General features: G+C 29.6%; 1 protein-coding gene across 1 annotated transcript; it reads right to left on the bottom strand.

The window, feature by feature from the left end:
- Positions 1–11,306: 11,306 nt before the first annotated feature.
- On the bottom strand, positions 11,307–53,507 carry LOC107454750 (uncharacterized). The gene is made up of 7 exons (XM_016072030.4): positions 53,183–53,507; positions 46,318–46,482; positions 43,495–43,651; positions 36,090–36,395; positions 34,669–34,858; positions 13,955–14,061; positions 11,307–11,639 (listed from the first exon to the last, which is right to left on the bottom strand). The coding sequence occupies exons 1-7, from the start codon at positions 53,263–53,265 to the stop codon at positions 11,442–11,444; spliced, it is 1,206 nt and encodes a 401-aa protein (XP_015927516.3). The 5' UTR covers positions 53,266–53,507; the 3' UTR covers positions 11,307–11,441.
- Positions 53,508–57,289: the final 3,782 nt, after the last annotated feature.

Raw genomic sequence — 57,289 nt, 5'->3', positions numbered from 1 at the left:
AACCGGGAAAAAATTCTAAGATACATTTTTAAACGATAAGTTTGCTTTTTTTCATCCAATATACTTGTTTTATGCAAGAAAAAATGTCTCTCATTAACAGCTTTTAATAGCAAAAGATATTTTGAACCTGTTACAGCAATATCCATGAAATTTATTTTGTAAATAACTTCCAAGGGTAAAAAATAATTTTTAACGATAAAACTTTTTAAAATCGGATAGTTAAAAATATATTCAACCAATTTTATAAAAATTTTGAATTTTTCATTTAAAATAACGTATTTTAAAATGATGTGAAGTTTGTATACCTTACAACTCCAAATTATTTCGACTATTTTAAAATAAAATACTGAGAAATAATAAATTACTATAAATATTTAATTTTCAAAATGAAGAATAAAACAAAGAAAAATTATAGACATATGAAAAAAAGGGGGGTGGGAAATAATACTTATTGGTTTTTCTTAACTTTCTTAGTGTTTTCTTGTATTTATTTATTTATATATATATATATATATATATATATATATATATATATATATATATATATATATATATATATATATATATATATATATATATATATATATATATATATATATATATATATATATATATATATATATATATATATATATATATATATATATATATATATAACATTTTTAGCCTATTTTTCACCGAAATGTACAAGTTTAAAAACGTTATATGTACCAAAGAGTCGCGTGAATATTTCGATAATTTTCTAGGTGAGTTAAGGACAAATAATAAAATTGCACAGGAGCCCATTCCCGGAAATGTCGTCGTACGCCAATAGTGACTCTTTCTTATTATGAACTGATTCTTACCGTGCCTTTGAACAGGTCATTATAGAGAAGCAATTCCTTGTATTAGTTCCAATGCAATTTTAATTCTGATGATGTGCCCTACCTCTTATCGCAGCACTTGCGTGACTGCTTGATACATAAACCGTATTTAAACATGCACATTTCTACAAAAAGTAAAATAAGAGTGTAATTTCGAAAAAAATCTGTAGCTAAGGGAGACAAGCTAATTTTAGTATGAATGCAACAAACAACTTTTCCCGACAATTTTTCAAGCAGAAGATAGACGCGTAAATTTAACGTATTTTAGTTTTGAAACTTCCATAACAAGTTTAAAACATTTCTCCCTCGATATTTTTTTATGTATAATTCTTTGATTTAATAAATGATATTGGACCAATAATCAAAACGGCGAATAAATACAATGATCTTGAATATTAATATCCTTCATATATGATTCTAGTAGTATTGGGAAGGGATGCAACAGAAAAATTCCCCTGGAAAATCATTTCAGCTTAATCGTAACATTAAAATTCATTTTTGGTGTCATTAAATATCATATAAATTTTCCCTCGGAATATTTTACGTTTAAAATTCTTGTGCACCACAATACTCAATCATAACTAAACAGTTTTCCGAGAGAGAGAGAGAGATCGGGTTATAAGCTTTAGCGTTCGCCATTCTATCGCATGATAAGGGACATTCCTTTTATTCCTTTTTCTCTTATTGTAAGGGCATGTATTTCTATAAATTTAAACTTATACTTTCGGGTGAATCTTTTTGAATAGACATACTTTACATATTGTAAACAATAAAGGAAAATGACAAAATCAATTGCATGAAAAAATGATTATTGCTCAACAAGGATACTCATTACCTTTTTTTTATTGCTTTTCTTTTTTAATGTCTCTTTAACAAAAGATGAATTAATTAAAATACTTTTTTTGAAAGACTCAATGAAAAGAAGATTGAACTCGATAAAAATAATTAAAATGTTAACTTTTTTCAATAAAAGAACATATATTTTAGCTATAAAATATTTGCGTTTTCAGTTAATATTTTCTGCCATTTTTATTTTATTTATTTATTTGCCTTATTTTATGATATTTATTCATTAGCTTTAATTTATTTTATTTATTAATTTGCCTTTTTTATTTATCTATTTATATATTTATTTTGCAAATAATTTAGTTATTTGAAAAAATATGATCATCAAGCATAATTAAAAGCTATATTAAACCCTGTTCAGAAAGAAGTTCTTTCAAACACTTTAGGAACTGAAAAACGTATGGAATTTCTCTAACTAACCTAACATTAGACGTCCCTACAATTAATTGCTTTCTTTTTCAGAAATTGATTTTGATCAATGTTTTATATTTCTTCTAATTTTTTTCCTTTTCATTCCTTAAATATATATCCATGAAAGTTATCAATTTTAAAAAGAAATCTTTGTGCTCACGTACATTTATTTTTCTTTCCAGAATCATGAAACTTACAAATTTGACAGAAGAGTTCCAGAATTGTTCCTCCGATTGCATTAATTCAACCTCGGACGACCTCAGTCATCATGGACTTATATTCAGAATTTCAGCTTGTGCAGTGATTATATTGATAGCTTTGGCAGCGTTTTTTGGTAATCTTGCTGTTATAATCATTTCATACAGGGAGGAAAAACTGCGTCATCAGACTGGTAATTTCCTTATTGTCGTCCTATCAAGCATTGACGTCCTGACTTCAATATTTGTTATATTTCCTTCTGCCGTCGCTATGGCTGCGGATTTCTGGCCTTTCGGCATAATTAATTGCCGACTAAGTGCTTTGTTCAATTATTTGTGTGCCTGTTCATCATCACATACTGCTTCAATGATAAGTTTTGACAGAGCAATAGCCGTTTTCTATCCTCTGAAGTACCAATCGATCGTGACCACGAAATTTATGATAGGCATCGTTACCTGGATATTAAGTAATGGTGCATTTTTATTGCTGCTTACTGTGTGGGCTTTGTTATATACAATCTCGTATAATTACAATGAGGCTGTGTGTGCTGCTGAATTTTTAAATTACAGAAATCGGTACACCATGCTCATTGGAACCATTTCTTTCTTCATTGTACCAGCTATTATAGTTATTATTTCCAATGTAATCATCGTGAAACAAATTAGAAACTCCTCTAAGGTGAGACCACGGCAAATGATATCTCTTGAATCTTCGGAATTTAATCAAACTATTAAAAGAAGAAAAGACATGGAAATGCGCAAATCAGTATATAGTATGATGACTGTAGTTGCAGTTTACTTTATATGCTTCACTCCATACTCTTTAACCAAGCAGGGAAAGGCCATCACTGATATAGATGCACCAGCCTGGTTAAAATTCGTAGCTACAATAACGATGTTTATTTCCTCGGCCACAAATCCATTTATTTACGGAATTTTACGTAAAGATTATCGAGATGGTTTTAAAAAATTTGCCCGATTATTAAGGGAAAAATTCTATTAATATTTCAATTGAAAATAAGTAAATCATATTGCGACGCAAACTTTTCAGATTATAAATAGGGGTAAAGCCTCTTGTTCACTGGCTCTCCCCAACCCCTGTAATTTGTGTTTACCATTTTGTGTTAGTAATTTTGAACTCAAGCCAGGAGACTAGAGACCTGGATCAAGCATTTCGTAAAATTTGCCCTCAAGAAAGACTTTTTGATGAAACAAACCCATATTTGTGTTTCATAGAGAGGAAAATCACGAAAAAAAAACCATGAGAAGCCGAATGGCAAGGGGATACTAACCCATGATCCATCTACCACAGAGGAAATTTTATGTAATCACAGTAGTCGGTCTAATCTCCGATCGAAAGTTTAGGAAAAAATTTCAGGTACTGATGTTCCACTCAGAAACTTCCGATATTTACATGTTTCCTAATGTGAGATGAATATTGCTATGCCACAAAAAATATGGAAAGAGTTTCCTCTCGAATATAAAGGCATAAAATGGCAAACATTCAATTGTTAAAGCAAACATTGGTGAGGCTCTTGTTTTCAAAGAATAACGAACTTGCAACACTTTTTGTCTGAATCTGTGGTGTTGCCCGCTGCAGTAATAGACTTAATTAATCGTCAACGATTTGTTTAGGCTACAGATGAAGAAATCGCAGAATTATTATATGTATTCATATTATAGATCTATCGTAATGTAAAGTTGCGAAATTGACATTTGATTTAGCACTTTTTTATGGAAATGAAGTAAAAAACACTCTCAACTTTAGAACTATAAATATGGTTGTAATCTTAACTGAAAGTAAACAAGAATATGACAGAGTTATTAACGTATAATTGCAACATTTCTGCTTGTTAAATTTTCAACTTAAGCCGATTCCTTCAAGTAAGAATGGCTAGATGGTCCTACTGCAAGTAGAGCAAAAACAAATTCTAAAAAAAGCTTTGTGATGACATTATAATGGATTGCCTATAACTATTCGTTCGTGATAAATATTTAAATCCATGTAGAAGTACGTAAAATGTTTTCACCTTAATTCTAAGTATGTGAAGTGTGTGATGTAGTCACGCATTACTTTCCCAAACTTGGAAAAAGGAAAACACTTTCCGACCAAATGTGTGCAGCTCCCCGCTGTGGTAAAAGATTTAACTACTAATTGAAAGAAGTTTATAATTTCTTTTTATTATTTTTAACAGAATTTATGAAATTTATTATGTACTTATTTGTTTCGTTTTAACTCCATAAACTGTGGGAGATTTTTTTTGTCAAATTTTCTGAATAAAACGATTGGTTAAAACATAATCTCTTTTTTTATAGTTTGATATTATGAAACATGCCTGTTTAAAAATTCTTGTTGTTTTATCTAAGTTAAAATGCATTAAAAATATCTGGCATTCAACGAGTGATCGCAAATGAAACCAAAAGTAAAATACATTCAAAAATAAAATTTTGTGTTTTATTAACTAATCAACTGAAATTGCAGCATGCAAAATGGTTAAAAAATTTAGTAATTTAATCATGAAAATTTTAGAAAATTTAAAATTTTTGAAAATTTTTCTTTAACTAAAAACACCCGACTATTATAAAATTGATTTCCTGGTCAATTAGAATAAATTCAACCTAAAAATGTAGTACTTAACTAAACAAAATTTCGAAGTTTGTTTTTAAATGATCTAGATCCTTACAGCTGCGTTCGAAACAACTCCATTACCTTAATAATATATCTTCAATCATTTGTTTCTAACGAAAAACAGGCTAGAAAAACCCCATGTTTAAAAAATGTATTGTCCCAAAAATAAAAATAATAGTTTTATGATCTTATAAAACACATCTTAGCTAGCATTTTTCTTTGACACAGTACACTTGAGAAAAGAAAGAAAGAAATTAAAAATATTTTTTTATCTATACAGGAAATATATCTCTTAATAAAACTTTTGCTCAAATAAACCACACCAGATTAAAACATTCAATTCTATTCATTTCCTTACAAAACTGCTTTTTTGCCGAGTTCATTTGAAACACACCATAATTCCACGATAAAAATGAGAACTGTTGAAACTTTTTAACATATTTTTTTTCTTTTACTCAAACCGATACAATTAGCATGAATTCGTAGCACCGCTAAATGCTAATACTCGTGTATCGCTATTATCAATGACTAAACAATGAAAGAGAAAGAAAAGATGAAAACGAAGGAAGAAAAGCGAAAAAATAAGAAATCTAAATGTATCGGTGATGGGTCTGTCAATCATTAAAGAGCACTCAGTGTCTGCATCAAGTGCAGTCAGGATAAAAACTCAAGTGCTTTTACTATTCGGCACTTAGAAAAGCAGTTTTGTTTGAGAAGGGACCATCTACAAAGTGTTAAGAAAGTGATTTCGATACTTTTATGCAAATGTGAAGAAAAAAAAACTTTTTCTGAGCAAAGGATAAATATGTATTCATGAAATCAAGTAATCTGAATATGATAATACATCGAAACTAAGAACTGTGAGGTAATATTCCTCCGAATTTGGCCTTGAATAACTCTAAATATTTTGAGAACGACTAATTAATATGATAGTTAGTGAAGTTGATACAGTCACGAAGCGATTTAACCCTATTATCATACTTCAGAAACTGGATTACCAGAAATTTTTCATTGGGCTTAATTTAACAGAAACGCACTTAACACAAAAACAGGCTTCAATTAAATACCTAAATTAACGTTGCAGCAAGTTTGAATCCATGTTGAAGTTTACTGATAATATGGTTTAACGTTGAATTGAATCTTCTGAAATTACAGACTGCACAGACTTTTTTTCAAGTATTAAGAACCACTGAGAACGTAAAAAATTTCCTCTCAAAACATCTATTTTTTTTTCATTCGTTTCATAAATAAAAACTAGGCTGTTGTTTAATTTCCTCATTCAAATCAGACACTTTGTGATTGCAAATACAATTGCACTTCTCGAATAAAAACTTTTATTTACAATAATCTACAGAGTAAAATATTGAATTTGAGTATTATAAATTTGTTTAAATTTTTCGAAGTGATTTTATCTTTAATCGTTTTAATAGCTTCATAAAAATTAATTGTGAAATATATATCTTTGCACTCATAGAGTTTATATTCCTTTAACTAATATTCCAATTATACTACAACGATCAATAAATTCAGAAATTATTTTTAAATGCAATAACTTGAGTTATTGAAATAAATGTAATTGATATGAAGAAAGAAATAACACTATTTTTGTAACAATGAAAGAAAAAAAAAATTTCGTAGAAAAAAAATATTTAATATTTTTTATTTCATATATTAACGTCAGATAAAATTTCATGTCTTTTTTTGCCAGGGAAGCTTCTTAGTAAACAATTAAAAATATAAAAATTAGTTGCTTAGTTTCTCAGCTGAAGAATTAAACTACGGCTCTCAAAACAAAACTCTTAGATATCAGAAAACATTTTTATTATTTTAAAAAATGAAATTTTATCTTTTAAACGGTGAAAAATAGTTTTATCTGAATTAGAATTATGCTTTTATCTGAGCGCAAGACTAAAAAAAAAAGTCATAATTTCGTTTCATTATAACCATTTTTCCATTCTTTTTTATTATTATTTTTACCTTATTCTATCTTAAAACATGTTTAAGTAAACTGCATAGTTGGAATATACATAAAAAAATTTTATTATTAGCCTATCATGTTTAGTGCGTAAGCTTTTTGGGCGAAATTTGTGATAATATTTTAGATTTTGTTCAATAGTTTGAAAATAATTAAATAATGAAAAGGTAAACTCGAAAGAACATTGAAATTTTTAAATTCTGAATAAATATTAAAGTGTAGACATTTTTTATTCAAATTTAAGTTCAATTTTAAAAAATTTTAATTAGGGGGAAAAAGATTTTTGGTTTCATTCGAGGAATGAAATATTACTTTTATAAAAAATATATTTATTTCTTTGTTGAAAACCTTTCATATAGAACTTGTAAAAAAATTTTAATTTTGAAACATTGTAAGAAACTCTGAGCAAGGAAAACTACAAACAATGCCATTGTTTTGAAAAAAACTCAAAAATGGGAATGTAGCAAAACACATGAGCAACATGTAATTTTCAAATAAATTTAATAAAAGTGTAATTTTTAGAAGCAATTAATTTGCGTTAAATTTGTTATTGAAAATCACACATGCGAATTGAAAATAAAAGTCACTTGGATGAAAATAAAAATAAAAAATTTTAGAAACCTTAGGGAATAAAAGAATAATTTGAAATTCTGAGTGCAAACATAAACTACATAATGGCTGTCAACTTTTCAAATGGCATAAAAATGCAAATATAGTTTGATGTGAGGAAATGTATCTTGACTCACTCTAAAAATGAGCATTTAAATAATGTAGTTAAATGTCTGCATTTAAACACTTTTGGGGGTTAGGAATGTCTAAGAAGTTGGTGATAGGTGTGAATGGTTCTTTTCCGTAATTTAACTGACATTTAATTTTTTTTTTTTTGGTGGTGACGAATCCTAAGGAACAGGTGATGGGGTTGCTTTTCGATAATTTAACACCAGAAGTTGGGGTTATTTTGATCATTTTCTGCCATTTCTTACTAGTGTATCTTACGTAACGCCACGCACGATACACGTGAGCTTCAAAGCAAATAGTTTAATATTTTCATAAATTTTTTCTAAGCGTACTGCATCAAAATTCCATGCTTTTATGTTGATTATTCGGTTCATGTCGGTGTTTGACTTCAAACCTTGTGACGCTGATTAGTAGAACAGGAATCGGGGTTAAATAAAATGTCACGCAATAGTTTCCGTTAAACTATATGGTATCTTGGAATCGATATTCGAAGTAGCTTAGTTAAACTCTTATTGAATTAGAAATTCGCTATTGACTCTGAAATAAATCATGTAAATCCTTACTATAAACAGTTGCTTTTTTTATGATATGGAACAAGAACTATCGGTAAATAGTTATTGCTAATAAATCAAAATACAAATTTATCACATGACGAACAAGCCACATATCTTTAAGTTCAAGTGTTTATTTTCAACTGACATAAAAGTTTTACGAAAATCCCTTTAAATGGTTTTCTTTATTTTTGCTTGTTGAAAAACGGCCACATCTGAATAAAAACTCAGGGAAAGTATTGTGTTTCACACCTAAACTCCGAGTGCAAAAGGACCTACTGGTAATTGTTTTTTCTCGGTAAAACTCGCAGAGGAAATTTTTCTCCGTTATAAGAAATGTCGCATTATTAGGAGTGTAAGTCAGCACAAAAAATAATTTCCTTTTTTGAGTGACACTTCGTCGTCGTGAAATTCATATTTTGTATTTCAAATAGAAACAAAACATTCATTATTTCCCATGCAAAATTTTTGAAAAAAAAAGGAAAGCCATAATTCTTATTCATGTAAATATGTTTGCAGTTGGCAGCATAGAGTGGATGCCAAGTACTGTCATTTACTACAATCGAGCAAAGTGACAAACAACATGCTAAGGAATTATTCTACACTATGTGAAACTTGAAAATGCCTTGCACGTATTTTACAATTTATGATATTGCTACCTACGCTTGGATAATTTTCGAGAAATCTATCACCACCCTAATTATGCATTACGAGTTCATTCTTATGCTTGTTGAAAAGCTAAGAATTTAGCCTTTTGCTCATCAGATAGACTCCAATTCATAAATTTCAGTCTATAAAATAAATTAAACACGCCTTTTAGCATCGCAAAAGACAGAATAAAACTTCTGATAACTACGCAAGATGCTAGAAATCAATTTGTCGATGTTTTGCTGTCACTTTCAAGTCACTCGGATATACTATAGTACGATAGTGCTCATTTCGAACTAATGGCTGAACTTTCACTATTTAAAACCTGTTGTGAACTAAAATATATTGTTTATATTTGTACCTTTGTTTATTTTTATATGATTTATGCTCCTGTGAAAGAATAATATGTAATACAATACTACACTATGTAATTATATTGTCCTTAAGTTAATAAAAGTAGATCAAAAATGTATGTATTTTGTTTTTATCAATATTCATCAATTCAAAATTCATTAACTTTGGAATGACGTCAATTTCCTATGAGTGTCAAATTGACCCCAAACCCTTGCAAAAATTAAAAGTGCTTTTGAAGTTAAAAGGAGGTTATTCTCAGGTGTTAAGTTTCATTTGAGGTTTATTTGTAGTTGACGTCAAAGCAACCTCAAAAACTCAACCTCCCTAGAATTACCAAGAAGTACGAAGTTGTTCTATTCACACTTGAGGTTATTTTAAGGTTGATAGAAATCTTCTTTAGAGCAACCAGCTTAGAGAGGGTTGTTTTTGATGTGCACATGTTATTGTTTTGTCTTCGGCAGAAGCTTTATCCTTTACTTGTCCGAAATAAATATTCAGCGTTCAGCAGTATCGGCTAAATACCAAATGTTTGTATGTTGCATCTCTAATTTAGCAGCAGCAATTGCTGTTTATTTTTGAAAACTTCATTTTTTTTTATTATAATTTTACAGTGCTGACCATAATTTTGTATCTATTTACAATTTAAAAACTCCTTGAAAAAGGTTTTTGCAATGACGGGACCTTTCACAAAATGTATTGGACAGACCCCTGCATCTAACAAGATCGGAAAACGTAAGTTCGTATCAAGAACTATAATGAACTGAAATAAATATTGGAAATTTATTTTTATAAGTAATAAATTATAAACAACAAACATGAATTAAAAGCGACTGTTGATGAAAATCGAATCAGCGTTTCGAATTTCAATCCGGAAATTACTTTATAAATGATATTACCTCAAATCGAATTCTTTGCTTCGATTGATCAAAAACTAGAATACCATTACTCAATCAGAGATTTATTTATAAAACTGTCACGGAGTGTTTGTAGCACATGATAGAGTTTCTATCTACCAATCCTCTTGATTTCTCTGCACCATTCTGTCCGCCACGGGGAATGACTTAAAACTGAGTTTTTCGAATAATAAAAAACCACTACAGAAATATTAGGAAATGAATAATAGGATTCTTTTACACGCAGTAAAAACTTCAAGTTACTGTTGTAATCAATCCGAGAGACACCCTATTATACAGCCTAACCAAACGTTAAAGTGAGTGAAACGATCATAAATGAAGCGAATAAGTTCTTTAGAGTCTTATATACACAGAAACAGCGAAATTATCGACACTTTGAATGGGAGACAGTTTTACCAAAGGATATTGCTTAAGAAACTAAATCACTATATTTTAATAACTAGTGGTTGGTTGGTTCTAATGCCACTTGCAACACGGGCAAGCCTGCTTGGTGAAACCGAACAAATTTGAGGCTGAGTGTGTGATTCTTGTTTTTCAGTGGCGCCATCTATGGTCAAAAATTCGACTTCTGCCACATCATACGTCACACCTATTTATAAGGCGGACCCATTCATACTTCCATTCATTTATCCACAGATAGTAATTTTGACCTGAATCAGAGAACGATCGATCTCCAATCCAGTACCCCCAGAGGTTTTGATTTGTTATGGGAGCATGGAGGACTTTGCGACTCGACAGAATTTTAACGTGCATCAGTCACCAACTACAAGGGGAGTCTTCGGTCGCCGGAGTTCGAACCCATGAACTCTCGGACATGGGCCCAGCGCCCTACCGACCAGGCTATCCCGGCCCTTAATAACTAGTGAGTTAATGAAACGAATACAGTCAAGTAGCCATTGAACTATTAAAGCAGCTCGAAAGTTGGCAAGAGATAATAAACAGGGGGCAGTAGACCCCTAATACAATAAATATAAAATATTTTGAATTGTAAATAAACAATAAAACTAAAATATGTATATTTTTATATTAAATTTTAAAAAAAAATTCCACTCCTCCAACTTAAGAGGGAAGATTTTAATCAGAGACTACTTCTTGTTTTGGGCTTTCTGAACATATGCGGACTTTGAGCTGGTCACGCCGATTGGATAAGCCAGTTTGGATAAACATCAACAACAACAAATGAATTCTCATTAAACTGTTTACTATTTAAACATTTTTACATATATTATTGGGTTCTATTTCAGATTTCGCGTTGTTTCAATTAATGCAAAATATCTAATTATAAATATTGTTGCGTTCCTTTTGTCATTCGTCTTTATTCTCCAATAATGGCATTCAATTCCCTAGAGTAGGAGAGAGGTGCTTTATTCTGCCCATAAAGATCTCGAAGGTTTTGTCTTTCATTTGGCGACAAAGAGTGATACTTTTCTAAGCCTGCAGTAAGTTTCTGAGTCTTTTCAGTGAGTGTTCCGTTTAGTTTATTCATTAGGTTACGCTGGTCTTCACTCCAATACTGAAAAGAAATAATAATGAAGTTAGGAAATTACAGAACACCGTTTTTAAAGTCAATACTGCTAAAGGAATTATATAAATAAATAGCGCAATTGAATATTAGGCTTCAAATAAACTACTATTGTCTATTCGATTAAAAGTTGCAACTTGTTAAATAAATTCAAGTTATTAAATTAAATCAACGAAATAGCGATTATAATAGTATTTTCCAAATTTTTCAGCTATAATTTATTTCACTATTAGACTTTAAAGAGCATGCTAAACTAACACAAAAAATTTGATTGAGAAGCAATTATTAATATGGTAATAAATTGAACTATATTATCGTACTTCGGGAACTTGTCTACCCGAAAATTAGGTTGGGGTTAATTAAACCGAACCAGACTTCACTTTGAAACGGAAGCATCCAGTTTAAAACGGAAACAGTTAAACAGTTTCAGTTAAAACATTTCAGTTTAAAGCGGAAAGTTTAAACGGAAACATCCATTTAATACCTAAATTAATGTTGCAGTAAATTTGAAACGAAATTACAGTTTAAGGTACAACCGAAATTGTAGTTTAATATATTTCAACGTTGAAAAGAATTTTCTGAAAGTGCAGACTACACGCACTCAGCTTCTTAACTGCAGAATTAAACTGTGCTTCCCAAAACAAAAATATTTGAAATCAGGAGGTTTTTTATCACATTAAAAAAATAAGGCAATTTTATCTATTAAATGGTGAAAAATTGCTTTATTTGAATTACAAAACAAAAAAAGATACTTGTTTTAGTTTTTTTCTCAATATTGAATTTCAAATTATGCCAAATTTTAGGAGGCTTTTATCCCCATAATCATTTTTCCATGTTTTTTTTTTCTTATTATTATTATTTTCCAATTTAACACAATGTATTTCGAAACCTGGTAAAAATAACTGCATAAAATTTGAAATATACATACATACATACTCTTTGGTAATTTTAGTTTAGCATATTCGCAAGCATTTTTTGGGAAATTCGTAAAAATATTTTAGATATTATTTAGTAATTTTAAAAGTAAATAATAGAGAGATAAATTGTAAAAATAAAACATTTAAAGTTATTCTGAATATTCGGAAAAAACAATAAATTTTTGATTTTTTTTTTAATCAATACTCCGGGTGGTAATTTTCCTCTTAGTAAATTTAATAAAAGAGTAATTTTTAGAAGCAAATAATTTGGGTCAAATTGATCATTGAAAATGACACATGTAACTGAAAATAAGAATAACTCGAATATTAATAATAAAAAAAATTAGAAACCATAAAGAAGGAAAAATAAATTAAAATTCTGAATGCAAGCTAACCCTATTAAGTATTTGTCAATGTTAATTTTTTCTAATGACATCGAAATATTGATAACATGTAAGGAAATGGATCGTGACTCTTATACTATGAATGAAAGAAGTTTCAAATTCTTTTTTCAATTCGAATAGAAGTATAATGAGAAATAAAATTTATTTTGACATAAATTTTACTTCATCTGAGATGTTGAAACAACTGAAATATGCCTGAAAAACGCTTATCTTAACAAAAATTTTAAAAAAAACATCCAAATGAAAATTAATAAGTTTTATTAAGTGTCTTTCCTAAAAAAAAATATAGCTAAATGTCTGTTAAATTATCGTAAAGAATCATTCCTCATCATAATTAATTTTTTAGGCATTCTCAACACCAGAAAATAATTAAATGCTTGATAAAATTATCAAAAAGAACCATTCAAACCCATCACCTCTTCTTTAAGCATTGTCGACATAGAAATAAATAGTTCAATATTCGTTAAATTATCGGAAAAAAAAAACATTCAACCGCCAACTCTTTCAGTTTCAGTTCATTGAATGCTGGAAAGATTTCAATATATACTTTATTTGCTTAGCCGAAAGAATTCGAAAATTTATTTTGTTGATTGCATGTCAATGTACATTATAGTATTCAATTAAAACCAAGAGAAAGCGATTTAAGTCATGATTTAAAATTTTCACTTATTTTAATTACGATAATTAAAACTATCACTGTTAAAACTATCACTGAAGTTATAGTCGTGGCAGAGATTTTTGTAATTTTCTTTATTTTTTTCACTGAATATGCTTAATTGAGAAACGAATATTACTAGATTGATACTTCACATCGGAATGAAGGTCTAAAAGTGAAAATAAATCCTCAAAATTATTTTATTGATTTGAAATCTAACTTTCTTAACACTAAAGCACATTGAGTAAAAATGTTCTCTGAATAAATTTTATATTAATTACATTCAGTTGAAAATAAAAAAATTTGATATACTCAAATGAGGCAACTTACAGATCTTTTCAGACTATCAATTCTATGGAGGACGGACATCATTTCTGTGTTTTGATCTGTCAGAAATTCTAAATCATGATTTATAAGTGCATGGTTGTATTTTTTTCCTGAAAAAAAAAATGCATGTGTTTACAATTTTATCTTGATCAACTTAAAATAACTAAATGACTGCAGTGGTGAAGAAATTTTTTTTTTTCGCTTTCTGTTGCATGACACTTTTGAATGGACTTTTTATATTTTCGCGTTTCTATTTAAAAATATATATTCCTAACCAGAATTTTTTTTTAATTCACTTCAGCGTCCCCGTTTCTTTACGGTGTAAAGACTGGTAGGAAGAAGAATAATTCAGTTTATGATGAAATGCATTAATGTCATATGTTTTTCCTCTTAAGTGATATTTTAAGAGAAGACAAGTGTAAATGTATTTAGATAAATTTATACGTTCTTCATAAGACTTTTACTTTGGACAAAAATTAAACTAAACTAAGAATATCATTTTGGGAAAAAAAATAGTGCGTGGAGTCCCTCCGCGCGGAAGAAGTTAAACTTTGTAACCTGCGACGTTAATTGTAGAAGAATCAGCAGTCGTAGAGGGATCACTAGTTCTATTCAACGAGTCTTTTTTCTGCTCCGCTCGCTTCCGTGCTCTGTAATAACGGTAATATTGTGCATTTTTTACTCGTGGACCTCTTGAACCAGTGGAAGTGCTCGAGGTTGCCTCATCGTCTCGCCATGGAAAATGTATTTGTATTAATAATGTATGTGAATGCGTCATAATGTAATTTCAAAAGAGAAAACCTAACAACCAATTGATATTCACAAGAGACGTACCTTGACATAACCTTAAATCCGTCGCATTGTCCGTGGGATTGTTTTCACTCATTTTTTACAATTGTTATCCACTAAATTTGAAAATAAAAAATACTATCCTAGTAAATTATATGTGTATCAAAACAAACTAAAAAAATATTTATAGAAAAACAATACTTTTATTATTTTTATGCTAGTGAGAACCAAAACAATATGGAAATGAATGAGGGAAAACTGGATCCTACCACGTGAATTCCCGGCCAATAAAAATGCAGCGTTAAACGTTTAACGCAACCTTGTTGGAAGTCGCATAAGAAGTATAACTTCAATAAATTCGTTTGACTACGATGGGTAAGAATAAAATTTCCTTTATTTTATTTATATAAACGTTTTATTTCTTAAGGGTTAGACAGTCGGAGTTTGACCTTGAATCTTTTAGCTCCAAGGTTTAATATCAATTGTACTCACCATTACATGCTTCCAAAATCGGCAAGAGCCCCAACCCCCTGATCGCTGCTGCTACCAGACCCAGGAACTACTTTCACTGCTCATGGATTGCATCGCAAGTTGAGCTTGGTTCGTTATCTCATTAAATACTAATATATTTTTGTATAGATTTGTGTGTATGCTGTTGCTTAAAATCCAGTTAAAAATATGCAACATGTACATCCTGGACAACCTGTGAACATGTACACAGGTTGACCAGCTATTCATTCAAATAATATATCAAGTAATATTCAGTATTACTACTATAACTCAGTATTCATTCAACTAATGTACATTACGATTTAATTTACATACATTTAAATGGTACTTGGAAATTACATTTGGAACAAATAACTCAAACGATTTAAGCTCAATTAAAAATTTTGGAGTCCGGATACAACTTAGTTTTAAATCTTCATTTTGATATTAACACGTGAAAGGTATAAGAACCAAAGGAAATTCCCTTTTTCCAAGTAGAATTTATACACTATTATAAAGTTCGGAGTCCGGATACACCAAAGTTTTAAATCTTTATCAAAGTTTTAAATCTTAATCATAAACTCATGAAGTGTATAAGGATCAAAGAAGCATTTTTTTAAAAAAAGCATTTTTCCTAGCAGGTGAAAATGGAGTTGATATATTTTAGATTTAAAAATAATTAAAATTGAATCAATAACCAATAACGTATATTTGGTCGATCTTAGCTGATAAAATGTATCTTTCCTGCGTAAATTATTAAATATCATTAAAACTAAAGCTCTAAATTAATATATTACCATCTTAAACTATTAAGCAGAGTTATAGCAAAATATAGAACATTTTACTTTTGTGTACAATTCACTTTTTACTTTTTATTTATGCCCAACTCACAACTAAGTATATTTCAAATTTTTGTTGCCTACACTGAAAACGAAATTACATTGGTTTTGTGACAATATGCATGTCAGTTGTTTTATTTAATGTAAATTTACACTGAAGATATTTATGAATTCGCAAGTATTATACGTGAAAAATATTTATTCGACAGAATATGGTCATGACAATATACAGATGTTTTTTTTTTTACGACTACCTTAAATACATATTTTTTATATATGTTTTAACATATATTTTAAATATATATTTTAAATAAATACTTTTAATATCCAAGTCAAAAACGTGAAAAAGAAGTATCAGATTCGGGGTCACAAATTAGTACTTAATCCAGGAAAGGACAAAAACGTACACTGAGAAAAATTAAATGTCAAAAATACCAGAATATGGTAAAATTTACTTTGTTTCTGGCTGCAGAGGAACACAAAAATTCTAAGTAATTTTTACCGAACCGCTTTCGTGATAATTTTGATAAACTTAACAATAAAATATGGTGTTATAATAAAAGAAAATTTTTGCTTAATGTTTAATTTCATAAGGATACCTTTGAACATGGCATAAAAATTAATTATTCGGTTAAATTAACTTTTCGATTTTGTATTTTTTACTATATGAGTGGTAATAAGAACTATAATCTTGAAGACTGGGATTTAAGAAAAACCGTTGCCATATGAACGAACAAAATCACCAAATGAATGGTTTAAATATCGTATATTTTGGTTTCTTTGACCAGAATTATGTTGCTGTTGCTGTTTTTTTTGCCAGAATTTACTACAATCTTTTTCTCCGTGTTTGGAAATCTAATGAACCTTTACTAAAAAATGCTTGGTAGAAAACATCAGAACCTATTGAATCACTGGAGAAAACAAAAAGGAGATGAAAGACGATAATTAGAAACAAACCCAAATGCCCCTCCAGCAAACTGGCATCGTCGTTTACCATCCCTCCTTAACTACCGATTCAAATGTTTCTAGTAGCATTAATGCTTTTTCCGCAGATAAATATTAATTTTAGTCACTGTTTTATATCTTGTTCTTAAGTTTAAACTAGTTAATAAACATTTTATGTAAAGATGTATAAAAAAAATAATATGATATTATCTCAATTAATTTTTATAAGAAATTAAACCTTAAAGATTAAAATATAATATTTTAACACAAAATTGCCAAGCTCAATTTTATGTAACCATTTCGAACATAAAATCACGTTGAACATTCTTTTCTATAATGTAAAAAAAGTATTTTTATTTGGTGATAATGACGTGGCGATAATCTTGGCACTTAACAATATTTGGCTACCAGTGTGGCGTCAAAATGGTGGTTTTGGAAAATTCGAGTCTTAAAGCGGTAGGACTAATATTCACTGAGTAATACGAGAATTGCCTAAGATCAGGTCGAAAGTTCCAGGGTTAAGGCCTACAGTATGCGATTTTGGATGAATAAACACGATGTAAATTGACGACATTATAACATTTAATATCTATAGCTATTTACAAGTAAATAGATAGTTGTGAATATATAGTTATGAATAAATAGATTATTAATGAGGGAAAATATTTACATCCATTATTACTTTTTTTTATAGAAAGTCAGGATTGTAATTATAGTTGCGTTTCTTAGCAAACGTGCTGCTTACATTTATATGAAACGAAATTTTGATGCGTGTTGTTTTACTGACCTTGCGCACCACAATTGCAAAAGTGTTTGGATTTGAGAGTCACTTGTAAGACCGTCTGAGGTTGGAAAATCTCTGTACTCTGCTATTTCAGTTGTAATTCAGTGCTATAAGTAGGCTGTATTGTCTGAAAGATTCTGATAATAAATGTTTGGAGTCTTAAGGGCTTTTTTCATTCATCGCCAATCGGAACGGACTCAAGCGCTGGGTGCAATAGGTATGGGCTCTATCACCCCCAGTGGGCAGTGAAGACTTATAGGGAGCATGGAAAAGATTATGTGTGTAAAGGATTTTTGGAGCATCGTAAACAAACAGTAGATGAAATTAGTTTTGAATGCGCATTAAAATTTTTTGTTTTGATTTGGTTTGGTACAGAAGAATAATGTGCATATCTAACTCAACTCAATACTAACTTAGCACATAGAACGAAGTCATAACCCTCGCGTAAATTTGAAAATTTACTGCCCTTGCAGTTTTTCAAAATTTTGCCAAAAAGACTGACCTATTCTTAAACTGAAATAACAAATATGTTTTTTAAAGTCAGAAAACTTTAAAGTATATAAATTTTTGTTTACTTTTTCTCTTACTTTTAACTTATTATTTTTTATAGTTTTGAATACATTAAAGTTAATTGTAAAATTTATGTTATTCCCATTTTTAATAGTATCTACAAATAGAAAATTCATAATATAGTTAACTTCGGGCTTTTTTTAAAAAAGGAATTTAGAGATTAGGAGAAATCTCATCTTATATACAGCTAATATCACGCTGATAAAAGCCACATACAACTGACTTGTCATCAGAAAATAAATTTTATGACAATATATTAATCGAATTCCATTAAAATCGCGTTGAAAAATGAATAAAATGTATCAATTTGTGGCTGAGGGCTGGCTTTTACTACTTCTGCTCATACGCTTTTTATTATTTGTAAACGTTGCACATTGAATCTTTTCAAACTGCATTTTGCAAATGATAAGAAATGTTAAACGTCTCATTTTTTTCTTTCTTTTATTATACTGCGGACACTTTTAATAATCCGTACTTTTATTAAGTAGGGTTAAAATGAAATAGAAGGATTACAATACTAAACTCGCAGTTATGTATAGAAAAAGGTGAAAGACAATTTAAATTACAATAACGAAAAAATCTCGAAAAAAGTGTGTTCGCAAATAACACGTTTCAATACTTTGACTTTCAAATACAAAAATTGCTGAACTGATGCAAAACAGTCCGCGTGCTGTTTTTTACTAAATGTCAAACAGAGTTATTGATTCTCGAACTAACAATAGAACATTATTTTTTAATTCTATTGTACTACATGAACATCTTCACATCTTCGTAATTTCTAGCTTTTAGTTCTTATACTTTTTTCACAGCGAAACGAAACGTAACATGGTTGGTTGGTTGGTTCTAATGCCACTTGCCACACGGGCAAGCCTGCTTGGTAAAGCCGAGCAAATTTAAGGCAGAGTGTGCGATTCTTGTGTTTCAGTGGCGCCATCTATGGCCAAGAATTCGACTTCTGTCACACCTGTTTATAAGGCGGACCCATTCATACATCCATTCATTCATTCACAGATCGCAATTTTGACCTGAATCAGAGAACGATCGATCTCCAATCCAGTACCCCCAGAGGTATAGATTTGTTATGGGAACATGGAGGATTTTGCGAGTCGACAGAATTTTAACGTGCATCAGTCAACCACAGGGAGTCTTCGGCCGGCGGGGTTCAAACCCACGAACTCTCGGGCGTGGGCCCACCGCCCTACAGACCAGGCTATCCCGGCCTAAAATGTAACATAAACATCCAAAAGAGTCACAGCGGGATTTACGATTCTTTAATGATGAGAAAAATATAAATCCGCAATAAGCAGTTTAAAAAAAATATAGTTTTTTGAACACTGCATTATCTTTAGTGATACGCTTGCAATTACATAAAATGAAAATTAAACAAATGTAATCTTTGACATTTCAAGTAATTTAATACGTCACATTTTAGCGTGGTCTGCAATTATTAATTTTGAATTGACTAAAACGTTTCTTTCTCTGCTGAAAACACATCTTCTTTTTAATTTTATTTGTATTTTTAACCTTGGATCAGAACATCTGCTCATAAACAAGAAGCAGATGTTTGAGTGTTCTAATGAAGCATTAATATTAAATGAAATATTATAAGAATGATTTCTAACATCTAAAAACGAAATATCCTTATTACATTAAGTCTTTATTTGATAAGTGGTACAATTCTACTTTCTACTTTAGCGATTGAGTCTTAAAGTTAAATAAGTGTAATTCTTTTCCTACACTGCAAAAAATTTGATCTAAAGTAGTTGCAACCATTTTCGGTGTTGATATAAGCTAATTTTTTTTTTTACTTTTCATTAGCTTTTTAACTGTATAATTTTTGTTATTTATTTATTTTGTTTTTTATTTACAACACGTATTTTTATGCTCGTTGGAATCAATTTAATAGCTTCGTTACAAAAATAGTTAGTTTAAAAAAAGGCACATTTTTAGTAATCTATTCACGTTAATGTTTCAAACAATAGTTATTTTGTCAATTTTTTAAAGCTTTTGCCCGATAACTACAGTTTGGTACTTTAAAATGCATTTGCGCTAGTACCGAGCTATAGTTATCATGCAAAAATTATCTGAATCAACATTGTTTAAATATATTAGCAAGAATATATTACTAAAAATGTGCTTGTTTTATTAAAAGGAGTGTTTTTTACTGATGTTATTAAACTGATTCGGGTGTTAAACAGGATTGTATACTTTCTCCAATAGTCTTTTTAATTGTTATTGACTAGATTATGAAAAGTGTATCAGAGAATGAAAAGGGTATTAAATGAAACCTTACTGAATATCTTTTCGAACTTGATTTTTCGGACGACTTATGTTTACTGACTACCACCCTTCAAAACATGCAAACAAACAAGCATTTTAGGCGCAAAGGCACAGAAAATGGGATTTCTGTCAACCAAACTTAAAATAAAATATTAAAAATTACTACTAAACATTTTTTTTTGTTTCTAATCGCAGAGGGGATTGACACAGGACAACAACAACGCAACTCAAGAGAACAGGGGTATTAAAATTGAAAACAGTCACTTCCTCGTTTGACACCTTGCTTCCCAGTCAGTATCAGTCAGCAATAGTTGCTCCACGGAGAGCACTAAGAAGGAGAATGTGTAGGCCAGCCATTGCAAATTGATCTCGTCGTATGGAGCAATATGGATAAGTAAGCGGCAAGAAAGTTCTATAAAGAGCCGGAAATGAGCTTCTTAGTTGATTTTGATCTGCCCATCCTGTCATGGAATGCTAGCGGCTTCTCCAAACCAAAAGGGCTTTACTTGGTGCGAACATTAAATTAGTATGATTGATCTTTTTACGATACAAGAGGCAAATCTTTGGAAAGAAACTTTAAGGTCCCTTCCTTTCCTCGGCTATCAACTGCAACTACTACCAAAGTCGAAATAAATTGCTTGTAGAATCCTAGTGGGGGTTAAAATGACCTTTTTTCCCAGTTTAAAATCATTAAACAAATGGATTTCACCAATGACAAATGTGAATCCTAAACAACTAAATGGCATATTTTTATAAAATTACAAACTAGAGAAGGTAAGCAGTTTTACGTATCTTGGAAGTATAATTAGCAACAGAGGAGAAACTGATGAAGATATACTAAATAGATTAAACAAAGACTGAGCAGTTACGCTATTCTCAATAAATTCTAAAAAAAACATTAAAAAAATAACAAATTTAACAAAAATTTGAATTTCGAATGCGAATACTAAATTTGTTCTATTCTATGGATCTGAAACATGACACTGCAATAAAAATAATATGAAAATACTTCAAGTATTTATTAGCAACAAAGAATCTTGCGTATCAAGCGGTTCCATAAAATTTGTAGCGCAGAAATCATTAGAAAAGCAAAAGAGAAACCGATTGAACAGAAAATTAAAATACGTAAATGGAAATGGATTATTCATGCTCTACGTAAACCTGAAAAATAAGGTAAACAAATTTCTGATTGGAACCCTCAGGGCAATAGAAAAAGAGGAAGACCTAAAAAATACTTGGTGCAGGATTCTAAGTGAATTAGAAATAATAGGAAAAACATGCAGAAAGGCATAATATCTGGCCACAAACAGAGTGAGATGGATAGCTATTCATAGAAGCCCTACGTCCGATTTGGGGTGAAAAGGAATATGTATGTATGCATTAAATTGATTCTAATGCGTATGTAAATATGTGTTGCCAATAAGCAAACAGACAAAAAAATGTATAAACAAATAAAAATAAAAACTTCAACAATAAAAAAACTAAATAAAAAATTTGACTACATGCGCTGTAAAAATTTTTAGTTTATGGAAAATGGACCAAAAAGGGGGGCAACTACTTAGCACCAAATTTTTTGCAGCGTATCTTGTCTGATTTTTGGCTCTCTCTATTTGAAATAAGAAATAATCAGGAGGTATACTAGTTATAAGGTAGGATGAAAATTATTCTTATAAACATAGAACAGAGGCAATGTTAATTTTTTAACAAGTGGAGTTGGACCATTATACAAATAAACTTAAAAAATAACTCTAATGCTCCCGTTGACTAATAAACTAAGTTATAAGATTAACCAATAATGGCTCATTAAATAAAGCGGTTATATTGATCCTTCTGCTGGCTATAACGGGTTCTAGTCATGCTTGTTATTGGATTGGACGTCGATCATTGGATAATCAATCTATGAGTTTACATCAGCTGCATATAATGCTTATTCTTTAACCACAAATGCATTCCTTGTAAGGTGACTTCTGAAGAACACGTTTCTTCCATCAAAAATGTATGTAGGGGAGAGTCGGGTAGTCCCGCCCACTTAAGGAGTATTGCTTATATTTCTGCATAATATTGAGTAATGTCAATATTTTTGTATGTTTCTATTGTTTTACCTTCTAATTAAATAATGCAAAAAGAATAAACCAAAAAAAGAATAGTTTAACTTAAAAAAATAGAAATTTTAAAAAACATGTTTTTCAGCTCTTTTCAAAATGTGTCGGGTAGCCCCTCCCAGTTACAAAAATTATGTTTTTTCACTGTTTTTTCTGGTATAAATGAAAGTGACCAATGTATTGAGAATAGATAAACCTCATTCATCATTTTTATCACAAAATTATTTTATTTATTACTTATTTATACACTTTTAGTGAATTCTATCATTTAATAACAATCATTTAATAACAACACTATTTGTTGTTAAAAATGCATATAACATTCAAATTTGAAGCAATAAAATAATAATCTTTGCAACCGTACATTTATCGACGAAATAAAATTGGGCTGTGATACCCGACATTCATGTGAGCGGGGCTACCCGAAATCCAATTTTTTTGTAAATTTGTAACTACTCGAACAATTTTTCGCATATAAACTTCCTTATTCGTGCAAATTAAACTTAAGACTACATACTTTAATGCTGTATGTATAGAAAAAATGATTTTTTTAATATTAAAATAAAGTTTAATCGAAGCATTCAACCAATTTTTCTTAATTTCATGACTACTGTATTCAACATATTTTCAAAACTATTGTTTACCATGTTAACAGCTGCATAAATACTTTAAACTTTGAAAATAATCTTTTTTTAATATAACAATTAATGTCCGATGGCCCATTGATTTGAAGAAATATTCTGTACATATGAAATTGACTGTGGGCGGGGGTACCCGCTGGGCGGCGCTACCCGACTCTCCCCTACCTTTTTTATGCTTACCGAAAACTTCAGGTGTATCTACAAGCAAATATACCGGTTGTGTTTTACGAAAGAGCCATTCCTTCCTATAAACTTACCTCTTTGGCGATCATCATTTGGCATATAATGGGGCGAAAAAGAGTGCCAATCTAGTAGGTAATAAAAGCTAGACTTAGTTGAGAGTATTGTGATTGATCATCCCCATGCCCATGAAAAGGGGGAAGCAGAGACAGTTGAAGTTAAAATAGATGATGTGAGAACTTTGATATTTCTGTCAATTCTTTGGGCCAAACTTAACATTTTGTTCGAATAGGACATCTTGACTATATAAGTTAATCTCTTGACTTCTAAACTAAGTGTGTTATTTTTTATTAAATAAGCTGAAATTTAAATGAAGTATATTTTGTTAGTTGTAATATAAATTGTATACCATTGGTCTTGATTCTTTTTTACTCTGCTAATTTCTGGTTGAGTGATTATTATTAAATCCGAAATTAAGTATATTATCCTTTAGAGATTCTAAGGACACCGTGAATAACAGTAACAATATAAATCATAAATTATTTGATGATTTTTTTTTATAATACGAAGTTTTCGCATGGAATTGAGTAGGATTCTTAAATATGAAGATCTGATTAAACAAGCTTCTATCTTGGTTAAACTATTGATGCTATATTTTTAATATTAAGGTTACCTCCGTATTTTTATAGTGTCAAATTTAAATCTGTCAGCAACGAAAAATAGTTAGGTATGCTTGTTTGCAGAGTTAATGTGTTTGAATTATTGAGTCGAAACTAATTTAATAATTCATCGAAAGCACTAATTAAGTAGAATATTTGAGGTCGACATGACATTTCATGTAGTGAAATGAGACATCAAAACGTACTTTCTCTGAATAAACATACATTTTTTCAACGGATTTCAATTCGTGAGCCTTAAAATATGCGCAATCACGAAAATATGGTGTCAATAGTTTATGCTGGAGAACAGTCAAAATTTTGGATCCCCTTAATGCTTATTTCACATTTTGTGTATTTCGCTTTATCTCAAAAAGACCTAAAAACGGGCAGAAGTATTTCTGCACGCAATTGTAAACAAAGACAATTACATGGAGAAAAAAATTTATAGTACTTTATAATTTTTCATTATTTTATTTTACAATACATAGTCAAAATAATTCTGAATTGTAAGGTATGCAAACTTTACATCATATGCAATTTTAAACGAAAAAATTCAAAATTTGAATGAAATCGGTTGATTAGTTATTGAATAATCCAATTTTAAGTGTCGTATATTTAAAAATTATACTTAATCTTTGAAAATAACATGTTACTTACTAACTGAATTTCATACATGTTACGGTCACAGGTTCAAAATATCTGTTGCTACTTTAAGCAGTCTATGAGAAACATTTGTTATTACATAAAGCAAGTGTACCGGATAAGAAAAAACTTATGATTTAAGAAAGTATATTAGGTTTTTATTAGAGCTGTTAAACGATTTTAAAAAATAAAGTACTGTACTTAATTACAATTTGAAAAAAAAAAAAAGAAATGTACAAAATTTAGAGCTCGTAAATTACTTTGAATTAAAAATTTTGTTTCCATATTAAAGTATATAAGTGGCACCATATGTAAAAAAATATATCTGACTTTATTAAATACTCTAATGCAAATTTATTTGATTTGGTATCCACATTACACAAATTTTAATGAAACGAAAAGAAGAAAAGGTTTTGAAGGAAAAATTTTGAAGAAAGAATAAATAATGAAAACTTTAATCTAAATCCACTTCATTAAATACTGAAATATAAAGTACATCTTGAATACATTAATAGAGCAATAATTCTTTTAATTTTCATTCAATTTATTGAAGAATGAAACAGATTTTAAAAATTTTTTTCTCTGTGCGTAAGAGTTTCTTGATATATTGAGAGAAAAACTCAGTTAAGAAGCCATTGTTTTAACATTTAATAATAATGAGTTAGAAACACATTTTTCTTTTAAAAATTCGATGCAAAAAAAACTACATTTGTTAGATGAATTAACACCATAATTCTAGAAAGTTGTGAATAATCAAATTTTTTTATCAGACCAGAGAACTGTAAAGCGGATGGGTATTGGTTCTGTTAATTTTCAAATCTCATAAAAGTTAACCAAAAAAACTATTAAAAGTGAACCAAAAAAATTAAAACAATTTAAACAGAAAAAGGCAAAAAAAATATTCTGAGAACTGCTTTGACTGAATAAATTATTTTTCTTCTAATTATAATCTTTTTCATTGCTTAAATACATACCTATAAAAATTTTCAATTTAAAAAAGAAATCCTTTTGCTAATCTACATTTAATTTTTCTTTCCAGAATCATGAAACTAATAAATTTGACAGAAGAGTTCCAGAATTGTTCCACCGATAACATTAACTCAACATCAGACAACGGCAATAATTATGGACTCACATTCAGAATCTCAGTATGTGCATTGATTATATTGATAGCTTTGGCAGCGTTTTTCGGTAATCTTGCTGTTATAGTCATTTCATACAGGGAAGAAAAACTGCGCCATCAGATTGGTAATTTTCTAATTGTCATCCTATCAAGCATTGACGTTGTGACTTCAATATTTGTTATATTTCCTTCCGCTGTCGCCATGGCTGCGGATTTCTGGCCATTTGGCATAATTAATTGCCGAGTAAGTGCTACGTTCAATTATGTGTGTGCCTGTTCATCTTCCCACGCTGCTTCAATGATAAGTTTTGACAGAGCATTAGCTATTTTCTATGCTCTAAAATACCAAGCTATCATGACTCCAAAATTTATGACTGGTATCGCTACTTGGATATTACTTAACGGTGCATTTTGTTTACTGCTTGTTCTGATATATTCGTGGAATACAATCTCGTATAATTACAGTGAGTCTGTGTGTGCGGCTGAATTTACAGATTACGGAGCTCGGATCCACATGTTCAGTGCATCCGTTTCTTGCTTCGTTGTACCATCGATTATAGTTATTATTTCCAATGTGATTATCGTGAAGCAAATAAGAAACTCCTCCAAGGTGGTACCACGACAAATGGTATCACTTGAAGCTATGAGTTTTAATCAAACTATTCAAAGAAGAAGAGACATGGAAATGCGCAAATCAGTTTATAGTATGATGGCTGTAGTTATAGTTTACTTTATATGCTTCACTCCATATTCTCTAACCAAGCAAGGAAAGGCCATCACTGATATAGATGCACCAGCATGGGTGAATATTGTATCTACAATAATGATGTTTATTTCTTCAGCCACAAATCCTTTTATTTACGGTATCTTACGCAAAGATTATCGAGATGGCTTTAAGAAAATTGGCCGATTACTTAGAGAAAAATTCTATTAAAATTGCACATAAAAACAAGTAAATCGTATTGAGAAGCAAGCATTTTAGATATTAAGTTCAGGTTTTACATAGAAAACGAATACAACCTTGCTTTAGTGTGCTGCTTTAGTTTTAGTATGGGTAATGTTCTAAAGTGATGTAAAAAAAATAAAAAGAAAGAGAAATATTTCATCCTCTTATTATTACTAATGAGTAATTGTTGGATTTTAAATTTGTGATTATTTGCACGTTCGATGAACAATGAGCTAAAAATTGAATAATATTTCAGCTACTGATATTTTTTTCCCGTACTAAGACTCAATGTTAATTGTTGGAAAGCTTAACCGTTAATGTGCTAATTAATTTGTGCAGATAATAATTTACCCATTCGAAATCATACACAAAAATGTATTTTCTCTGAATAAACATACCTTTTTTCGTCGGATTTGGATTCTTGGTACTCAAAATATGGATAGTATCATCAATTTGAAAAATGAAGTCCCAATAGTTCGTTTTAAGGAAAGCAGTCGAAAATTAGGACTTCATTTTGGGGAATGCAATTATACGCTGTTTTTGACATTGCGGGTTTTCGGGGTCGAGATTCACTAATCCGCGGGATTGACAAGTCTCAGTTAAGCATTCCATTAAAATGTAAAGTTATTTTAAAAAGTTACACCTGACAACATTGATAATTATTAAGCGTTTAAACAGCTTTAAAAAATTTACATTTTAATTATGACAATACCGAGAGATTTCTGAAAATTATAGTCCAAAAACGTACTAAAATTATAATTATTTTTTTAATGTTAAAAAATAAAAACGTTACAAACTTAATGATTCTAATGAGTCATCTCCCATTCGAAATCGAACTTCGGCGTCGAATAAAGCACTGTATGATAAGGTTCTTCCAGATTCATATTAGTTCACTGTTTGTTGGTTAAATATCCATATACAGCTCAAACTTCATTTTGACTCCTCATTACTTTTTTTGTGTCACTTTATCTTCATACTTTTTGTTATGCAGAACTCTGAGAAAATCATAAAGTTTTTATAATTTTAGATCATCTTTTAATGTTATCTCTGGTCTCTTTAATCTTTCCTTTTTCAGTGTCCTTGTTTTAATTTTCACTCTCGTCCAATAATATGTTGATGAACCTTTTTAGCTCTCTGTCCTTGTAACGGATACATTTTTTTGAATATTTTCTTCCCTTCGTTGGCACTGTTTCTGTTAATTTCATTGGGCTGCTTCTGATTATGTAGCTACAGCAAAACACTAAGCGCAGAGCCGGATTATACCTTTCGTAGGCCCTAGGCACAGAGCCGGTTTATACCTTTCGTGGGCCCTAGGCATAGTCGTTTTTGGGCCCTCCCCTCCTTCCCCCACTCCTCCTCTCTTTTCAAAATATATGCTAAAATTTTCTTGCATATTTTTTTTTTTTTTGCATTTTTATTAATAGGGATTTTAATTTACAAATTTGTTTATCGAACTTTATCTGCAATACCGACATACTGCCGAGATTGCAGTTGATATTGATAATACCATTATGATTAGTTCGATCGATAACTATGTTAAAGATAAACTTGTGAATACTTTTCTTAACGTTCACATTGCATTAAGAATATATTTGTCGATTCCTGTATCAAATGCAGAAGGAGAAAAATCTTTCTCCAGATTAAAATTGATAAAAAATTATTTGCTTTCAACAATGAATCAAGATAGCTTGGCATCGCTCGCACTTATGTCTACTGAATACGACATTTTGCGTAGTTTTGGAATTCGACAGCATAATACAAGATTTCGTTGAATCCAAAAATCGCGAAAAAGTAATATATTAGGTCATAAGATTCTGCAAAATAATTTATTACCGAAAAATATTATATTTTTATATGTATCTTCATAATTTTGTGTAAAATACACTTGTTGTTTTTAAAGCTAAATTATTTTTGTCAACAAATTTTTTTCTCCCAAGTTTTTCGTAGGCCCCTGAATTTCGTAGGCCCTAGGCACGTGCCTAGTGTGCCTATAGGTTAATCCGGCCCTGACTAAGCGTAATCGTTTTCTTTTGATAAATGCAAGTGTCAAATGCAAATTTCAAAAGTTCATTTAAATCTGATTCCTGAGTATCAATTTTGTTTCGCAGGAACTTTTCATTATCACATCAGTTGCTTTCACAACATACTGTTGTCACGTTGGAAATGACTTTCGGTAGCTATTTTAATTGTCTGCTGTGCATCTACAACCAAACTTGATAAGGTTCCTTTTCTCAGAAACCGTCGACTTGATATCGATCAAATCAATCTTTTTTGCTTGCTGCCTTTCAATTTAAGCAATCGTTCTACCATTTACAGAAAAATATTCCTCGTTGTTTTATAATAACAAAATATATTATATTATATTATAGATATATCACATATTCTTTTTTTAAGCTTTTCTTTCTTCGTGATTTTGTAGATCTTATATTTATAGAGGAGATCTTCCAAATAGTCATAACGAACTTCCATTTTGCGAATTTTTTCAAGGTACCAAGAACATTTTGGAAATTTCTTCGCAAAATAACTTCCAAAAAGCGAAGTGAATTTTCTATTTAATGAACTTTTCTTTCAGATCCACTTTCCCTATTTCCCAAAATATTTCAGAACATTTTAAACTTATTAACGCATTTTATGGGGGAAATAACCTTGAATTGAACTTCGAAGCCATTTAACTTTTAGAGAAAGCAGTAAAATCACTTTCTCTTTTTTTTCGAATTTCAAACGAAAAACTTTAACATAAACGACAAAATTAACGGATTTTATCAGTAGAAATTAAACTTTAGATCGCATGTGGTAATGTATGTTTAAAATTACTTTTATAATAAATGCAGATATAGTTTCATGCATACATTTAGCTCTTTTTAGTTGAAATGTGTAACACTGGATAATGTTTTGCTCTGTTCTCGCTTTCCATGCAGATTTCTTTTATGATTAAGATTTATAAAATAAATAGTAGATACTAGTTTGCAATATAAGGGTGTATTCATTGCTATTTTAATTATGTCTAGTGTTAATGAATTTGAAACCTGTTTTGTGTCGTTTAAGTATTTCAAAAGATAATTTTCTATTTAATGAATTTCCCATATAGCGAACTTAATATCGTTATTTAGCGACTTCTTTAAATAGAGATCCGACTGTATTTTGATTAAAGTGTGATTATTTTTTATTAGAGGATAAATGTTGGGTAAAATCTCAAAATCACAGACAAAACAGCCTGTTCTATGAAGAAAAAGTATATGTGACTATGAAGGAAAAAAAATAATGTGCGTGAGGGAGAATAAGAGTTATGTGATCCGGACAGCAGTAACTTTTAAAAAGAGAAGAATTTTTTTAGCTTCTGAACTTCGATCCCGCGGAATTGATCTCCGCGAAACTAATACCACAAACATCAATGCAGGATCTCACCCTGATTCTGATCTCATGGGAGCGGAATTGCATTCCTTACCTCTTGATCTAAATTTCACTTAACTTATCTTAATTTCACTAAACCTTGAAAACTTTTCACTGCCAAATCGGAAAATATTTGCTCGCAATTATAGAATTCGCATTATACCAAAATAATTCAATGTAAGTTATAACTTTAATAATCATTTAATATTTTTTTAATAATTTATTTATTAGTAATTAAAAAGTTTTTGAATTGTAAGACTTAAAATTTTTGCATCATTTTAAGGAATGCAACTTTAAATCGCAAAATATTAAATTCAATCGATTAGTATCGGAATAATACAATTTTAAGAAGTAGTAGGGCAATTCCACGGAAGTGTCAACTTTTAAGTGAAATTTTCATTTTAATGAATGGCATATTTTAATTTTAAAAATATGTTCAAAAATAGCCAAAGTCCACATATTGCCGTTTCATTTTTGATAATTTTAAATTTTTTGAATCTGGCAGCATTCTAAAGTAATCTCATGGCTGACAAGTGAATAGTTCACATTTGTGCTCAAATTGTTTTCTTGAAAAATACTTATAAAATAAAAGAAATGCATCTTTCTTTTGCAATATTTTGATAAAAATATGCATATAGAACAAAATTTAAACATTTTAAGTTTAATATATAAAATAAAAGTAACTTCTTTTACATCATTCCGTCACATGTCTTAATAATGCATAAATTTCCTGAGGACGAAGATAGGATGTGACATTGGCAACTTAGATATAAAACCTCTTCAGAGACAACCTAATTTTCAAACTGTAGAAATTCTTACTAATTCTTACATAAATATTAATCCTGTTTATCTGTTACATTCTGTTTATCATTTACATATTAATAAAACATTTTTTAAATGAAGACTTTCTTCTACTAAACTTTTTGTCATTCCGTCACGATCATTCCGTCACAACAAATAGATGTTAATAACTGTTAGCCAACCTGAGGTTAATTTTCCAAATTCACATTTTACATTGCTTACACATTATACTAAAAGTATAAAATAGTTCAGAAAAATAATAGCTGCAAAATTCGCAGAAACTACCAGTTCTAAGCGGCATGCCAAAAGCTTGGTTGCCAAAATGTCATTCCGTCACGCAAATAAAAAGATCGTAAAATTAAAAGTAAAAAAGATGGAAAATCCTGTTTTTTTAGTTTATGAAGCGCATTATGCCAATAATAATGATATGCATGAGGAAAAAAAAATTTTATTTGAAATTCGATGCATAGAAACTTCAATTAATTGTTATTTTGCTAGTCAAAATGTCATTCCGTCACAAATGGAATTGCCCAGTATATTAAAATGGTGATTTCTCGAAAACTATACGACCGATTTTTTACAAATTTCAAATGTTGCAAAAATTCGCATACCTTACAACTCAAATTTATGAAATAATATATGAAATAGTTATGAAAAAATCATTTTCTTTACGTAGAATTATCTTTGAATAAACAAAATATTTTGTGTGAAAATATGTTTCAATTCGTGTAAATGTTTTCGAAATATGTCGAAATGCGCAGAAAGTGAAGTTAACATTAACGATTTCAAATTTTCGAATTCTGTCTGCTTAAACTTTTTTCCAGATTGCAGCTGCCCTTTTTCCATAATTTCGTTAAAATAATACATGTTCATTTAAGGAAGTACTTTTTTGCGTCTGATTTCGTAACTCACAATATCCTCTGTGCTAATTAATTTCTATATTTAAGTTTAAATCCTAAAACTATTGAGATTGAATTTTATTAAACGAATATCCGATCATTAGTTATTCGATGTATTTGCTTTTATTGTGCACTGTACATTTATAAGCTTTAATTTTGACACACTGTAATGAAATAATTGAAAATCTTATTGTGAATCACTAATAAACTACAAAAAAAGTTATAAAAAATAAAAAGTAGTAGCAAAATGATTTAGTGCATTTTACAGTTATTAGTTACATATTTTGTAATTTAAGCACAATTTTTATTACTCTCCATTTAAAAAACATTGATTATAATCTTCATTATGCAAATTTATTTATATTTCTTCCAGAAAATAGTAAAAATTTTCAAACACATTTTCTTCTATAATTATTTTTTAGCCAATAAATGAACCAATAAAACTTCCTTATTTGTTAATAAGCTTTATTTATTAAAAATAAAAACAATTATTTTTAGTAAGCTTTTTAATTTATGTTTAAATTAAATCGTTTAATTACAAATTTAAAATAATTTACAGGAATATTCAACTTTTAAAATACAAAATATTTAATAAAGTTAGTAAATCTTATTATAGGTTCAAGCATTTGAACATTCAGAAAAACGTAACAGACAAATTATAAAAATGTTTCTGGCTGTTTTTAGAAAGAAGCAGAGTCATTATCGCATTTTATTCATTTAATAATAGCACGACAGTTCATCCTCAACTCTAGTCCGACAAAGAAAGAATTCCAAGAAGGAGGTTGTTGACAGGTGATAGTAATTTTAGAATAGTTTTTATTAAGTCTCTGATGTTTCACAAAAAAAAACTTCTTGTCAACACCATCACTTCCATTCTTTGCATGTTTGCAGGCATGATTTGGGTTTTTATAAATTTATGTCACAGAAAAGTATTGAAAGAGATTCCACTCGAAAGTTAAAGCATCTAATCATGACTTTCAAAGAATAGCGAACTTTCTTACTAAATGTTTGTAGCGCCCCGATGTAGTAATAAACTTAACTACATGCTGATGCTTTGTTTATGTCATAGGAGAAATATATGTATTCGTATTTCAAGTCTCACACAACATAAATTTGCGCAATCGTAACTTGTTTAAATATTTTTATGGAAATGAAACAAAAAGCTCTTAACTTTAAGACTATAAGTATAGTTGTAACATTGACTTAAAATAGACGCAATAATAAACAAAAATAATATTGGGTAACGGAAGTAAACCAAGTTATTAACAATAAATTGCAACGTGCCTACTTGTTAAGTCCTCAGTATGAACTAGACACTTCTTTCAAAAACGAATATTAGGTAGGTACTTCATTCACTGTCAAACTAGACGGTCTAGGAAACATCTCTAAGGAGGATCCGAAGACACCAAATATGAATGACTAGATAGTTCTAATGCAAGGAGGACAAAAAAAAGTCTAAAAATGCATTGTGATGACGTCACAAGGGATCGTCCTTAATTTTTCGTACATGATAAATATTTAAATCCGTATAGATGTATATAAAGAGATTCCATTCTAATGAAGTATGTGAAGGAACCACACTTGAAATTGAAATTATCGTATTCTTTTTTTATTTTTAATTGAATTTATGAAATTAGTTATGTGTTTATTTGGTTTTTTTTAATTGCATTAACTGTTGAAGATTGTTTTTAAAGATATGTCGAATATTGATAAAAGCAAAGCATATACAATTCTTTTTTCATCACTTAAAGTAAATTAAGAGTTATAATTTAACATGTTTCTATTTTTTTCTTCGTGCATTTATATTTTGAATGTAACATATGCATTTGAAAGGCAAGCTGAGTGCTTCGAAACTAATGGAAAAATAAATATGGAAAAGTGTTATTTCTTATAATTACTACATAAATGCTTTATATAGATTTTCCTTTCTCCTCTTCAAAGAAGAATTTTTCATGAAGCGGGGTTAAAAGAAAATAAAAATAAGTAAACAAAATAGTCAAGATTCTAAATTATATACTGCAGAGCAGCGTTTCCTAAATTGTGTTTCGCGGAACCCTTGGATTCAGTGGAAAGTTTAAAAGGTTCCAAGATTTAAAAATCCTTGAAAACAATTTTTCCTAATATTTTCATATAAAACTTGTCATTAAAGTTAGATCCTTTTAATAATCCATTATTTACTTAATATTTCCATTGCCTTTACGAAATTATTTAAAGTAAAACGCCTATGAGAAATAAATAGCAATTTTTTGATGAAAATATAATCTTTCTAGTATGTATGGAATAAGTTATGAAAAATACAGGCTTCAGAAAAATTGTAACAGCATTTAAAATAGCAATTGTATGGAGAGAGAAAAGCTACGAAAACCTTCCAAGTAAGCCCGACGGCAAGGGTATTTTAACCGTTGATCCGTCAATTACCTGAGGATATTTTTACGTCACCACTGTGGTTGGTGCAAACCAGGTGCGGAGGCAGCCATCACAGGGATTCGAAACCGTCCCACCTGCTACTAACTCACAGAACCTGAAACTGCTACTCACAGAAATATACAGTGGCTTATTCGGGGATGGTTCGCCAAATTGGATCATTTTGGCACAGTTACCGAAATGGAAATCTTGAAATTTATTTAAATAGACTTACCATATGGAGATTGTTTCCACGAGGAAAAATAATAGAAGCTATGGGCCTTCTCGTCGTCAATATGCATGTCTCTCAGTTCTTGCGGACCCTTCATATACATGGTTTCGATTTCTTCCACTCTTGGTAATGCTGAATCTATATCACTATATGATTCGTCAAGCTCTTTCCTCCATGAAGATTTAAACTGAATCTTCAACAAAACATTAAATATAAGTGTAATAAATGAGAAAATGCACGGAATCGTTTAAAAAGTACATTCAAATTCAATTGCTTTAAACTCATAAGTAGAAGTTTGAATTAAATAAACAAATCTTCTGTTTCACACTAACTGTCCAATAAGGCAAAATAGCGTACTGATAGGCAGTGTAGCCATGAAGACAAGCCTAATAAGTAAAGATTAGAATCAAATGTGGCTAATTAGGAGCTAACAGTATATACTGCTTATGAAACTGCATAGTTTTTCAAAATGCTGACTCAATGAAAAAACTTAAAATTGTTAATCAAATCAGAGAGTAATCTCACGGAATTACCATACCTAAATATCCTTTTAAATAGTTTAAAGGCGATTAGTGCCTGTAAAGATATAGTTGTTACGGTGAAACACCGAAAACTGGAAAATGTCGACATTCACCGGTGAATGTCAACATTCACGTAGTCGCTTTGGTGAATGTCCGAAAGATTTGTTATATCCAATTTTATATTAATTTATTCGTTAATATTATTACATTTATTTGATATATTTATATTTATTCAATATTTTAATACTTACTGACGATAGATTCGAAGAAATATCAGTGTTTGGAGTATTGGGCAAATATATAACGGGCAATGGCACTTGATCTTAAAAAAAAATCAGTGTAGGGTATACCCGGCAAATGTATACCGAGCAGTGACACTTAACCTTAAAAAAACATCAGTGTAGGGTATACCGGGCAAATGTATACCGAGCAGTGGCACTTAATCTTAAAAAAACATCAGTGTGGGGTATATCGAGCAGTGGCACTTAACCTTAAAAAACATCAGTGTAGGGTATACCAGGCAAATGTATACCGGGCAGTGGCACTTAACCTTAAAAAAACATCAGTTAAAATATCGAATAAATGTAATTATATCCACGAATAAATTCATATCAAATCGAATGTAATAAATATTTCGGACATTCACCAAAGCATATCTGTGATTGTCGACATACACCGGTGAGGGTCCGAATGTACAAGAATGTAATGAAATATTCGATCTTTCACCGACGTATTTGGTGCTTGTCGACATTCACCGGTGAAAGTCAACAACCACTGATTTCGGTCTTTCGCCGTGACATAGTTACTAAAAAAATAACAATTTTTTTACTATATTTTTACGTTTAAAGCCGTGGAAATACATCAAAAGTTTATTAAAAAGAAGTTCGAGTTAATCACACTTACTCGCACTTTAGCTTTAGTCTTCAACTTCGTCTTCACGAACTTGAGTTTCGCCGATATAGATATAAACAAAATTTTAAATGTGATTGTAATTTGTACATCAATCTTTTTCTTCTCGTTTTCAAATTCTAGAGATACTAAGAACAATTCATTTCCACCGAGTTCAATCTCGCTTAGAAATAGGGCTGAATCTGCGACGGTGCTTTTGGGACTCGGATTGTGCAGAGTTAATATGCCTTTGCTCAACTCATAACTGCTGATCAAGTTTAGAGTCTTTTTTGTTGTCTCAGTGGTGACTGCTACATTAATCTGAAAATTTAAAAAAATAACATGTGAATTAACAAAATATATATATGCATATCAATAATTATTAATATACACCGAAGAGCCATTACATTATGACCACCCTCCATCTATAACAATGGGCTCGCCCAGGTTTTCATGGTTTCTCGCCCAGGAACAATGTTTTTATGGGGCACATTAGGACCCATAATCCTCATAGAACAATCCATGACGTCTGTAAGCTACTTGAACATAGTTGCAGACCAGGTTCACCCATTCATGGCAACAGTTTTTCCTGCGGGGGATGGTATTTACCAACAGGATAATGCACCATGTCATAAGGGTCGAATCGTCGTGGATTGGTTCGAGGAACATTCCAGTGACTTTCAAGTCATGTCTTGTCCCCCAAATTCTCCTGACCTTAATCTACTAGAGTATTTGTGGTTCTACTTGGAAAACCCAATTCGCGCTGCCACGCTACCCCCTCGCAATGTGAGGGAATTGCAGGACCAGTTGGTGAGCGCTTGGTACGAGATACCTCAGACTACCTATCAGCACCTTGTGGAATCAATGCCACGGCGGGTGCCAGCAGTTTTGAGGGCTAAAGGTGGTCCTACATGTTATTAGCTGGGTTGTCATAATGTAGTGACTCTTCGGTGTAAATTAGTATATACAAATAAGTCACAGGCTTTTATCAACAAATGTATAATTCTTAATATAAAATGGTTTCACAAAGTATCTAACAATGAATAATTCAAAATCAGCAAGCAAAAACTAATCGAAATGTAAATCAGAGAATGCAAATGGCGATGAATTGGACATATTATCAGAAAACCATAAAAATTGAAAGTAAGACAGGCGCTGGACTGGATACCCCCTAGGTAAACGAAAGAAAGACAGACCTAAATTCACAAGTCTATTATGAATGAATGAAAGACAATAAACAGGACATGAAGAGAAGTAAATTTCTTTCCCGCCAACAGGGAGAGATAGAGTGTCACGGCAAAAGCCCTACGGAGTGAAGAGAAAGAGGTTAATGCAAGCAGGTTGTTCAACAGAAGACTGTCTGATCTCAAAATAAAAAATCTCGGAAACAGTGGATGATAGATGAATAAAACAGTGTGACCGATGAAGTGTTTATTGTGAAAACTGTAAAATTTTCTACAGAAATTTTATAATCTATACATAAAAATAAAAGCGACTGTGTGTGTCTGTAATCACAATATATCGCCCCAGAAGCCTCGCCCAGGCACGAAACTCGGCACATAATTCTGTTTCGACATAATGAAGAAATTTTTTTTTTTCCTTTTCAAAAATTTGGATTAGTTTTTTAGCTATCAGTCATTTTGTAAGAAAATCTATGCTTTTTCGTCTTCAAAGAGCCATATTCAAAAAACTAATAAAAAATTCATATGCTTTTCTCCACTCTTATAAATGTATGCTAATGCGAACCTTACAATTGAAATATTAATTTTCGACAACTTAAACCAATAATATACGAAGGAATTAATAATTTAATTGTAAGGTTCACATTAGTTTACATTTATCAAAGTGGAGAAAAGTTTAACTTTTGTATTAAAAATGTGGCAACATATTCGATACGTAAATAGAACGCTTCGCTTTGATATATTTGTCGCTGTTCATAACTGTTATAATAAGTTTTTCTTCTTCTTTCCACGCTCTATTTTTTTTCTTAAGCGAAGACGATAATTTTTGTAGCGATATAGAATTAGAAATTGATACCATAAAAAATTATATAGAAATAGAAATTGATACCATAAAAAATTATATAGAAATAGAAATTGATACCATAAAAAATTATATAGAAATAGAAATTGATACCATAAAAAATTAATTCGTTTTCGTGTTCTTTTCATGTATTTAGCATTTTAGGTTTTTTTTCTTAAGCGTTGTAGCTATATAATATACGATGAGGGTTTGCTACCTGCTCGCTGCCGCTCGGCAACCCCTGGAACTTCTTTCGCAGTTCATTTCGGATTGCTTCGCAATCCAATACTCGCTTTGCTCGCTCATTGGATACGTTCTTAACGTCTAGCTTTTGTATACTTTTTTGAATACTGAAGTTCCAAAAACTTTTCACTGTAGAAAATTCTAAGCCTGTGCATTTCAATATTAATTTGAAATTGCAAAGAGTTCGCATTATTTTTTTTAATCACACTATTCTAAATTACAGTTGTTGAGAAAAATAACTGTTGCAAGTTTTGTTACCACCAGAGGGCTAAAGCCATGTGTTGTAAAACAATATGAAATAGTAGTCTGAATAGTAGAGAGAGAGAGAGAGAATTTCTTTAAAAACACAATTGGGTATACTATAGCCTACGTCACAGGTTGTGTTATTCCTACTAAATTTAACCCATGAACGGCATTTTCTGCGAGCCTAACTTCAAGCCACAAATAAACAAGCGAAGTGTTTGATCGTTTAAATAGCTGCTCGCCAGATTTTATTGCATTATAAAGAAAAGTAATTGATATTCGATTTTTGATTAATAATTGATTTATGTGGATAGTGGCATAGAATTTAGCATTGCGTCACGGTAAATGTTATTCCTACTAAGTGGAAGTAGTTGTGTTTTTTTTATATTATACCCAATTGTTAATTTGGGCATTTGGCGATACAACACTTATAGAATTAAAGGATTTGTTACATCAAGCTCTCAGGTATCATAATTTTGATCTAGTTGCGCTTCTGTGTCATTTTGATTTAAGTTGCTAAGTTAACTTTCAAAAAATTCTATGGCTGGCAACAGCATTTTTATTTTTTAAGTTGTTTATTTTTATTTCTTTTAGAATCAGTTCTTTTTTTAGCGAAATGCTTTTTAACCTAACAGAATTCTTTGCCGACTATTTTCTCTATAAATGAAGAAAATAAAGTAAATATTTAAGTGATGTGAAAAGAATCTTATTTAGTTGTACAAAGTACTTCAGACAAAATTTGGGAGCCACGTAAGAGAATTATATATATTAGATCAGAAGCACATCATTAAAAGGCACAATGCTTTGGTGTTTTCAAAACGTAAACAAAACAAAGCAAACGTTGCCACCGGCGCAAAAGAAATACAGCCAAAATTTGAGAGCCACGTAAGAGAATTATATATATTAGATAAAATAGGAATTTAAGACAAAATTGCAGGACAGGAACACTTTAATTGTCCACTAATCTTTATATTTCCTGCTATGTTTTAAAAACCTTTATTTGTGAAAACCTTTAGCGTGGCGGACAGCTGGCCGCCTTAGGCGGCTAGTTTAGTAATAAAGGTTGCTTACAGATAGCTCAATACGCTTTACAGAGGTCTTGAAGAGAATACTAATACCCGACTTCAACCTAACCTGTAATATTCCAGTACCAGAAACACACTTTGTTTTGATGATTACATGTTTTAAATCTTCTAATACTTTACAACCATTTACTTCCACGTTTCAACGCTGATCGCTCTGGTTATCAATGTTGTACAGAAGCATCTACTAGCAGCTTTTGTAAATAAATTCCAAAATTTATATGTAAAATTTGTAAAATTTTCTAAACATTCATACCATTTTTTTTTTCATTCTTTTGCTGTCTTTTATTTTCGAGATTTTTAATCTTAAAGCAATTAATCCTCCACTGAATTGCGTTTGATCTGTGGTGGCGTAAGGGTTAAGCTATCCAACAATAGTCCAAACAAAATATTTGAGAAAACAATATTTGAAAAAACATTATTGAAATTTATATTGTATATTAAAGTAAGTGAATGTATTTACTAGATAAAATTTTTAAAAGCTCAAAAAAATAATTTAAAGAAAGTTTTTTCACATAACGGAAGCTTACTTTTTTTTATAATTAACTAACTTGCTAATACTAGATTAATCCCTTGCTGTCTTATTAAGTTTATAAGTGCCTGGTCAGAGAGCGTTTTTAGATATTTATCGCTAGGAGCCACGAAGTCAAGTTCGTCAAAACGTAAGAATAGCTCCAGATTCTAGATTCAGATGAAGACATATGTGTGTTATCTGTTAGTAGTCGTTAAACATTCGGAAGTTTTCGGTAATCAGATGTGAAACATTTTGCTGCTCCAATATGTAAGATATATTTACAGATAATAGAAATATGAGTATATCGGTTGGACAATGGAACTGCTGAGAATGCATCTTAGTAATTAATATGTGAAAAACTGATCTATAGAGCGAAGGTTATTAAGGTGTGTCTGCTTTTTATTTTGTGCACTGTACATGCTGTCCGCCGTGGCATTGAATCGACAAGGTACTGATAGGTAATCTGAGGTATCTGGTACCAATCGCTCACCAACTGGTCCTGCGATTTCCTCACATTGCAAAGGGGGTAGCGTGGCAGCACGAATTGGGTTTTCCAAGTAGAACCACAAATGCTCTAGTGGATTAAGGTCAGGAGAATTTGGGGGACAAGACATGACTTGAAAGTCACTGGAATGTTCCACGAACAAATCCATGACGATTCGACCCTTATGACATGGTGCATTATCCTGTTGGTAAACACCATCCCCCGGAGGAAAAACTGTTGCCATGAATGGGTGAACCTGGTCTGCAACAATGTTCAAGTAGCTTACAGACGTCGGGGTTTGTTCTGTGAGGATTATGGGTCCTAATGTTCGCCATGAAAACCTGGGCGAGCCCATTGTTATAGATGGAGGGTGGTCATAATGTAAGGGCTCTTCGGTGTATATAAAATAATAAGTTTTTTCAACATTTCAAAATGTTGAAAATATCGAGCTGATAAAATTTACTTAACACTTGTTTCATGGGAAAAAGTATATCCAAAATTATGACGGATAAAAATTACTTTCTGCCATCCAGAGCAATGAGAATTAATAATTTCGGAGAATATTTTTACCGGTGCATCGTTATTTAATTTTCAATAACGTACACATATCTTAACAAATTTCGAAGTTTCATAAAACTTTATTCATTTATTCAACTTTAGTATATTTAATTTTTTTTTTAAATCTCCATTGATCCGGAGATGTAAGTGAATAATTAATTTTAAATTCAAAATAATATCCTAAAACTTGCAACTCCGCAATTAACATCGCGCAAATGCATTTATTTACCTGGTGACATTAAGAATTGGTGCCGCAAGTCAGAATTTAACGATGCTTTAGAGAAAAAGAATATTTTTCAAATGTATAATTTGAAAGAGTTGTAATTATTAGAGATATCTATAAAAGATTCTGCGTTTTGCAAATATCTAATGGGTTAAAAATTACTTTTGGTTAGAGTTAAAGAGGAAGCAAAATTCTAGAATTAAATTGTCTCTCTTTAGGAAAAATTTAATAATTCTGAAATGCATCATATCTAAATAAGAAGATATTAAACATTTTTTTAATTCATTCTTTAGTCTTGCTAAAATTTGTTTGAATAGTAAATTTTTTATAACGAGTCATAATTAAGGAATTGTATGTAATTAAGAATCATACATTAGCCAACTGGCTTCAACTTGAAATAGATAAAACTCGTATTTCTTTTTCAATAATATCTCTATTGTTTAAATCCATTTAAAACTTGTTTATAGAATAAAAGAAAAGATATAGAATTAGAGAATGTGGACGAGTAGCCTTTGGCAGATACTTCAAAAGAATTAGACATTTTTCGGATAAACAATTTTACTAAATATTAAAAGTGAAGCTAATAAAAGAAGGTAATCTTTCTGTTGGATCAGAAAAAGTACAGGGTGTACAAAAAACGACTGACGAGTTTAAAAGATCATTTTTGAAAAAAATTGAAAAGATGGAGACGTATCGTTTGCTAACAAAACCAGTTATGTAATGCTTACAAAACCAGTTATTTGCCGAAGTAGTTTTAAAATGCTGTCAACAGATGGCTCTACTGACTGGAGAACGTTATTCTTTGCTGCCTGTCAGACTATTCCAAATGAAATTTTTGCATAGACATGTTTTTATTTTGTTCTCAGACTGAAACATGCTATTGCTGCAAATAATGGCTATTTTGAAAATATTGTTTTTATAATATTTCTTAGGTAGCAGTTCCGTTTATTGGCGTACTTTATAATTAATTTCGAAAATTGGTGAGAATGGTTCTAGTTTCTTAAGCAGAGAGCAAAAACGTACATTTCTGGCTCCTTCCATTTTTCGTAAGTTTCACGTAAGTTTTCAAGTCGTTGGTCCTTTTTTAAAATACTTAATAGATGACCACTTAAAAACATAAATAACTACTTTACTATACAAGTATTACTTAGTTTTAATATAAAGCAAGTGTTACTTAGTTTTAATATAAAACAAGAGTTACTTAGTTTTAATATAAAACAAGTGTTACTTAGTTTTCTATTATTAGAAAGACATAAATTTTATTTTGAGACACTTTCAAGTTGAATGATCATATCTCTCTTATAACATTATGACATTAAATTATGCTTTAAAAAATTAGTTTTTTTTTTCTTATTAATTTTAGAGCTCTAGTGATTTTCATAGTGATAAATATTTTATTACATTTCCATCTTTTAAAAAAAGTTGCAAGTGTAAAACTTAAAATTGCGTTTTACTTTGTTAACCTTAATGCCATAAAGATAATATAGCTCAAATATTTCAAAACCAGAGCGACATACAAAAAAGAGTCTTACTCACTGACTAATTGTTAAGTACCCTTTTTATAAGTTTGCATAAGGATTCCTTTCTTAATAGCTTGTCTGCTTAATCAAGAATTCAGATGTTGTTTAAAACAATTCAAAATAATTTGAACATATTTTACGCTAGCAAAATTGTGTTAAATTTTTTTCAAAACCTCATAAAAATTTAAAACTGCATGCTTTTTAACATGAATCAAAAGTATTGAAACAATTCCATTTGTCTATTGATAGCTATTAAAGTTTTTTTTTTATTTCCAATTAGCTGCACATTCAGACTTGTGGATGAGCAAACCTAGTGCGTTCTCCAGAGGTGGTATCCACTCTTTCAGGACCACCACAATGGGTGAGATACCGTTGATCATGTTAATTTGGACGTCTAGTTTCTGCCACACAAGATGGCAGCACCGAGACTCTATTTTAGCTTTTAAAGTACAACTAAGCAATTTTCATTTAAAAACAATTACTTCAAATAGTTTTGATTTTCAAAATATACAACATTTTAAGTATACTTACTTTTGGACTAACGCTAACGAGTCCTAAAACACCAACGCTCGTTCCAAATCCACCCATGACATGGAGTAAAATATCTTCTGAACTCTCTACTCTGCTCACGTCTACCGTCATGGAAGCTTTGGGTAGAAATATTTTAGTACCGGTAAACTCAGCTGAGCTAAGAATTAAGAAAATTTCGAACAAAAAATATTAAAGTGAAGATAAACACGTTATACATAAGAGTTTAAAGTCATACAAATTTTAACACTCATTAATTCAGTAAAAAATGCATAAAATTTCTGGTGCAGTGTGTCCTAGTTACATAAAGCCCCCTTGACTTCTGCCAAAAACCATTATTTTGAAGATGTGGCGTAACTACCACTACTATTATTAAACATCAGTTCACTAGTATATAAGACATGCTAACTTGAATCAATCATGAGGTACCTTTTGATAGATGAAGGTTGGCATTGTCGATAACTCCGCTCCCCACATTGGTGCATACATTTGACTGCTAATGGCAACCCATGAGTGGCTACGACCGTGAAATTAATACACCTCTCACATTCAGCACTCAAAAAAACCCGATAACCTTAATCCAGCTCTCCCGGTCTTTCATAAGTACAGCAACTAGGGGTATCCGTTCATTGAATTCCATCCCTGATAAAATTCTGGTGGGGGAGTATTGTGGCGTAACTACCACTACGATTATTAAATATCAATTCACTAGTATATAAGACATGCTAACTTGATTCAATCACGAGGTACCTTTTGATAGATGAAGGCTGGCATTGTCGATAACTCCGCCCCCCCCCCCCACAAAGATTTTACAACGTAAAGGAAGGCATTATTTTGCTGGAAAAATCTAACCTTTGTCAACATTAATAACGAATTGCATTATAATTAATTATTACTACTAAAGTTTGTGTGGTAAAAATAAAGATCGACCTTTTAATAAATCTCTGTGATGCTTCAAATTTGGAAACTAGTACTTTTGCAAATTGTTCAACTTTGATGTGAGTAATTTTGAGCATAAGTTGCAAAGGACCATCTGGCCTCACCATATATATTTTGGATTTCAAGTTAAAAATTTGTTTTTAATTTCTTTGATGTATTTGGTTTTGAAAAACACTTTTGATTATAGAATGCCATTCCACAGCACAATGGCTTTCAGAAGTTTATTCAATTAATGAAATTAATTAACACATTAATTACGAGTTGCAAAGAGCCATCTCCCCTCGCAATAGACTTCTTAAATTTCAGGATAAAAATCTGTTTTTCAATTTCTTGATGCCTTTGGTTTTGGTAAAGACTTTTGGTGATAGAATATCATTCCACAGTACAATGGCTTTCTGAAGTTTATCCAATTAATGAAATTAATTAATACACTAATTATGAGCTGCAAAAAACCATCTCCCCTCGCAATATGAATTTAGATAAAAAATGTGTTTTTCATTTTCTTGATGCTTTGGTTCTGAAAAAAATTTCGATGATAGAATATCATTCCACAGTTCTTTGTCTGTCAAAAGATTATCTAATTAAAGATTACTACTTTATATATTTTCACAACAAAAACTCTACTGCGGTTTTCCTCAAAAATTTGAATCAGTAAAATTATATACGTTTAGTAATTTTGATTGAGTTGTTTTATACTGCTAATTAACTGAATGCATTTTAATAGTTTACTTTTATTTTGTTTAGGCTGTCCTACAAAATTACAAAGGAATTAAATATTTGTCAAAAAATATATTATTTATTACTTTCAACTACAAAGTAAGCTATCGTGATTAAACCTTTCACTAATCAGTCAACAATTCTAAAATTAGAATTTCGAATTTTAGAAAGAATACCTACAACACACAGCAAAAACAAAATAAATTCATCACCTCGTATACAACTTCTAAAACATTCTAATAGAATCGATTAAAAATTATTTTTTGTGAATTTGTCTCGTAGTCTTGATTAATAAGGCTTCTCTATAATTTTCTTTTGAATCATCTTGACTTTTAAGATTAAAGTTTTTTTTTTCAAATTACTTGAGCTAAGTGGAAAAAAACGTAATTACTTTATTAAAGAAAAGTAAACACTTAACAAATATTGCCAACTTTTTTTAATTAAAAATCATTGATTCGAGAAACTTGGTAAAATTAGAAATATTAAACCATGTAGGAAAAAAAGCTTTTGTTTTAAAAAAAATCATTTTTTCTGCGATGCCATATAATTCTTATAAAAACTATGAATTGTTGAAATTCTTAATCGTTTGAATTTCTCGATACATCATAAAAATTATTAACGCCATATTGTCTCATGCATTCTAATTTGGAAAAAAATCTAATGACATGGTCATTAATAAATAATCAATAAATATCCAGATTTTTTTGCTGTAATTGGTATAAAATCAGTGAAAGTTTTAAAGGCCGCTACTAATAAAATTTCTTTATTTATTATTTAACAGCATTTACTCATAATAATTATTATTTTTTCTTCCCTGATATCATGTTCTGCTACTGTTACTATTTTGATTTTGAATGCAAATTCTGAGCTACTTTTAAGGCAACCGGTATGTTGAGAATTTCATTAAACATAATTCCAAATAAACGTAATTCATAAAACAGAGTAAGAGGCTCATCATAGCGGATACCTGGATGTGTTTGAAATCCTGCTTTGTCAAAATATGTAAAAACTAATTAGCTTTATTGTCCATTATTTCTAAATTTGCTATCGTTTTCTACCTTTGTTTGTTTTTCTTCCAATGAAGCTAACTAAAATTTCTAGTATGGACACCAGCCTTGACTCAAACTTATGTTTACTGCAAGCAACAACAAAAATCTAAATAAGCGTTACCATGTTATGATGTCTCCATTTTCATCTTTAACTAAAGAGCATTGGCCTAAGGAAATGGTGTCTTTGAAACCTTGTCGATACGCTTTGGCCGGAATGGAAACAAGACGACCTGCAACGGCTCCTTCTTTTTCCTTTACATTATGCGTCTCCTTTACAGCTGATTTTCTAAAACAAAATCGCGAAAATATAATATTTGAAAGTTCTCAATGGTTATAATGGTTTCTTCATAAAATTAATGCTAACTATGTTCAGTATCCGAAAAAAAAAGCATTGTCATGAATTAAACCTATTCAAAATCATAGGTTACAATTCTTGACTTTAAATGCACACTTTTAAATTATTCAAGAACTCTTTTTATATTGTATTTTGAACCACGATGCCTAAAAGTGCAATCAGTTGTTAAACAATGAAATTTTTCTCTTCCAATAAAAACTCATATACTGCAATGTTTATTGAATTAATCAAGTTTTGTATGTTATAATACATTTCCACTTGATTTCAGGCAACGATTTTCGAATTTTTATTTTATAAATTCTATCATAAAATACATTTAATTGATTTTGTTTTATTTGATTTTAATTCTTCAAAAATAGGAATACTGTCATTTCTTTTTATGAGTTTTGATTATAATTTCTTTTTAAATGTTGATAATTAATTAATAATGGTCTCAGCATTTTTGCATTAACAGAATTCCTATATAAGTTTCAGCAGTTTTTATAAAATTTGCCACTATATAAAATTAAATCGAATGTAATAAATGCAACGAAAAAAATTGTAAGCAGTAAAACTTTAAAAATTTGTCTAATTTATTAAATAGAGATACGTTGAAAATTAACCAAAATTTTTATTACAGATAACGTTACAGGGGTGCTGTCTTAGAACAATCTTATCGCGGTAACGAATAAAAACACACTTTGATCATTTAATGATTTTATTACAACATCTATACAATATATTTAAAACAAAATATAACTGTTCTAGAACTGTTGGGTACTAGAACTGAGGTGATTAGAACTAGAACTATAGTAAAAGTTAAAGGCAATTTAAAAGCTTAAAAAAGGCAATTCCATCTAGCTTTAACATGAATTCCTGAATAGCTTAACCAGTATTAAATTTTTCGAAGAACCGCTTGAGTCCCTTATAATGTTGACCTGTCCAATCTAGCCTTAAAAGCTCATTATTCATTAATGGAAGTAGAGCTTATTAAAAGAGACTATTATTAGTCATAAAAATGATTAATAAAAATTGCCTAAAGTAGCAATTAAAGCAATAAAGACCGTAACGAATAATCCCCAATGCTGTTCTTGTAAGAAGAATGGAAGAAGAGCTTATTAAAATAGACTATTACTAGCTATGAAAATGATGAATAAAAATAGTCTAAAGTAGCAATTCAAGCAATAATAAAGACCGTAACGATTAATCCCCAATGTTGTTCTTGTAAGAAGAATGGAAGAATAACTTATTAAAATAGACTATTACTAGCTATAAAAATGATGAATAAAAATTGTATAAAGTAGCAATTAAAGCAATAATAAAGACCGTAACGATTAATCCCCAATGCTGCTCTTGTAAGAAGAATGGTAGAAGAGCTTATTAAAATAGACTATTACTAGCTATAAAAATGATGAATAAAAATTGTTTAAAGTAGCAGTTAAAGCAATAATAAAGACCGTAACGATTAATACCCAATGCTGTTCTTGTAAGAAGAATGGAAGAAGAACTTATTAAAATAGACTATTACTAGCTATAAAAATGATGAATAAAAATTGTTTAAAGTAGCAGTTAAAGCAATAATAAAGACCGTAACGATTAATACCCAATGCTGTTCTTGTAAGAAGAATGGAAGAAGAACTTATTAAAATAGACTATTACTAGCTATAAAAATGATGAATAAAAATTGTTTAAAGTAGCAGTTAAAGCAATAATAAAGACCGTAACGATTAATACCCAATGCTGTTCTTGTAAGAAGAATGGAAGAAGAACTTATTAAAATAGACTATTACTAGCTATAAAAATGATGAATAAAAATTGTTTAAAGTAGCAGTTAAAGCAATAATAAAGACCGTAACGATTAATACCCAATGCTGTTCTTGTAAGAAGAATGGAAGAAGAACTTATTAAAATAGACTATTACTAGCTATAAAAATGATGAATAAAAATTGTTTAAAGTAGCAGTTAAAGCAATAATAAAGACCGTAACGATTAATACCCAATGCTGTTCTTGTAAGAAGAATGGAAGAAGAACTTATTAAAATAGACTATTACTAGCTATAAAAATGATGAATAAAAATTGTTTAAAGTAGCAGTTAAAGCAATAATAAAGACCGTAACGATTAATACCCAATGCTGTTCTTGTAAGAAGAATGGAAGAAGAGCTTATTAAAATAGACTATAACTAGCTTTAAAAATGATGAATAAAAATTGCCTAAAGTAGCAATTAAAGCAGTAATAAAGACCGTAACGATTAATTCCCAATGCTGCTCTTGTAAGAAGAATAGTAGAAGAACTTATTAGAATAGACTATTACTAGCTATAAAAATGATGAATAAAAATTGTTTAAAGTAGCAATTAAAGCAATAATAAAGACCGTAACGATTAATCCCCAATGTTGTTCTTGTCTCGCAACGCTCTCACAAAATTCCTCTTAAAAAAGCTCTGTCTTATATTCTCACATAACAGATTTATCATATCCCTTAACAGAACTCAGACTATCTTTTCCCGTAACGGGTACACAGCAACGGGTACATAACGAGAACTCTGTCTAGTCAGCCTATTTCGACTTATATGGTGACGCTGCACTAATTTATTGCTTATGTTAGTTTTTAAATTATTATTTCAGGGGATTTTGTACAAAACAACTGAAAATTAGCATTTATTAAAAATGTATCGTTGTGGTTTATTGCTAAATGATTCCTAAGCTCTTTAATTTACAATGGAAATTTAATATTTTAATGATTGAATGAAAAAAAATCACTTTTTTAACAATACGAAGAATAAACAATCTATCTTTCATTTTTTTCAAATACTATTTCAAATAGTCAAGTGATACTTGTATTATCTTCAACGATAATGCTTATACACTAAGTCACATTTAAAATTTTATCATTCATGAACAAAAGTTACCGTAGGGTTTAGTTGCAAAAATCATTCGTATATAAACTGTACAGTATCCTCCACTAAATTAAACAACGATCAGCCAGAAACCACAATAATTAAAAATGTGTTCACTTAATCAATTATTTAAGTAAATCAATTCTGTCAATTTTAGTCAAATTTAATCAATCAAGATCAACTTCGTTTAAAAAAAAAATCCCTGAGCTACTTCCACGGCGCATTAATCTAAGATATCAAGGAGAAAAATATTTAAGAAACACAAGCTATCGGGAATTTATCCCGTAATTAATCTTTCTTTGCTTCGAACTTTCATACTGATTAATGAACATACCGGTGACTATGTCCTAAAGAAGCTTTGTCACTGTCAATGTGTAAGTGCTCCCAAAGCTACTGCAATCAAAGAAGCCAAAAATACAACTAAAATTATCCACAATGAACGAAATTCAGTAGAACTTGAATTATGGGAAGTAATTAGGATTGAGCCTATTTTAAAAATCAAAGTTGTTTCGTTATTCAATGATATAATTAATCTTTTTTTTTTCTATCTCAATCTTTTTACGATATAATGCTGTAAAATACCCTAAATAAGACAAAAATAGGCTCACAAAAAATAAATATATATATATATATATATATATATATATATATATAGCATTGACTGTAGGACTGTATTTCATATTTAAAAAATTTAATTGAATTTCAAACTGTCATTTTCCTGGTATGTCACAAACAATGTTTCCAATAATAACTAGCTTCAAAACTTCCCATAAATTTTTCAATGTCTAATTTCTTTTATCTCAACGGTTGTAAGCATTTCTAGAATATATGCAGAGGGTATTATTTCCAAACACTTTGTTGAGAACAATTTTTTCTGTCAATAATTTGTTTGTCACATGAAAATCAGTCATTTTCCTGGCCACTCATTTTTTAGTAATTTATAACCGAAATAGATAGCTCCAGCAATCAATACCTTAGGTTAAGAAATTTATTAGAATACCATCTTATCAGAGCATGTCTATTTTAAAAAATTTTACAAGGAGAGTAGGGTTTTATATTGTCATTTTCCTGTCTTCTTGAAATCATTAATAGCATAAACTACATAGAGTTATTTCGAGAAATCGCGATGTTTTCTGCTGAAAGTGAACGTCTTAGGCCGAAATGTTAAATCAAAGTAAAGTTAAATGCTGTAAAATGGCAAATTGTCATTATCCTAGCTGTCATTTTCCTGGCTTATAAATGCCAGTCACCAGAAAATCTTTTAAACAGTCTAATGTAAAGAGGGAAAGGAAATATTAACCTAATACCAAGTTTATGTAAGATTGTAATATACTTGTATGTAATCAAAAGTATTTATTTGTTTAATGATTGATTATACACAATTTTATTCTGTACATATCAACAACAAAAACATTTTTGATTCTTTCTACAGTGGATAAAAGAATTAATTTCAACATTTCATCGATCATCTAAAGCAATGGATTTAGGTTGTTGTTTTTTTTTCAAAATACAGATAGTTAAAATATAAAGGATAAGCAAATAACATCACTATACAATTTAATTCTGCCATAGTCTTCAAACTCTACTTGAGTGTATAAATTAAAAAATGTAATATAGTTGAAAATAAAATGATTTGAAACATTTTAAATTTAAATAATACAATAAAAACATTTCCGACGTAAATTATTATAAAATTAATTTTACTAGGTTATAGGTTATTTTAAAACATGGGGCTTAAAAACAATCAGGTTATAGGTTATATATATATATATATATATATATATATATATATATATATATATATATATATATATATATATATATATATATATATATATATATATATATATATATATATATATATATATATATATATATATATATATATATATATATATATATATATATATATATATATATATATATATAAAACAAGTTCACAGTAAATACCAGCACCGGCGTTAAGTCGCATAGTTTCTTCCTTTATTATTAAAAATAATTATTCATCGATTTAAAACTGAAGTATAATCCAAATTAACAAATTAACAAGAATGGTGTTTAAATTACAAATAACATTGAGTCTAGAATATCCTACGAAAAAAGTGTGAAAATTAAACAATTCGATTCATATTACAATAATTACATCTATTAATAAATTTAAGTAAATTCAAATGTAAAATTTTATTGTTTCCGCAATTTTGAAAGTAAAATTCAATATTCAAATAAAAAAAAGTTATTTTCATTACTAACCCATTATTTCGGTTAATTTTACCATTTACTGAAATTCGCAAATATTCAAATATTTATCTCCCAATTATTTTTAAGTATATCAAGTATTTTACAAATCAAATCACATTTATTTGAATCAAAGCAATCATAAGTCAAATCATCTGGTTTTATTACCACGTATTTCCTAAATTAACATTTTCTCAAATCAACAATAGGATTAAGTATTACCCCACTCATTCAGGAACCATCCTTAGTAGCAATAATTTTTCGTTTTCAAAGAAAAAATATTCGAAACTTAGATTAAAAAAGATGAATAAATGCCAAAATTATAATAATTTGAAATGTTAGATCCAAACTATTTAAGAACACATCGTCGCCATTGTTTAAAACTAAATGATCCTACGTAATTTTATTTTAATTCCTTAAAAAAGAAATTCAACTTAGTTTTGAATTTTGAAAAGATTAATTTTTATGGACAAACAATTGCAATGTAAATATTAGCAGAAGGATTAAATCCTTTTCACGCGAAGAAAACTATTTATTACCTAACCCAAGAGTTACCTAAACGAGATCTATGCTATGATAAAATTCTTGTAAAAAAGTAAATAAATACTATGAGTTACTAATAGATTCAAGAGTTGTGCCATTATATAAAGTCACGTTTCCCTACATTCATTCCACTTTTTAAATAAAAATCATGAAACATTAAAAATATAGATCTCATGTCAAAGTTAAATTAACTATTAAAAAGGTTATATTGCTAATTTTTTTTAAATTTTATAATACTTAAAATATGTACTCGTCACAAAAAGAAAGAAAACCTTAAAAGCACTAAAATGATTAATTTTATAAATTTACCATAAAAAAATTTATTATTTTAAAAAAAATTTAATTTATTATTTTAAAAATTATTTTAAAAAAATAGGTGAAGCTTTTATAAAATGTCACATAGATGTTGAGAAAATGGTACAACACTTGAAAAAAGAAATTATTGTTCTACAAGAGAATGAAAATAGTTTTATCATCTGTCTTAAATTTCTTTTTTTTCTATTACAACTAACGCCATCTGTTGTTGAAACTGTATCCTAATTTCAGTTAAATGAGAAGCACTTCAAATTGTATGTACTATTTTTTTTTAAAATCTGTAAAATAATCTTTCATTGTGCCAACTATAACATATATTTTATTTTTTAATAAAATATTATATTTTCAATATTTTTTATCAGCCTTGATAATATAATGTCAGAAATGAATAATATTTATAAAAATATTATACTTTAAATTCCTGCAAAATATTTTTCTACTCATTTATTCTATATATGTTTAAAAAAAATTTATTTAATATGTTCATGCATTTATATATTTTTATAAACATTAGTTTTTTGTTCATTTTTATATTTTCTTGATATATATTTTATTTATTTTTTAAAGTTTTAAAATATTATTACACTATACGTTCTTACAGTTTCACATCCATATCCTCGCAATTAAAGTATACTATTAATAGAATTAATATAATACTTACGGAATACTATGGATTGAAGCTCCGTTTATAATTATTGTGAGACATTGAGTCACAAAAACTGTCAGAATGATTTTAATATGCATTATTAAAAGACACTTAATTGAAATACCTTTTTAAAAATTCATCACACGATTCCTATAATTCAATAAAATAATAAATTAAAAAATATTATTTAAAATCCATGTCGACCCAAAACAAATTATACTAAAAGAAAATAGAGCAGCGGTTTCTTCAAAGCATTAAGAAAAAAGTTTATAAAAAGTTTCAGTATTTTAATCTTTAACACTTGTAAGGTTCCCACACTTATCTAACTCCTACATCTATGCGCGATATGAATTATACGGTTCCCATTCAATATTCTATTAATGAGTTTTAACATTTAAACATTTAAAGATGATCAAATTAATTCCAATTGTTATTATATATATATATATATATATATATATATAATAACAATTGGAATTAATTTGATCATCTTTAAATGTTTAAATGTTTAAATATTAATAAAATTTAGTAATATACAATTTCCATACTTAATTATCAGTCCAAAATTTCATGTCATTCCTATTAAATTTAAAACAGTCACTTGTGGCCCTAATACTTACCTAGCTAAACATAACCACTTAAATAAAATTATTAAAAATATTATTAAAGAAGGTTTCTTTTTCTTGGATTATCACAAGTAATCAATCTATTTTAGAATTCTCAGTATTGCGCTGTAGAATATTTAATATTATTGAAATAAATACTTACTATCAAACATATACTATTGTCAAATAAAAGCATTATTATGCTTTCTTTTACTAAAATAGTTATTCAAGAAAGTATAAAAATTTCGATATCCTTTATGTTCAGGTAAGGAATGATAAAGAACAATAAATAAAGCTGAAAAAAATTATATATAATGCCTCTTATGTTAGCCCACTAACAAAATAAATTTCTTAATAGATTGCTTATTTGGTGCAGGGAGAAAAAAAAGAAACCTTGAATAGAAAAATGCCAGACTCTGGCCATTGTTTGGAAAATGTCGCCAATAAAGATAAGTCTTTTAGGGAAATAGTAGGGATCAGGAAAACTTTATAGTATTCCGTGTAGACATGTTAATGGTAAAGCTTCTATTTTTAGATACCCTTTTGAAAGAAATCAGAAACGCAATTGCCATAAATGTAACAACCTATTTTTCTCAACAACTACTTGGAGTTTGATGAGGAATTTATTTTATGGGCGCCAAAGGAACAATTAAGGTATCGTTCCATCATCAAAAGCCTTGAGGAGATTTATCTGCATAAAAGTTTGGACTCACATCACGGTAATTTATGGAAGTTGGTAAAAGTTATTACCAAACAGTTGTTAGAAAAGGTAAAATCAAGGCATTTAAAATAGTGTTGTTGTAAAGTTGGCTAATTATAACTGCAGCCGAGAATAATATGTACAAAGAAAATTTTCGCGTGATAAACAGGCTATTGTTGTTGGAAATTTAACAAGGATATTGTTTTTTCTGTTCACGACTATGTGATTTTTATTATATTGTTGGTTAGAGAACAGTGTAATGCGTTGATTAAGAGCATTATTTATGTAAGTTAAGATTGAACTGGTTAAAATAATTGTTTAAGTATATAAAGTGACGAAGGCAAGTACTTCTTTCAATAAGTAAAATGACAAATATAACGATGAAAAATATTTTACAAAATCATCTCAGCTTCCATAATGATGAAATATGTCCTTGTGTAAAATCATGTGTTGCTGTTGCGAAAACTGAATTTTTATTTACTTGTGTTGTTAATTCCTCAAAACTAATTTGGTAATTATGTATTTTAGAATTTTTCTTCAGACAAATTCCACTGTCACTAACCACAAGCTTTTTAAAGTTTCAGGGCAGAGAAATTTTGTATTTTAAAAAAATTATTATTTCTCCCAATTAATAGTACTGCCATGCAATTGAAAAAAACAACGTAAGTGCTTCGCGGTTGATTCCATGAAAAGTGGGTTAACAACTATTGTCCCTCTATTGCTAATGCTATGAACGCTAAAATAGAATTTAAAAAAACTGATAAAATAAAATTTAGTTTTGAAAGTTAAGGTGACTGTTTTGTTCTAAATCATTTCAACACTAGTCACATCATTACAACACACTTCAACACGACCACCTTCATGCATAATGTGATGCATGATTTAGTAAGCGAAAATATTAAATTACTGCTGTGAACTCACCAAATCTGTTATAACAATATATTCCTTTTATTTTTAAATGTTATTTTGAAAAATGATTACTGGGCAAAATTATTTACGCTCCCCAATAGATCTCAACTGAATAATAAAGGAAATATTTTACGGTGGAAAGCACTAGCGTCTGGAGAGAAACGAAAATCCTTCTTCTTTCATCTAAGGCTTCTCTATAGTGTGAACTGAACTGTCCGCCATTTTGGAGCAAACAAATTCGCTAGTTACATAATGTTAACATTAAAGTGAAAAGTTTGAAGCCCATTCAGATACTTAAAATTATTGATATGTGCAATCGTACAGTGATGAATTGGCCAAACAGTTTTAAAAAAAAGGCTTTCTTTTGTTAAAATTTCCATAAGATGTCGAAAAAAAGAAAAAATGGGTATTAAATTGCAGATCATACAACTGGCAGTCTGGAAGTGGAGCTCGCTTATGTGAGGTAAATACTCATTTATTTAAAATTTATTGAATTTATTTACTTATATATATATATAGTAAATTTACTTATATATTTAGTAAATTTACTTATATATTTAGTAAATTTACTTATATATATAGTCAACAACAAAGTACAAAACGTATACACATTATAAGCGTCAAATTAATATTTAAGCGAGAAAAAGGCAGGAACTTCATCGTAATCTAATGAATCGCTAGCGAGAATGTAGGGAAAAGGAGACATTAAGACTTGTGTGATTAACAGAGAAGCTAGAAAAGAGTCAAAAGGAAACCATTTTAAACAAATATTTTTTTACATGATTGTTTTCAATTTTCCCTTCTCCACTAACGATGCAGCAGATGTTGATAGACAACAAGTTTTTAACCAAAACGGTAATCGAATTCCGGCAATTTTCAAATGTATTTGTAATTTTTAAGATAAAAGAGAAAAAAATTTATACTTGTTATTTAACCTGTATTAAACCCAACCTCTTGTAAACCTATTAACGTGCACATTATATTAACCCCATAACGCACAGATTTTTTGAAGAAAAAAAACCGGCCAAAGAAATCAATTTTTTTTATGTAAAAAGACACACTTTCGAACATTGTTGCTATTTGTTGCCGCTCCTGGTTCAACTTTTCCTTTGGTGGACAATTTTGATATACTGCGTTTTTGTTCCAAGGAAAAAGGCTATATTTTTTTCTCGAATAAATAAGTGTTATAGCTTACAATCCCATGTAAATGATAAATATCAATAAAGCGATTTTATTTTCTTAGCTTTCACATTGTTATTTTCAATTCTCGATTACATTCGAGTGTGAAAAATTATAGCAGCATAAAATACAACGCCGCTCGAATTGTCTCTTGTGTGCACAGTTTGGCCTGTTGAGCGCGCTCGAATTAACTCGAGCGTACAAGTTAAGGGGTTAATTTTAATTTTCAACACATAAACATTATTACTTTTCTATACAAAACTAATAGGTTTTTAAAGCTTAAGTTTAAAAAAAGTTTTTTATAGATTAAAATCTATTCACAACTACCTCATATTAACTTCTTTTGGTTATTTTTTATCGTTTTTATCATTTTCTCGTTGTTGTTTTTTTTTGTTCATTCGTATTATTTATATTATTCTTCATTGATTAGCATGAAATAGAAAATAATAAATCTTAGTAAAAAAGTATCTAAAGCAAACAATCTATTGAGAATTCTTTAAGTTCTGAATCTAAAAATTTAAACAATTCAAAGCAACACTTTTATCACAAACAATACTGCTTCCAGATAACATGTTCTAAACGCGGTATATTTTTGAGGGATACATCTACCTTCAAAATATCTATGCAATGTATAGCAGACTGACATAAAAAAGAAGGTTGATCTCTAGCATGTGTAGCACATGATCTCTCTTTTATGTGATCATTCTCGTCTTGAAAGGCCTCCTTGTT

The sequence above is a fragment of the Parasteatoda tepidariorum genome, chromosome 7, assembly GCF_982258835.1.
Source record: "Parasteatoda tepidariorum strain Cologne lab strain chromosome 7, Ptep-v5.0, whole genome shotgun sequence".
Classification (NCBI taxonomy): domain Eukaryota; kingdom Metazoa; phylum Arthropoda; class Arachnida; order Araneae; family Theridiidae; genus Parasteatoda; species Parasteatoda tepidariorum.
The sequence above is the reverse complement of the archived record's forward strand: the minus strand, read 5'-3'. Positions and strand labels throughout refer to the sequence as shown.

Coding starts and splice junctions, on each gene's coding strand:
- LOC107454750 (XM_016072030.4), bottom strand. CDS start 53,265: ATGCATATTAAAATCATTCTGACAGTTTTTGTGACTCAATGTCTCACA. Junction 34,859..36,089: donor AGACTAAAGCTAAAGTGCGA/GTAAGTGTGATT, acceptor GTTTTGTTGAAG/ATTCAGTTTAAATCTTCATG. Junction 11,640..13,954: donor TTGATAGTCTGAAAAGATCT/GTAAGTTGCCTC, acceptor ATTTCTTTTCAG/TATTGGAGTGAAGACCAGCG.